This window comes from Lolium perenne, chromosome 1, assembly GCF_019359855.2.
Source record: "Lolium perenne isolate Kyuss_39 chromosome 1, Kyuss_2.0, whole genome shotgun sequence".
In the NCBI taxonomy this organism is placed as follows: Eukaryota; Viridiplantae; Streptophyta; class Magnoliopsida; order Poales; family Poaceae; genus Lolium; species Lolium perenne.
In genome coordinates this window covers 131,942,618-132,014,706 of record NC_067244.2, presented here as the reverse complement: position 1 = coordinate 132,014,706, position 72,089 = coordinate 131,942,618, and the positions used below count along the sequence as shown (strand labels likewise).

The following is a 72,089-nucleotide window of genomic DNA, read 5'->3' as shown; positions in this document are numbered from 1 at the left end:
ATGGTAATTCTTACAACAATAATAGGAATTCACCCCCTGGACTTGAAGCCATGCTTAAAGAATTTATTAGTACGCAAACTGCTTTTAACAAATCTGTTGAAGAAAAGCTTGGGAAAATTGATATACTTGCTTCTAAAGTCGATAGTCTTGCTGCTGATGTTGATCTTTTGAAATCGAAAGTTTTGCCTAATGAGAATCATCATAATAAAATTGTTACTACAGCAAATGCCATCCAAGTTAGAATTAATGAGAATATAAGATTAATGGCTGAACTGCGTGCTAGGTGGGATAGAGAAGAAAATGAAAAACTAGCTAAAGAGAAGAATGTAGCTAAAGTTTGGACTATTACCACCACTTGTAATGCTAATGCTACACATGTTGCTGCACCTCCTACTAATAATAATAAAAGAATTGGTGTTAGCAATGTTTCCACTTCTAATGCAAAGCGCGAGAAATCACTGAAATCGCTAAAATCATGAAACTGCTTGTGATAAAGCTGCTGAAATTTTTTCCAACATTGGGGATGATGATCCCATTGCTTTAGATTATAATGGTTTGAATTTTGATGATTGCCACATCTCTGAAGTTATAAAGTTCTTGCAAAAACTTGCTAAAAGTCCTAATGCTAGTGCTATAAATTTGGCTTTCACACATCATATTACAAATGCTCTCATAAAAGCTAGAGAAGAGAAACTAGAGCGCGAAGCCTCTATTCCTAAAAAGCTAGAGGATGGTTGGGAGCCCATCATTAAGATGAAGGTTAAAGATTTTGATTGTAATGCTTTATGTGATCTTGGTGCAAGTATTTCTGTTATGCCTAAGAAAATTTATGATATGCTTGACTTACCACCGCTGAAAAATTGTTATTTGGATGTTAATCTTGCTGATCATTCTACAAAAAAACCTTTGGGTAAAGTTGATAATGTTCGCATTACCGTTAACAATAACCTTGTCCCCGTTGATTTTGTTGTCTTGGATATTGAATGCAATGCATCTTGTCCCATTATATTGGGAAGACCTTTTCTTCGAACTGTTGGTGCTATCATTGATATGAAGGAAGGTAATATAAAATATCAATTTTCTCTCAAGAAAGGTATGGAACACTTCCCTAGAAAGAGAATGAAGGTACCTTTTGATTCTATTATGAGAACCAATTATGATGTTGACACTTCGTCTCTTGATAATACTTGATACACGCTTTCTACGCCTAGCTGAAAGGCGTTAAAGAAAAGCGCTTATGGGAGACAACCCATGTTTTTACCTACAGTACCTTGTTTTTATTTTATGTCTTGGAAGTTGTTTACTACTGTAGCAACCTCTCCTTATCTTAGTTTTGTGTTTTGTTGTGCCAAGTTAAGCCGTTGATAGAAAAGTAAGTACTAGATTTGGATTACTGCGCAGTTCCAGATTTCTTTGCTGTCACGAATCTGGGTCCACCTCCCTGTAGGAAGTTCAGAAAATTAAGCCAATTTACGTGCATGATCCTCAGATATGTACGCAACTTTCATTCAATTTGAGCATTTTCATTTGAGCAAGTCTGGTGCTATTTTAAAATTCGTCAATACGAACTGTTCTGTTTTGACAGATTCTGCCTTTTATTTCGCATTGCCTCTTTTGCTATGTTGGATGAATTTCTTTGATCCATTAATGTCCAGTAGCATTATGCAATGTCCAGAAGTGTTAAGAATGATTGTGTCACCTCTGAATATGTTAATTTTTATTGTGCACTAACCCTCTAATGAGTTGTTTCGAGTTTGGTGTGGAGGAAGTTTTCAAGGATCAAGAGAGGAGTATGATGCAACATGATCAAGGAGAGTGAAAGCTCTAAGCTTGGGGATGCCCCGGTGGTTCACCCCTGCATATTCTAAGAAGACTCAAGCGTCTAAGCTTGGGGATGCCCAAGGCATCCCCTTCTTCATCGACAACATTATCAGGTTCCTCCCCTGAAACTATATTTTTATTCCATCACATCTTATGTGCTTTGCTTGGAGCGTCGGGTTGTTTTTGTTTTTGTTTTGTTTGAATAAAATGGATCCTAGCATTCACTTTATGGGAGAGAGACACGCTCCGCTGTAGCATATGGACAAGTATGTCCTTGGTTTCTACTCATAGTATTCATGGCGAAGTTTCTCCTTCGTTAAATTGTTATATGGTTGGAATTGGAAAATGATACATGTAGTAATTGCTATAAATGTCTTGGGTAGTGTGATACTTGGCAATTGTTGTGTTCATGATTAAGCTCTTGCATCATATACTTTGCACCCATTAATGAAGAAATACATAGAGCATGCTAAAATTTGGTTTGCATATTTGGTTTCTCTAAGGTATAGATAATTTCTAGTATTGAGTTTGAACAACAAGGAAGACGGTGTAGAGTCTTATAATGTTTTCAATATGTCTTTTATGTGAGTTTTGCTGCACCGGTTCATCCTTGTGTTTGTTTCAAATAAGCCTTGCTAGCCTAAACCTTGTATCGAGAGGGAATACTTCTCATGCATCCAAAATACTTGAGCCAACCACTATGCCATTTGTGTCCACCATACCTACCTACTACATGGTATTTTCCGCCATTCCAAAGTAAATTGATTGAGTGCTACCTTTAAAATTCCATCATTCACCTTTGCAATATATAGCTCATGGGACAAATAGCTTAAAAACTATTGTGGTATTGAATATGTAATTATGCACTTTATCTCTTATTAAGTTGCTTGTTGTGCGATAACCATGTTCACTGGGGACGCCATCAACTATTCATTGTTGAATTTCATGTGAGTTGCTATGCATGTCCGTCTTGTCTGAAGTAAGAGAGATCTACCACCTTATGGTTAAGCATGCATAATGTTAGAGAAGAACATTGGGCCGCTAACTAAAGCCATGATCCATGGTGGAAGTTTCAGTTTTGGACATATATCCTCAATCTCAAATGAGAAAATTATTAATTGTTGCTACATGCTTATGCATAAAAGAGGAGTCCATTATCTGTTGTCTATGTTGTCCCGGTATGGATGTCTAAGTTGAAGAATAATCAATAGCGAGAAATCCAATGCGAGCTTTCTCCTTAGACCTTTGTACAGGCGGCATAGAGGTACCCCTTTGTGACACTTGGTAAAAACATGTGCATTGTGATGATCCGGTAGTCCAAGCTAATTAGGACAAGGTGCGGGCACTATTAGTACACTATGCATGAGGCTTGCAACTTGTAAGATATAATTTACATGATACATATGCTTTATTACTACCGTTGACAAAATTGTTTCATGTTTTCAAAATCAAAGCTCTAGCACAAATATAGCAATCGATGCTTTTCCTCTATGGAGGACCATTCTTTTACTTTCAATGTTGAGTCAGTTCACCTATTTCTCTCCACCTCAAGAAGCAAACACTTGTGTGAACTGTGCATTGATTCCTACATACTTGCTTATTGCACTTATTATATTACTCTATGTTGACAATATCCATGAGATATACATGTTACAAGTTGAAAGCAACCGCTGAAACTTAATCTTCTTTTGTGTTGCTTCAATGCCTTTACTTTGAATTATTGCTTTATGAGTTAACTCTTATGCAAGACTTAATTGATGCTTGTCTTGAAGTGCTATTCATGAAAAGTCTTTGCTTTATGATTCACTTGTTTACTCATGTCATATACATTGTTTTGATCGCTGCATTCACTACATATGCTTTACAAATAGTATGATCAAGATTATGATGGCATGTCACTCCAGAAATTATCTGTGTTATCGTTTTACCTGCTCGGGACGAGCAGAACTAAGCTTGGGGATGCTGATACGTCTCCAACGTATCGATAATTTCTTATGTTCCATGCCACATTATTGATGTTATCTACATGTTATATGCACACTTTATGTCATATTCGTGCATTTTCTGGAACTAACCTATTAACAAGATGCCGAAGTGCCGATTCTGTTTTCTGCTGTTTTTGGTTTCAGAAATCCTAGTAAGGAAATATTCTCGGAATTGGACGAAATCAACGCCCAGGGGCCTATTTTGCCACGAAGCTTCCAGAAGTCCGAAGACGAAATGAAGTGGGGCCACAGGGTGCCCAAACCCTAGGGCGGCGCGGCCCCCCCCCCTTGGCCGCGCCGGCCTATAGTGTGGGGCCCCTGTGCCCCCTCCTGACTTGCCCTTCCGCCTACTTAAAGCCTCCGTGACGAAACCCCCGATCATCGAGAGCCACGATACGGAAAACCTTCCAGAGACGCCGCCAACGCCGATCCCATCTCGGGGATCCAGAGATCGCCTCCGGCACCTCGCCGGAGAGGGGAATCATCTCCCGGAGGACTCTACGCCGCCATGGTCGCCTCCGGTGTGATGTGTGAGTAGTCTACCCCTGGACTATGGGTCCATAGCAGTAGCTAGATGGTTGTCTTCTCCCCATTGTGCTATCATTGTCAGATCTTGTGAGCTGCCTAACATGATCAAGATCATCTATATGTAATTCTATATGTTGCGTTTGTTGGGATCCGATGAATAGAGAATACTTGTTATGTTGATTATCAAAGTTATATCTATGTGTTGTTTATGATCTTGCATGCTCTCCGTTACTAGTAGATGCTCCGGCCAAGTAGATGCTTGTAACTCCAAGAGGGAGTATTTATGCTCGATAGTGGGTTCATGCCTGCATTGACACAGGACGTGACAGAAAAGTTCTAAGGTTGTGTTGTGCTGTTGCCACTAGGGATAAAACATTGATGCTATGTCTAAGGATGTAGTTGTTGATTACATTACGCACCATACTTAATGCAATTGTCTGTTGCTTTGCAACTTAATACTGGAGGGGGTTCGGATGATAACCTGAAGGTGGACTTTTTAGGCATAGATGCAGTTGGATGGCGGTCTATGTACTTTGTCGTAATGCCCAATTAAATCTCACTATACTCATCATGATATGTATGTGCATGGTCATGCCCTCTTTATTTGTCAATTGCCCAACTGTAATTTGTTCACCCAACATGCTGTTTGTTTTATGGGAGAGACACCTCTAGTGAACTGTGGACCCCGGTCCAATTCTCTTTACTGAAATTCAATCTACTGCAATACTGTTCTACTGTTTTCTGCAAACAATCATCTTCCACACAATACGGTTAATCCTTTGTTACAGCAAGCCGGTGAGATTGACAACCTCACTGTTTCGTTGGGGCAAAGTACTTTGGTTGTGTTGTGCAGGTTCCACGTTGGCGCCGGAATCCCTGGTGTTGCGCCGCACTACATCCCGCCGCCATCAACCTTCAACGTGCTTCTTGGCTCCTCCTGGTTCGATAAACCTTGGTTTCTTTCTGAGGGAAAACTTGCTGCTGTGCGCATCATACCTTCCTCTTGGGGTTCCCAACGAACGTGTGAATTACACGCCATCAGACGCGTGCCAAAGAATTGCCGCAAAACCTCACTCTCCGGCGGCAGAACTGATGCCAATACCATTGTCGTGGCCCTTTGCCCAATGGGGACTTGATATGGTGGGCAAGTTGCACAAAGCTTCGCCGGGAGGATATGAGTACCTCCTGGTCGCTGTCGACAAATTCACCAAGTGGGTAGAAGCGAAGCCAATAAATTCACCAGATGCAGCGTCGGCAATAAAGTTTGTGAAAGGCCTCGTTTTTCGGTTTGGAGTGCCTAATAGCATTGTTACAGATAACGGTACAAACTTTACGTCCAAGGAATTCAAGGAGTACTGCGCAGAAGTAGGCATTAAATTGCACTTTGCGTCAGTTGGGCACCCACAAACCAATGGCCAAGTCGAGAAAGCCAATGGTATCATCTGCAACGGCAACAAAAAGCGCCTGCTAGGACCGCTTGAAAAAGCTCGACATACCTGGCCAGAGGAATTGCCAAGTGTTTTGTGGAGCATCCGAACAACACCAAATACGGCGACACAAGAAACTCCGTTTTTTCTCGTCCACGGAGTCAAGCAAGATACCAATTGAAATAGAGCATGATTCTCCAAGAGTAACAGAGTATGACGAAGAAACATCACGAAAAGCTCGGGAGGATGATATGGACGCACTCGATGAAGCTCGAGATGAAGTACTTTCACGAGTCACCAAATACCAGCAGGACCTCAAAAACTACCACAGTCGACGGTTAAGGCCAAGATCTTTCCAGGTCGGAGATTTGGTCTTACGGTTAAATCAAAAAAGTATTGAAAACCTCGAATCACCATGGCTAGGCCCTTACGTCGTCACGGAAGTCATCGACGGAGGAGCATACAGGATCAAGGACAAGAAGACAGGGGCTCCAGAGAAAAACCCCTGGAACGTGGCGCAGCTCAGGCGGTTCTACGCCTAGAGTCAAAATATAGTCCTCCATTGTAAAAATACAATGTACTGAAACGCCCGCGAGTTTTCAGACGCACTCTTTTCCTTTTCGGGGCACCGAGTGGGGCCGGAAAGGTTTTTAATGAGGCGGGCTCGCGGTGCTGCAATATAATAAAGATAGTGGAGATATACTTCTTATTCCTCAACACGCTCGGGGGCTCAACGCCTTCAAGTTACAAAATACATACAATATAGATAAACTAGACTTACCGAAATATTTCACCTTGGTACAATAATACCTCGCCAAATATAAACATCAGAAGCTAACAATTATAAATATAGTATACTCGTCAAAATATTATTGCTTTGGTCTAAAAACCTCGCAAGAAAAATATAGAACTTCGACACCAAGACACTCGGGGGCTTGTAACCCATCGATGGAAAAATAAATATATCTTCTTACGACAAGAGGAAAAAAATTCGAGATAGCAAAACAATATAAACTCCAGCCAGAGGCTCGGGGGCTCCAACAATATAGGCCACTTTACAATATAAACAAATTTCTTCGGAACAAAAAGAGATCAAAACAATACAGACATAATTTCTCGCAATATAGTACAGCTCAATCAAGGCCTAAGATACTATCTATGGATAAACCTCTGGTTGTTTTGTGTTCAGCATAGGTCCCCTTGATGAAGAATTCTGAATCCATCCGAAGAAGTTCGTCCATCATCGACTCGGCCACAGGAGTCACCATGTCATTGATTGTGTCAATATCATTTTTTCGCCGCAATTTTTTGGCCAAGCAATCAGCAACAATCTTCGTCAGGTCCAACTTGGGATGGCAAATGTTTATCATAATCATGGCGAACCTTGCTTCAGTAGTCAATTGAGCTCGCACAAAATTATGAATGCGAGGGGCATCTCTAAATTTCTCCAGTAGTCCAGGAAGAGTTTTTGGAGTTTCATCTCGAGGAAATAAAGTCTTGTAAACCACGGTCAAGGTTCTCGTGCAAAAATTGAGAAATTCGCGCACCTGGCAAGCGCGATCTTGGAACCTAACAATTTGCTGGGTCCGTTCAGGGGTGGCCCAAAATAGACAGCCATGGTTAAGAGAAAGATTGACGAGGAGATTTGTTCTGACATTCACTCGTTCATCTTCAACGGCAGCGTCAAGAACAGAGCCTATTAAGCGACAAGGCAAGAAATTTAAGGGGAGGCACAGTAAAAACAAGAAAGAAGCAGTAGGAGGTTGGAAAAACATACCTAGCATATCCGTGCTAGCTTCAGACATTAGCTCGAGCATGCTATTTTCTCGAGCAGTGGCCTTTTCAGCTTCCGACATAGCAGCATCCTTGGCAGCTATGGCCTCTTTGGCTTGTTGGAGAGCAATTTTCTCTCTTTCAGATGCTTTTCGAGATTGTTCCATCATTGCCAGAGTTTGCTTTTTCATGGATTGAAGTTGTTGTCGAAGTTCTTGCAAATCTTGCGACAAATGTCTGCTTGCAGAACCTTCGATGAGGTTATTATCGACTAGCGTTTTCTTCGAGAAGGAAGAAGTAGGCGAAGTATCAGCAGAACAAGGGTCGGCGGAGTAATTATCGAATATTAACTGGAAAAGAAAGTCTCAGGATCAATGATAGTGCAAGATAGAATTTCATTGCTCTTCAGGAAATTTACATGGATATTACAGAAGAAGGTTCTCCAAAAGGACTACCAAGATAATTGTCGCCAAAGCTAATATGGCGACAATAACAAAAGAAACAGAGAAAGCAAAAGAAGAGGCATTCAACTAGACCTCCGGCCTTGATGAGCTAGGAGTTGCAGATGGCTTGATCCCAAGATAGGCCAGGATTTTCTTCGTGTTGGGCTTCGCTGCTTTGATCAATGACCGCCATTTTGTTTGCTCTATCTGCTCGGTGTCGCCAACTTTCATCCAGTCAACAGTTTGTTGACTGTCAGCGACCAAGGCAACAGTGCTCTCGACAGCAATCTTCATATTCTCCTGGCGCATCTTCAGTCCAAGATCCTCCGGTGGATTGAAGTCCTTGGCAAGGGCAAGGAAAGTCTTGGGATCCTCTTTCTTCGGGAAGAAGTAGGGGAACAGCTTTGATAATCCTGCGTCAGCATGCTCCATGCCTTCGCGAACTTCGGTTCCATGAAACTCCAGATAAGAGAGTGCGTCAAGGAGAGGATCATTGTCGGGATTCTCAAGATCAAATTCTTGGTTTGTTTTACCTGCCGCAAGAAATATATGTTGGTCAGCAGCAAGCAAGGAAAAGCAAGTCTAAGAAAGATAGAAGGGATCGATAAAATTACCGAGGAAGCGCCGATTTTGCGTGTTCAAGCGCTTTATGATTCCCTTTTCACGAGTAGCCTGTGCGGCCTTATGCTCGTTCAAAGCAGTTTCGGCATCATCAAGTCTCTTTTGCAGATCTTCGGCACCAGCAGCTTTTGCTTTGGCCTCATCAGCCTCAGTTTTGGCTTGGCTAGCATCAAGTTCAGCCTTCTTGCGAGCCGTTTCACTTTGCTCCAATTTCTGAGCAAGAGTGTCGACAAGCTTGTTGGCTTCTGCAAGTTTTTCTGCCAAAATAGAAAAGAATCGTCAAAATTGCGACAAAACAGGAGGAGGAAGTTATAAACAAGGGTCATCAAAAGAGTTATTACCTTCAGCCTTGCTGGCATATTCACGGTACCCAATGAATTGAGCACCGATGCGAACAAGCTCTTTGATCATAGGCTGTCAAAGAAGGACAAACAAAGAAAATGTCGGTATGAGAAAAATATGAAGGCATGAAAAAGCGAACAAGAGAAAATATAGATAATGACAAGAAAATCAAGAACTTACATCATCCAAGAGAGAATTAGAGGAGCTACCCAATTGGAGGGTAGGCTCCGGGATTGTTTCCACCCTTGTCCTTTTTGGTGAAGGGACAAGAGGGCTCGACGGAGGAGTGCGAGCACCAACATTTTGTTGAGGAGGCGAGGATTCTTCTCCTTCAACTGGCGTCTCCGAAACAATTAAAGTATGTGACGTGCTCGTTCGAGCAGCCACGTCAAGAGTTGGTACTTCTTCCTCATCATCACTACGATTAAAAGTCGATAACATAAAAAACAAGATAGACAAAAAATTTCGAGTACAAAAATAAGGGGAAGTAAAGGTGACTTACGAGCTGATGAGGATTCAAGATATGGATCATAAGTTGCCTTCTGACGTGAAGGACCAACTTCTTCGGCTTTGGAGGTGCCGGAATCTTCGGCATCATTCCTCTTCCTCTTGTTCCTTGGAGAAACAGCAGGAGGAGGAGATTGTGCCGACGTAGTGCCTTTGGAGGCAGCATCTTTTTCAGAAGATCCCGCAGATTTTAAAGAATCCACGGGTTCATTCACAAAAGAGGGGGCCTCTTGGTTGTCATCAGTGACAACGGCCCTTTCCTTGACTTCTCCACCTTCAGGAAGAGGAGGAAGCGAGACAAGATTTGGATGGTTCTGTACAAAAAAAAATAGGGGAAGATATTAGAAAAGGAGTTACAAAAAAGATATCAAAGCAATAACAAATCAATCGACAAAGGTTACCTTGGGAAGTGGATTGGTGGCGCTGAATGGTTTTACACGGCAAGAAGAAGGGACAGGATCTTTTTTGCTGAGAGACGAGATTTTTCGGACAAGCTTTTCTAAGTCCTTGACCTCTAAATCCGCTGACAACCGATCTGCGTCCTTGTCGCCAGCATATTTCCAGAGAGGGTATTTGCGAGCCTGAAGCGGCTGCACTCTAGTCCTAAGAAAATATGCCGTGATTTGGATACCTGATAATTCTTTGCCGCGAGTATTTTGCAACTCATGGATGCGAGTCATCAGAGCTTCTGTCGCTATTTTTTCTTCTTCGGTAGCCTCTGCGTCCCAGGAGCGGTGGCGAAGGATTTTCTCGGCACCATCGAAGGGAGGGATGTTGTCTTCAGCACATCCATGGTTTTCTTCCTGAATGTATAACCACTTCTTGCGCCACCCCTGGACTGAGTCAGGAAGTTTGACGTCGAAGTAATCGACGGTGGGGCGAACGGAAATAACAACGCCGCCTATATTATAGGCGATGTTGGGAGAGCCATTACGGCGACAAAAGAAAATGCGCTTCCATAACGCCCAGTTAGGCTGGACGCCAAGGAAGGCCTCGCAGAGGGTGATGAAAATGGAGATATGGAGGATGGAATTGGGCGTGAGGTGGTGAAGTTGCAGACCGTAAATAAAGAGCAGTCCGCGGAGAAAAGGATGAATGGGGGCGGAAACACCGCGGATGAGGTGGTCGACAAAACTTACCCGATACCCCATTGGAGGGGTTGGGTAGCTTTCCTCGCTAGGGAAGCTCAGCGCTTTGGGCTTCTTGCTGATTCCCAGCTTCTTCAGCAGATTGATGTCCTGGGTGGAAATCTTGGACCTTTCCCACTCCGCGGTTCCCAGATCCACGGCAGCCATTGATGATTCCGGCGAGCTGTGCCTGGTCAAACGACGCGGTGGCATCAACAATGGCGCAGGAATGCAGCTTCGAGAAGATGAGCTTAGGGGATTGAGGAGCGCAGGAGGAGGTTTTGCAGAGGAGAACAGAGGTGCGGCGTGAGCGGAAGTGCTCGAGGAGGAAGAAGAAGAACTTATATAGAGGTGCGGCGAAGCGGCGGACCGTTGGATGAGAAAAGTGTGCGGCAGATGATAGCCACGTGGAAACAAGGGTAAAAAAGTATTTTAACATCGGAGAAGTTACGATACGTGCGCCAGAAAAAGCGGAGAACGTGTGTCCCCCACTTACACGACGTGTCAAAATAGTGGATAAATTGGGCCCGCAAGGCAGCGGGAGAAAACTTCTCGCGATTTTCGGACTTGCAATCGTGGCTATCGTCAGCAATAACGTCACCTTGGCAGAAGAAAAAATTCGCCTCACCAACTTCATAAAAGGCGACATGTAAAAATAATGCTGAGCCTTTGATCAAATACAAGTTTTTGATCAAATGCTCGGGGGCTACTTTGGAAAAAAGAAAAGATCCAGAAAGACAAAATAGAAATGGCGTGAGCCTATGATCAAATACAAATATTTGCTCATAGCCTCGGGGGCTACTCCCATCGGGAGCGCTGTTCGCGCACCCGAGAAATTATAAAACTTCGGGAGATAAAAGAAAGTATATCGGCATAAGTCGTGGAGCCTACAACCAAGTACAAGTCCTTGGTTGTAGCCTCGGGGGCTATTCCCATCGGGAACGCTGCTCGCGTGCCCGATAAAATCATAAAAAAAAGAGAGAGAAAGAAAGAAAGAGAAAAAGAAAGATAGCAGAGCAAAAGAGTATATTTCGAGTTATAAATAACTCTGCATATACTCCCATCGGGAGAGCAATATAAGTCATCTTTGACTCGATAAAATGTGCCATTCCAACAGCCGAAAAAACACTCGACAATATATTCTCAGAACGCCAAAGTTGCGATCAATTTCTGAATGCCGCAAATTTCCGAAGGTAAGACCCCAGATCCGTTCTGTGAGGCGTGGCATCGCCAAAGACTGCGCTCTGCTACTTTTATCCATATCAACAGATACGAAGAAAAATCCTAACGGACGCGTTAGGTACCCGATAAATTTTACTGGGACTCGACAGAATGGTAAGACCTTAAGCGACACCTGTCGAAGTTTACACCAGTGTCCCGAGATCATGTCCAAGGACGTGATCTTGAAGTAGGTTTTTGCGGATTGCCACTAGAGCAGTTAACTAGTACCTGATCTGTCAGATGAACTAGCCCCAACTACCATTATCCCTGTACAATATAGAAGTTTATGTGAAGAAATATAGAAAAGTTGAAGCTGTTGAATAAAAATAAACAGTGGAGATTTTCCCTGACTCTACGATTCAAGCAAAATCTCGGGGGCTACTGACATAGGCATCCCAAATGGGCCTGCCGAAGATAGTACCCGGGGTTTACTGAAGGCCCACTACCCGAAGAATAAGAAGATTCGGAAGCCCAAGATATTATTAAGGAAAGCTAGAGTTGTAATATGAAGTGTTATTTGTAATCTTGCGGGATGAGTTAGAAACCTTCCCGGACTCTGTAACTTGTACGACACGAATCCCTCGGCTCCGCCTCCTATATAAGGGGGAGTCGAGGGACGCAGAAATCATCGAATCATTGTTTCTCAAACCCTAGTTTCATAATCGTCGAGTACTTTTCGGCTGAAACCTTCGAGATCTATTTGCCCTCTACTTCCAACTAAACCCTAGTCTACAACTCGTAGGTATTGACAAGTTAATAACTTGTCACAGTCCAACATTTGTAAGAACAAAAATTACAAAAGTAAATTCCACCTTTAAACTTATTATTTGTATTTTTGTGACGGTTTATACTTCATTTAACTTGTATGCCATGCTTCCCCAAAATTATAATGGTGTGTCATGGTTTATCCCATTTAATCATTTTCATGATGATAGCTTGAATTTTGTTGATAATCAATACCATATATAAGTATATAGTAGCAAAAAATAATACATGGCAGAGATACATGAGTAGTGTTGAACGATTGTATAAAATAAAGTCTAAAAGAAAACAAGCAAATTTTCGAATTCTTCAAACTTTTTTCGACTACACAATCTTTTACTTTTGTGAAGGCAACCGAAGAAAAAATAACATAGATATTAAACCTCACAGCTGTACATGTTGATGAATGTTCTCTTGTAATTTTAATCTGAGCCACAATACCAAGACTACATGCATACACGCAACCATTAGGTAGTCAATCAACATCATGAACTGTACCAACACCGGTATGCCAATAAAAACAACTGGATAGCCTAGTCGAAGTAGCTGGGGAGCCGAGAGGATGAATCACTATTTTTAAAGATGTATCATGCAGGATAAATATTGCAAGGACAATCCTCCTCTCGACAATCATGCGAAAAGATCTAAAATCGTCCGGACCAAGCAAAATCTGAAGGCCCGTAGCTAGAGGATTATAATCTTCCAACACCATTATTGTCATAACGAAGGAGATCTCAACATCAACGGAAAGGTCGAACTGTCATTTACTAAATACAATGTCATCTTCTTTGAGGCGGATGCAAAAAAAAGACGACTACCAAAACCCAACCTAATCATTTGAAATTTTTGTTTCTATTAAAAACCTGACACATAGATCAGGTTCCTCACCCCTTCTAATGCTGATGAGATCAGCCTAAGAAGAAAGCGGAGGTGGAGTTAGATTTCTTTTTTGGTTCCTGATATAGCTTGGAGATTCAGTGAATGCAGCAGTTTTATGTTTTCGCCCAACCCCATGCCCCCAATCTATTAAGACACCTCAGTGATACCATCTGATCAAGAATTACCACAAATTAAGCTAATTCTCAATCATATGATAATTGAGGTTCTACACTCTCTCCTGCTTGTAGACATAAACCCTACGAGGAAGTGTCTGGAATAAAGGGGAACAAATAAATTTTAGAGGATATGATTCCTATAGGAAATATCTTCAATGCCATTTAGATCAAGGGATTGGTATCCTATTGTTTCCAAATTCGTATGTAGGAATTTGGCAGGAAATGAAACATCTTATATTTTCTTAGTTTTGATGTTTTCATCTTGTTTCGGTTCATGAACAAATTTTGAATATATCCGAATTCCTGCATTTTTCTCATTTCCTACACGGAGGCTAAAAGGAAGGATTACTAATTTATATAATTCATAGACACCAAATAAGTTGTAAACGCAGAAACTTTAATGGAGTTTCTATAAGGTTCAAATATTAGCATGTTTTCGTGATTGCATTAGAAAAGTTCAATTGGGTTAAAACCTTGGTATAAATCGAACATGATTGATCTTTTCACACCAGTCAGTCTATCAGAGACTAAATATCGATTTGCATTAGCAGGGCAATTATATATTATTTATACACTCAACAAATACATCTTCTCTGAATGATAGTTCATAAGCCTAGTTAACAAGTTAATGTACAACAAAGCGACCAAGGCCAAGCCTTTGGTTAAGCTAGAAAAAAATGTAAGCGGCCCTCTATGGAAAACTGAAGTGCTCATCATGTGCTATAACGTCCAGAAATTCAAGAATTGGTGCATAACCTGCAAATAACTGGAAACAAAAAAAAAGTTCGATAAATCGCTGATATCTTCAGAGTTGACAAGAGACGTTAAACTACTGGAAAAAGAGGATGGTACAGAGTAGAGGTCCACTACTCTTACAGTTGGCAAACTAAAAACGTATACAAAGCAAAAGTTGACTAGTACCTTAAGTGCTAGTGTTGTTATGCCTAAACTTTGTACTCATGAACACGAATCCATTTCGTAGATGACCATTTGTCACCTTTTATCACTGCGCATCCACCTAAAGGTAAATGCAGGTGACAAGAGTGAGCAACATTGTGGCATAACCCTTTAATGCGGAAAAGATGTTAAATCAAGTATCAAAATCTCACCATGGAGACTTGCCGGATCCAGGGTACCATCAGGCATCATGCTCCAGAAAAGCAAGGCATCTCCCATCTTCGGCTTGACAGATATACCCCTCTTTGCACATTCTGACAGCTTATCATAATCTGGAATTGAGCTGCTATTAACTTTAGCAGAAGGAAATACAGTCTCGCCACCCTCTTCAACATCCGAACTGGAGTTATCACAAAAAAAAAAAAGTCAATCGGATCCTATGTTACATTTGCATATACATAAAAAATCATATATTATAATACATACAGATACATAAGAACAGTTGCTATACGCTGTCCCCCATTTTTGGTGTTGACATCATCATGGAAGTAATCAAAGTGAGGTTCATACTTCTGTCCAACTTCATAGTGGAGAACTTGAAGGCCCTCTCCATTCTCTGCGCAAATTTTGAGGTAAAGACAAAGTGAAATAGAAATCACGTTTGAAATGAACCTCCAGTGGAAAATATAAGGCAGCTATGGTACACAAAGCGTAGTGCTTCCATGTCTCACCTCAAAACTTTCAAGAGCTCAAAAGTGGAAGTAGAATCCATAATTTAGTTGTGCTTAAAATTTTTTGCAACTCTTACAATGGACTAATATGTTTCCGGTTCTCCAAACTGGACTTGAGAACCATCATGTATGTACCTTATTTTGTTAGGCATGTACATGTACTTCTTCATTCAAATGTACATTATGACGAACTACCCAAAATTAATTAAAAGCACACAATGTACTACCTTTTGAAAACCTAAAAAAGTTCCGAGGATGTACTAAACATAGCAGAGTGCAATTTAGTATGTAGAATAGCCTATATGTAAAGTTGTTTCATATTGTGGCATACTAGCAAAAATGAGCGCCACCATGTAGTGGCACGAGGCAATGTAAAGTTTGCACTTTTGGTGATTCATTGACACTTAGCACTGCATGATGTCGATGATGATGAAAACTTTCAAGTTATACAATAGTGTAGACAGCTGTTTTATGTAGACCTAAAACTTAAGTTTACAATGTTAGAATTCAGCTTTGGCTGAGCATCATTTGAGCTAAACAGAAGGATACTCTGATATTTGGGATGGTGGTTAATCTCGGTTATGTTGAATTAAAGTTGGGAAGCTCCTAAAATGGTGTTTGAAGTGTAAACAGCAGTTTCAAACCTGTGGCATACTAGCAAAAAGATGGAATACCTAAACACTCTTCAAGTCTGACTTAGGCATGGTAAGTATTTCATACCTACAGGTACGAAGGTGAAATCTGATATTCTTTTCTCAATGGCGCGGACAATTTTGTCCTGGCCTCTTCTGAGAAACGTTCCTGAACTCGTTCTCACCCTGAACACATTTAGCCAAGCGTAAGTGTGTGCCACAGCCGCGGTAACATTTCTCAATAACGAAGCAAAACTTTTGCAAATGCCCAAACCTGCTATCCTTACTCCCTCCAGTTGCGGAATCAACTACTGTCGACTTCTTCATGTGAGGCTTTGCCAGCGAAATCAAGTGCTCACACTCTTCCTTGGACTGGGAACAAGAGTAAAGTCAGTTATACCCTGATTGCAACTGTGATAGCCGTCTAGAGTAAAATGGTGGAGGGGATACTGCCCGTGTCTGGAACGGAGTCTTTAAACCCAAAATATTGGAATCAAATTCACCGCGTAACTAAATATTATTCTGCATTATTGCTACTTATGAAGTAGAAAGATTTCGAATTTTTCTAAATGCAATCTACTAATCCTCTACTGATGTCGGCGCGGCAATGCTAACACTGAGGCTCTTCAGCACCTACTGGGGATTCAACAATCACCTAGAATTCCTGATGCATTTCTCGAGATCTAGTGAACCACAATCCTGATAGCGAACTGATGATAGCGTAAAGATTTCATCCTTTTGGGCCGCAAACCAAAAGAGAGAATGATGCAAGAGACTCACGAGGAAGTTGTGGTAGACGAACGCCCGCGGCTCCCACGACAGCACCTCCGTCCAGGGCTCCCCTTTCTCCCCGTGCTTCTTCAGTATCCTGCGCAGCAAATACAAAACACCCAGGTCAACCTCAGAGAGGACAGAGCGCACGCGAGGCCAGATCGTGGAGCCGTGGAGGAGAGGAGAGGAACGGGACGCACGACTCGGAGGCGGATCTGCGGATGCGCGGGCGGTGGAGCGAGAGCACGGCGCCGCCGCCGCCCGCGCCGTCGGAGCCGGCGGGCAGCGAGAGCGCGCCGAGCGCCAGGAGCAGCAGCAGCGCCGCCGACGCCAGCAGCAGCGCCGCCAGGATCGCCTTGGACGGCTTCCCGCGCCTCCCGCCCCCTCCCCCGCCGCCGCCCAGCAGCGGCCTCCCGCCCCGACCCGCCGCCCTGCCCGCCATCGCGCCGCGCGCGCGCCCACGCGGTGCTTCGAGTCTCCGCCCGCCTCACCGGCCCGGCGGGTTTAGCTCCTGCCCTGTGTCGCCTCCCTCCTCTGTCTCTCGCTCCCGTTCTGAGCTGAGTCCGTGAGTCGTCGGTCCCTTGGGTTTGTTCGGCTCGGCGAGGTAGAATTTCTGCTGTACTGTACCGTAACCGCTTCTGCCCACCGTTTGTTCCGTACGTGACGTGGCAGGGCCACGAAGCGGTGGGCCCCACCGTGGACGAAGCCCAGCTGGCCCTGTACCCCGACCCGGCGAAAGTCCGGGCCGACAAGTACAAATGCGCAGTCGGGTTCATTAAACCCACACGACCGAAGCATGATATATTTGGTTTTTTTTAAATTAAAGTATAGATTTTTTTCCTACCCCAAAATTTTTAAAAAAGATTGATTATACATGCTTCTAAACAATGACTCTTTTAGACGCATTTTTTTCCAAAATGGTGGAAATATCACCCCAGTTTCTACATCCAAGGGATGCACATAGCTTTTTTTTAATTATTCACAACACCTTACAAGACCAATACAAAAGATCAAATTCGAAGCCACCTCGCTAAAACAAAAGATCAAATTCGAAGCCACCTCGCTAAACCTACAGTGGGATGAAGAGAGTGACAATACACCAACTCACATCTTCCAAAAAAACCAAATGCCTTCTCAGGCCACCCAATAGCGAGAAGCACATCCAGTCAAGCAGACTCTCAGCGCACACCAATGTATACGCCCCAAAAGCTGCTACCGCCGTCTTCCTCGACTCCATCTTCAAGAGGGATCATCGCATTGACCTTGCCAGGCCTGCCATCGATGTCGCCACGACGCCAGACGACACCACCATCCTGCGCGCGTCCATCATACTGCATCCGTCTCCGAGACACCACTGCACCATGTCGCGGAGACTCGACGACACCGACACAGCAAAGAAAACCGCTCCACCTCAGCACCACCACCACCATCTGTTGTCTGCTCCAAAAACGATGCACCCAACAGATAGAACGGCGCTGCACACCGCCATCGTTCGATCCGGGAGACCCGGGTCTAGGGTTTCCCCTGGAGCAGCCCAGACGAAGAACGCAGACTGCAGAGACAATGCTTTCAACAAGGTAACGACGAACATGTGCCATCATCCGCCATGACCGAAGTCAAAGCCGGCTTTCACCGGCAGCTACGCCTCACTATCGGGAGCTAGACGACAGATCGCGAGATCCGTCAAAGCTAACCACACAACTAGCCGATTTCCTCCGACGAAAGAGAAGACCACCACCGCCATGCCTAGAGTAGATACCTAAATGTTTAATTTCTTTTATTTTCGTGAGCATATTGATAAATTTTGTATTCATGATGAAGTTGTGTTAAATACTACGTGTATAGGTTACGACTTGGATTACTGAGTCAAACACCGTAACCTAGGCCTATTATGTAAAATCACTGTAGGTAGCTAAATTAAACTATACGCAAGCTGATACTAGGATAGACACGAGATTAACCGAGGACAATCTAGCGCCTATGATAGATGTGATCCAGCAGACCAGCACCCATTGTTGGGGTGACCAGACCGGCATGGTGCGGTGACAGTGATGTGTCTATCGACCTTGGCGGCTTGCCAGGCTAATGTTCGGCGGTACTAGCTATGAGTAATATATGTGAGGGCTGGAGAGGCGTCTGTTAAGCATGCCCCAGGGTTTAGGCATTGACTCGTTAACAAATATGATCTTCATCTAATTTTTACAATAATCTAATTGCTTATAATGCTATCATGCGCGTACTGAAGTATATGATCTAAAGCAGCATCCAAGTAGTAGAAGGCTAGATGAAAAAGGGCCAGGGTTAGAACGAAGAATATTACCTCGCCTTGAAGAACTTGTCCATATTATCGACGACAGACAGGCCCGTGACCGAGCCGGCAGGAGCACAAACGCGGCGGCCACTCGAATACTCGTTGTTCGACGACATAATTAACATTCGTTCTATGAATGTCGAAAACGAGCGCTTCATGCACGAGGTCATAGATAGTTTTTCGACGACGAAAGAAGAGCCCTATACCAGGACTAGTCTGCTCTATATAGAAAGCCGGAATACATAAGACTTGCCTGATTAATATTAATTACGTCTACTAGAACCAGCCAGGTAAGGTATGATTACCATGAAACCGAGCGGGACTCCTGAGTCGTGCGTTTGTTCGAGTTTGTCACGCCACGCACGTCCTCGATCTAAATCACAAAACGAGTACGAGCGCAATGTCTCTTGTGGCCGGCCAAACAGATTTGCTGCCCAGACCATGGCGGACTGCGGAGTTTGCCGGGGAAAAAAAGTCTGATTGCGGATCAGTACCCAAAGTAAACAGGCACTACCTTGCATCTTTGCATTGGTCCATTTTTCGCATCTAAAGGCATGCCACATTTGATGAAATATGATTTGCCTCCTACTACCTTTGTTCTTGTTTTAATCGACGGGCGGATATGCATACTTCCTCAACTAGCTTTAATTCGCGTTGATTATATCCGACGGAGGGAGTACATGGCTCAGATTATGTTGACCACCCCTACATCCGTTTCACACGTAAAGGACCATTGAGGTCCGGCCCCATCATGGTACTAGATTTTTTGTTTTTCTTCCTCGTGCGTTAGGATTGAAACCTAAGCTAATTAAGCTACTATGTTTGGACAAGGGCATCCCTTCATTTCCACATGTCCATTACTAAAATTAAAATCATGAGTCCGCAAACATCATAGAATCATAATTATGTTGGAATGGGCAATACATGATAAATAGCACTCCTCCCTTAGGCAGTACTGTAAATATTTCAAGGCACATGAGCCATGCGGAAACCGTGGCAGGAAATACACTCCCACTACAAATTTATTTTTTTCCTTCTCAAATAATTATGCTGGCAAAAATATAAGAGTTTCAATAGCACCTCATCAGCCACCCTTTTGCAAGCAGCCTCCCCCAACGATTTAAATTTACGGTTTTGTCAAGTTCTACACTGTTCGTACTCAGTCAAATTCTACGTCTTTCGATTGCATCGTGATTTGTGCATATGAGTTACATTTTGAATTGCAACTGAGTATTTTTAGTTGCAACTGAATTTGTTTTCACTTGCGAGTGGGGATACAACTAAGAAAAATGCTACAGACCGTTAGATTTGCTTCATGATTCGTGCTAGTCATGAGTTGCAACATAGGTTGCAACTGAGATTTGATGACATCATCTGACTGAGAACGCAATTAGTTCTCAATCGACTGAGAACTAGTCACAACCTTACATTTATAACCTTCTTAGTGTGGGATCTAGTGTCACCTCATCTATAGATCATTGGCATTCTATTCTCCCGATTGCCTCCAATGGTTCAGTGGAAGTTACTCCTTCAACCACCTATTACGGGTCCGATGTCTTTGTTGTGGCTCAACAGACAACACAAGTTTATTATCTGTCGGACACATGCTAGAAAGAGAAATTAAAGGACTGGGAAGTTGTGTTGAAGGTATCGCCACATGGTAAGTACCCATGCCAAACAAGGCGATTACAACAACATAAACCCCATCACATACGAGGGATATTTCTACCAAGAGGAAGAGGACGACAGGTACTTTGATGTATTATGGGTGGTCTTAAGGACCTTGAGTACGATGCACAAACTTGTGGTGAGGCAGTTGTGAATATAAATGACACAGATATGCTCTCCAAGTTATATCTCGACGAAAGTGGCAGTGATGATGATGAGCATGCATTGTTCAAGGGCCTACTTTACTTATCACGTGATAGTGATAGTGATAATGATAACGAGTGATGATTCACAGTGAGGGTCTATGTCTCCTTTTAGTACACTTCTTAGTTGCATCTATATTTCATTATACCTACTAATTGCTACCATACTTATTTATTAGCATCAAGATTTAAAATTTTCTTACTAATTGTTTACATGTTCTAAATGCAGGTGATTGAACCATGAGGAAGAATTCCATAAAAGTGTGATTAGCGGGATGTACACCTAGAGTAAGCCAGGAACAACTGCTCGAAGTAGAAGACCTCCTATTCGCTTCGGTGAAGAGGAAGGAGGAGGGGAAGAGGGTCTACCTCCACGAAGACGACCGTGGAGGACCACAGTTGAGTAGGTGGCGCCTTCAGTGAGGACACGAGGTCCCAGGACTAGCCTACGTGAGGAGGCTATCTGCAGCTTCACAGAGGGTAGACGTCGATGGCGTCCTTTGACACCCTCACTTAGTGAGGTACTAACTACTATTACACCTACTAATTTCTCCTATATCTACTAATTACTATTATGCCTACTAAATGTTAATATGTTTAGGTACCCTCCCGCTAGTGGCGCCTCAACTTCCAAGGAGGAGGAGGGGGTGTTGAAGAAGACCCCCCCCCCCCCCCACACACACACACACACATGACGAGAAACTCCGCTCTTTTTAGGAGCAACACCAAGGCGAGGAGGAGGTACACTCTCTATTCCTTTTTCTCACTTCCTTATATTTACTTATATTTAATTTGCATTGTAATTTTAATTTGCACCACCGTGAGGAGGAGGAGGAGGAAGAGGAGGGAGACGAGAACGAGGAGGAAGCACCCTCTTTTGAGCAGCAGGAGAGCGGTCAGGGAGGCCAAGGAGGCAAGGAGGTTGTGGGTTCGTGGGATAGAATATCTCCCATCTCTAACAAAAACTAAGGCGGAGAAAGTCCGTTTTAAGCCCGGAAAGAAAGAGTAAGTGGCTATCTCGATCATATTTTTAACATATAATTTCATTTTGTTAATACTAATCTAGTAGATTGATGGCTATGAAAAACCACCATCTTTATCCATGTTTAAATATGATATTAGTCAACTAATTGATGAAAATATCTCTCTCACATTGCCATTAATGACTAATTATTGCAAAGATGTGCATATCCTTTCTTTTATTTCTCCGTCTGCAGATATGGAAATTTTATGGAGAAAACCAAGGGCAACTAATGAACATTTGCAAGTTGTCTATTTTCCCAAGTCAAAGAGGCCACGAAGAGATGCATCTGAGAGTTTGGCGAGCACTGTTACAGTGGAAGCCTGCCCGTATGGCACCCCCGTACCATGTGACACCGCCTTCCCCTCATTAAACGGAACAAATTTCGTGAAGGGGCCTATATATAATTGGCAACACAGCCGCCACAAACAGGAGAGAGACGACATTAATAAGCCACCGGAGATAGATTTCACCAAATCACATGTGAGGAGAGGGTAACCGATGCTCCACCGCCATCTCCCACTACTCGGAAAAGGCTTATAGCCGCAACTGCTCGCATGGCGCGCAAATGAAAGTCCATCAGTGGTAAGCCGGACCACTAACGGGCAAAAAAAAAGTTCGTCAGCGTAGCACGTGAACTGGTCTCCGTGACGCGTACTGGTGACACGCAAAATAAATAAATAAATATGTCGTTGGTTCTTCCTTCTGAACCCTTATGGCAGCTACATGTGCTTACGTTGATCATGTTGCTTCACCAGCTATGGCTGAGGCAATGGCTATGCGTGCGGGGCTCTCTTTTGCTAATGGTATGGGCCTTCAAACGATTATTGCTGAATCGGATTCCATGGAAACAATAGAAGCTTGTATAGGTGAGGAGGCTTGGTGGAATGAACCGCTGCAATTTTTGCTGATTGTGTTGATCTCGTGGCACAGATTGGAGCAATTACCTTTAAATATTTCCTGAGAAAGCAAATCAAGTAGCTCATAAGATTGCTAGTTTTAGCTATAGTAATAAATCACTTGGAATTGGCCCGATGAAGCCCCTAGCTTTCTTACTAGCAAACTCATAAACGATGTAACTGTACTTTGATTGGGCAGCAAGTTTCTTACGCACTCTTTTCTTTATCAGTGTACCTATGGGGACTGAAAGGTTTTTAATGAGGTGGCTTGCTTGCTTAATATATTATGGTTTCAAAAAAATTAATGCCTCTTAAGATTTCCAAGAGCTAATCTATCTACCGATGAGAGCATATATCCGACTATTTTTATTTCTGGTCCGAGTCTATCCTGTTTCTGATTCGAATCCGCAATCCGGTATATCCGCATTTGAATCCGAAACCGGTCAATATCCGCTCTGATCCGAATCCGATAAAAATGTATGGTAAATGATATGGTATGAGCGAAATCCAATCCGATCCATTTACACCCCTAAGCCTCAAGGGGGGCCGTGCACGGGGCAAATGTCATGTTCCCAACTCTAAACCCTCAAAGCCAATTATCATGTGGTTACAGCACGTTAGTTATGAATGACACAAGCATGCAATGTACCTAAAACAACATTATGTACACTATAATGCCTAAACTTATTGGGTCCAAAATAGTTATAAAAACTAAATACATAGGGGAAAACTTCACATAAATATGCGCATATAGATAAGATTAAATTCCATGCACATCTTAGCCAATTTAGAATTTAATTTGGACAGGTTCCCCTATATGTTGGATCAAACAAATAAAGTATGCCATATAATATAAATTTAGTAAGAACGTGATGCGCAAGACTTACAAAAACCAAAATGAAATGAAATTTGAACAAAACACCAAGTAAAACGAGAAGACACAAAATATTGCGATACCACATAAGACCGTCCAAATTATATCAAAGGACCAAATCCGCACATGATTTATCGCGAAGTTTAACAAGCGAATTAGGCAAAACCAAATGAACATAAAGGACAAAGAAAACACACATTCTAAAATACTGAACTCTTTCAAGAAGGTAAAGTATATAACATGGAACGAGATAACAAACTACCAACAAGAGAGCAAAGTTACAACAAACAATTCAAACCCTCCACGTTTTTCATGATAGCACAAAGTACGGAACTAAAAAATGTTTGCCTTCCAAAATCAAAATATCGATATAGATCAAAAGATGTTATGAGAATATCATAAAAGAGAGTGCTCTTAAGGATATAAGAAAGCTCCTCTAAGATTTTTGTATTATCAGGATTTTCTATTGGAATACAAAATGCATATAAATATGATCAAAGCACTCTACATGTATCAATCAAAACACTACATGTGTTCAAGTAAATCAAAAGACCCACAAGAGACAAGGAAAACATCTGATGGGCCTCATGGGTCTTGACACAGGCTACCAAACTTATAGAATCGGCTCTGGCCCTAACTCTAACTTTCTCCCGTGCACGGTTTATTCTCTACGGTGTACAAAACCTGGGTGAGACTACCTAGAGGCCGATCTTCTTAAAGGGCTCCGGACTAACGACGTCTTGACGCGTGGCAGCAGGAGTGGTGCCCAGGGCGTACGCGGTGACGAACGGATCTGGGGAACGCACGCGAGCGAGAAAATTGCAGAAAACCACCACAATTGAGGCTAGGGTTCCATAAAACCACCAGGTTGCCTTTTTTTTTTTTGCAAAGACCACTACTTATACGGCAACAGTTTTTCCAAAAGCACTGATCGAGCACTTGACACTGGCTAAGTGAGTTTCCGGCAACTGGGGCCCAATGTCGGGCTGACATGGCGGGGCGGAGACGGTGGACTCACGAGCGCCGTTAACGGTGCAGTGTGTCTGAGCCGCACCCGTTCGGGTCGAGCAGTTTAGGCCAGCCACTCCACTCGATTCTCCCTCGGTTGACATGGATCCCGGCGGCGGCGGAGGCGGCGGCGGCGACGCTGTAGAGCGTGATGGCGATGGAGACTCGAGCGGCGGCCTCCATGTGGATGGACGCGCACAAGGCGGTGCTGGTTTCTTCGACAGCCAGGACTGTTGCGGTAGCTCCGGCGGCGGCGGCGGTGGTCGGCGACGTTGAGTAAGTTATCCTCTCCCACTTTTTTTCCTGTTTTCCTGCCATGCATTTGTACAACGACATCTCATCTGCACTCACCTGCAAGTTCAGTAGCTAATGAATTGCACATTTTGTTCTTGATAAATGTAGATTTGATGACGAGATTGTGGAGAACGAAAATCAAATAATTGTTCTAGATGATGAACTTGTTGTTACTCGTTGTAATGCATATGGAGAGTGCTTAAGATTTTTTTGATGAAGAAGAAGGAGAGGAGCGGAATATGGAATGGTCAAAAGAAGAATTAGAGGCAAATTCAGATGCAGAGTTAGGGTCAGAGTATGAGGAAGAGTGTGAGTTAGATGTTGATGAGAAGGGAAAAGACATTGAAGCCTTAAACAAGAGGTTGAGTGGTATGAAGAGAAAGAAAATTGAATCAATGATGCACTTTGAAGGTGACACATACGTGGAAGAACTATTTCCTAATGGTGGAACTGATTCGGATGAGTGCATTCCCATTTCTTCTCTACAGAAATTGCCTGTTAAGCGAGGGCCAACAAGCAGAGCACACTGCAGTATAGCTAGTGCATCCATTCCAGATTATGTGCCCTCATCTGATGAGAACTTTGAAGCAGGAGATGACTCAGATGAAGAAATTCATGTTCTGCTTCCTAGTGGGAGAAAGTCAAGGAGGAAGAAAATGAAGCCAAGAATGTGGTATGATGAGCATAGGATTTGTGCTGAAGAACAACTATGTTTGCAAATGTGCTTTGTTGATGTGTATCAGTTTAGAAGGGCACTGAAGAACATGCACATTGCTCAGCTAGGAATTTCAGATACCATAGGAACTGCAAAGATAGAGTCATAGCCGTGTGCACTCATGAGGGTTGTCCTTTCTATATGATTGGAAGACAAATAGCAGGAGAGAAGACATTTTGCATGAGGAAGCTGCATTTCGAACACTTTTGTGCCCCATCTGGTGAACATTGCAAAGTTACTTGCAAATGGGTTGCTCAAAATGCTGAGAAGGCGCTGAGAACAGATCCTGGTACTAGAGTTGAGACTGTTATGGACAATGTAAAAGAAAAATTTGGTGTTGAGGTACCAAAGAACATGGCATATAGGGCTAGGAAAAAAGCTCTTAAAGCTGTTATTGGTGATGATTTCAAGCAGTACAAACGGCTTAGAGATTATTTGCAACTGTGATTGATACAAACCCTGGAAGCAGGTGCATTGTTACCACCAAAATCCTCCCTGAGCATCCTAGCCCCAACCCTAGATTCCATGGCCTATTCATTGCACTTGGTGCATCTGTCCAGGGATTTCTCAAAGGATGCAGGCCATTTATTGGTAATTACTACAACTTCTTCCATGCCATGCTATTTTGCTTTATCAATGTTGTTTAAATGATGTTTGTTCACTACTATTTGTAGGCTTAGATGGTTGTTTCATCAAGTTGTCAACATGACAACAGATTCTTGCTGCCACAGGTAGAGATGGCAACAACAACATCTTTCCTATTGCATTTGGGCTGGTGGACAAAGAGGACACTGTAAGTTGGTCGTGGTTTCTAACTCAGCTGAAATATGCAATTGGAGGGGATTCGGGAGAATTTGGCTATTACACAATAATGTCAGATAGGCAGAAGGTTTGCTCTTTGTTCCCTGATGCTATTTCTAATTTTTAGTTAATGTCTGTTTTTTGGTAGTACTCATGTAGCCAAGAAACTTTATGTCGACAGGGTCTGCTTAAAGCTGTCAGCACTATCTTTCCCAACTGCCCACAGAGATATTGTTTACGGCACATATATGCAAACTTTCAGCAGGCTGGTTTCAGAGGAGAGGAGTTAAAGAAAGTCATGGATGCTGCTAGCTATGCATACACTCAACATGTCTTTGATGTAGCTATGCAGAACATGAAAGATGAAAGTGAGGAGGCATGGACATGGCTTAGCAAAATACCTGTGGAATGTTGGGCTAGGTATGCAATGGACACTAATTGCAAGACTGATTTAGTTGTCAACAATCTCAGTGAGGTTTATGCAGTTGACCTGGTGAAGAGGACTTGTGGCTGTAGAAAGTGGGATCTAACTGGCCTACCTTGTCACCATGCAATATCTGCAATCTACAGAGCTAGCATGTACCCTGAAGACTATGTCCATGAATGTCGTGGTATACGCCATAGGGTGGCTAACGAGAGTGGTTCCTAGTATGATCTTACGGCGGTATCCGGATGCGGGTATGGGCACGAGCGACACGGCGACGTACCTAGGTTCGAGGCCCTCCGATGGAGGTAACATCTCTACTCCTGCTATGAGTGTATATGATAGTATCACAGTACAATGGTGCTCCTAGAGCTGTATCCGGCTGCTCCTGGGAGGCTAAGGAAGACGATGGTCTCTCTCATAGGGCAGCGCTATGACTAGAATGAGTAAGAAGTGATCGATCCCCCGCACGAGAGGGGGTAGTGCAGCTTATATAGGCGCTGGCACTTTACATAGAAGTCCCTATGACCTACTGGCCGGCTGGCCGGCTCCGGCTTCCCGCTCCTTCCCGAGGCGCCGTTGTCAGGAGACGTTGGATGTGGAAGCCCTGTCTTGTCGCCTGCCGAAGTCAGCGGTATGGAGAGGAGGTGTCCCTGTCGCCATCATGACCTGTAGCCGTACGGCGCCATGATGCCCTGTCCGGCGGAGGCACTGTTGCTCTACAGTGCCCCGCCCTTTACGGAAAGTGAGATCATCGTGGACTTTAGGAGCCGGACTACCTTTCCAGTTCCTTCTCCTGCAAGCCTCACCAACCCGGACCATGTCAGGGAAAAACAAACCAAGCCGGATATGGCAAATTGAAGCCGGCCCAGCCACAGCGCAGTCGGCTGCGGCCAGACCAGCGTGGACTTTGAACAGCCGGCTCCCAAGGCAGCCGGCCACGGCTCTAGCCGGCTGCTCCTCAGCCGGCCTTTGCCGCGGGCCGACAGGCCTTGAGCCGGTTGTTCTCAGTCCTTTGCCCTACCCGGGGTCTTCCCCCCGATATTAGCCCCTGAAGCTGGCAAGGTCCTGCGTAAAGAAGGACATGGGCAGGTTTTCCTGGCCCTTAGTCTTTGATCTCGCGGATTGTTCTTTGAGAAGCACCCAAGGGGCCGGCTGAGAATTTTTGTTCAGCCGGCTGCGCCCTCTAACGGCTTGCTCCGTCTGATTGCTCTCAAGCCGGACGCCGCTTCGTCATGCGGGTTTTAATATTCCAAGCGCTGGAGGCTGTTTCGCCTTACTTGAAAAGTTTTTAGGCCGGGTTGGAGGAAAACGTCCGGCTGCGGCTGGGGCGCGCCGGAGTCTCCGCCGCCTCGGGCCCTGCGCCCGACTTGATGGCTTCTGACTTCACTGCAGCGGCCGTTTTGTCTGGTCACGTCGATGTCCCCTCCGTATCCTTTGTGGTCGTGGGCGACACAGTTTGGCCGTTTCCAGTAACCGCACCGGTAGTGGGTGGAGTTACGACGCAGTTAATCCTCGATCGTGGCCCACGATCGCCACGTGGCGGCGCATCGTGCGTGGCAGGCGGCTATAAATGCCCTGGGGCGATACCGAAGCGGCCACTTCGCCCACTTCGCTCCCGCGCCCAAGCCTTATCTCTCCCGCTCGAGCAAGCTCTTTCACGCCACCGCAACTCCTCCGGCGACCTCCTGGCGAACCTCGGCGAACAAACGCGGCCACGCTCCTCCGTCGTTCCGTAGCCATCCGCACGCCGAACCGTCGCCACGGGTCCTCGCATCTCGACGGTACGCTCTCCGCCGCCGCCGTCGTCTCGCGGTTCTTCCTCGCCATTTGCACTTTCGTGGTCTTCTTCTTCTTCCTCTACGGTGATGGCCCCTCCGAGCAGATCTTGGGAGGGCTCGTACATGAAGGAGGATGACATCGAGCGCCTCGTGCACCTTCGCCGGATCCCGCCGGAGGTGATAACGCGGGCGCCCGGCGACGAGGTGGAGCCGGCCCCGGAGCCCGGCGAACGTGTGGTCTTCGGAGCGCACTTCGACCGGGGGCTGGGCCTGCCGGCTTCGCCCTTCTTTCGCCGCTTCCTCGACTTCTTCGGCCTGCAGCCGCACCATCTGCCGGCCAACGCCTGCGTCTTGCTGAGCTGCTATGTGGCCTTCATGGAGGGCTACGCCGGCTTGTGGCCGGAAATCGATTTCTGGAGCCGGCTCTTCTTCCTGAAGACGCTGACTACAGACGGCCAGCTGCGGGCCGGTGGCGCCGCCTCCATCTACTGCCGCACGGGCACGCCCTTCCCGAAGATCCCGACTCTGGACTCGGTGAAGAAGTGGCAGATGTCCTTCTTCTACGTGCGGAGCAAGAACCCGGTATTCGACCGGCTCAACCTGCCGGAGTACAACCCGGCGCCGCCTGTCGGCCGGATCAACTGGGGCCACAATGCCAAGTCGGCGGACCCGGACACAGAGGTGAACCTTCTTTGGGACTTCCTGCAGGGTTGTGTCACGAAGGGCCGGCTGTGCGCCAATGATCTCCTCTGCACCTACGCCGACCGCCTGGTGTTGCCTCTGCAGGCACACGCCCATAAGATTGGGCACATGTCCGGCCGGTTCGATCCGACCCGGACATCCAGGGTGGAGCTCACCAAGGCTCAGGTCGCTCGGCGGGTGAACTTCATCTCGTCGGCGAAAATGCCTGAGAACTGGAACTGGGGGATGGAGCCCTACAGCCGGGCGGCGCCACCGGAGTTGGTGAGTCTTTGTGTATTGGCCGAGTTCCGGCTTGCGGCTGCGTGGCCGACTTTCCTTACAGTCTTTATTTGTCTGCAGCTCATCGACCGCCAGGGGGTTGAGGACGGCGACCTGGCGCAGAAGCTCTGGATGGCTGACCACGTAGATCCGGCTGACCAAGCCGGCGACGACGACCTGCCGGAGGCGGCCGACCAAGGCGGCCAGGGGGAGCACAACCCGCCCCCTTCTCCAAAGCAGCAGGAGGAGGACGAGCCGGCATCGTCCGCCGCCTCGCCGATTCGAGCGGTGCCTCTGGCCGCGAGGCCGCCTTCCACCTCGGTGACTTCCTCGTCTGCGCCCAAGGGGAAGAAGCGGGCCAGCGGGCGGTCCACGGCCGCGCTGGAGGCGAAGGTGAAGAAGCAGCGCCGGATGGGACCCAAGAAGGTTCCGGAGACGGCCGGGTGAGTTTCCCTTACTCGCTGTTTGATTCCTTTTCTTTCCTTCCTTTTTTGCTTATCTTTTCTTTTTTGGCCGATTAGGGCTGCTATAAAATTCTCCAAGGGCGGCGGCTCTCGGCCGGCTTCCCGCATCGTGCCACCTGTTCCGCGGCAGAGGAGGGAGCCGACGCTGCAGCCTACATCGCGTGCGCGCACGCCACCCATCATCGTGCCACCTGTGGTTACGCCTCCTTCCGTGGGGGCGTCTTCTTCAGCTGCACATTCTCCTACGGCGCCCGGCTCCGGCGCTCAAGGTGAGCCGGCTCGCCGCTCTGGCCAGCCCACTCTTGATGATCTTTTTCCGCGCCGCGATCGACTTCTGGAGCCTATGGCCGGAGCCGGCAGGGGTGCACCCGGCGGGGCCGACGATGGCAGGGCCGTGCCGCCTGCGGCCGGAGCCGGCGGAGCCACGCCCGACGTTGTCGTGCTGGATGCAAGCTCGGACGAGGCGTTGGAGGCGCCGGGGTCTGCGGTCCCGACCAGGCCGGGTGCTTCAACCGCGCCGCCTCCGTCTTCGGAGCCGACGAGGGAGGAGCCGGCCAGGGAGGAGCCCGCGAGGGATGAGCCGCCGCGCTCGAGCGACGCCGATGCTCGGGCGTTGGTGAGGACGGAGGGCCCGGCGGAGCCGCCTCAAGGTCTTCATGTGGCCAAGGGCGCCCGACTGCTGAACGTGGTGTCCGCCTCCGACTCCAGCCTCGGCTCAGTCGGCACAATGGAGAAGGCATGGCACCAGGCGGATGCCTGCAAGGTGTCCAGCCGGGATGGGCGTCCAGGCGTGGCGCCCATGAACATGTTCTTCTCCGGCTTCCGCGCCCACCTCAAGACCAAAGCCGCCGAGACCGACGCCCACCTGGCGCGGCTGGAGGAGGCCGACAAGGTAGGTGTTTTATCTTTCTGTTATTTTTCGCAATTTTGTTGTTATCCTGGTAGCCCTCCGAGGCATGGGCCAACTGCTTGGAGCTGGTCCGGGTTTCGCCTAGATGTCTAACTTCGTGTTTTTCTCAGATGGTCTCGGAGAGACGGACCGTCTTGTACAACCAGCTCGTGGCCAGCTATCACAAGGCCAAGATCGAGCGAGCCGACTTGGCTCGCGTGCTGGAGGCCACCAAGGGTAGGACTTTTTTCCTTTTGACTTTTGACTTTGCTTTTTTCTTTTGAAGCCGGCGATGCGAGGACGGGTGCGGTTGAGAGCACATGCTTTAAGTCACGGAAGGCTTCATCCGTCTGCGGTGACCAGACGAATTTGTCCAACTTCTTGAGCAACTGGTACAGGGGCAGTGCCTTCTCCCCCAGCCGGCTGACGAAGCGGCTCAAGGAGACCAGGCAACCGGTGAACTTCTGGACGTCCTTGAGACACTGCGGCAGTTCCATCTTCTCCAGGGCACTGATCTTCTCCGGGTTCGCTTCGATCCCTCGCTGAGAGACGAGGTAGCCGAGGAGTTGGCCGGATGGCAGGCCAAACGTGCACTTGGCCAGGTTGAGCTTCATCCGGAATCTTCGCAGATTGGTGAAGGTTTCTCTCAGATCGTCAAGGAGGGTAGTCGTCTCCTTGGTTTTTACAACGACATCATCCACATATGCGTGAACATTTCTGCCGATTTGATCCTGCAAGCATTTTTGCATGCACCTTTGGTAGGTGGCGCCTGCATCTTTTAAGCCGAACGGCATAGTCGTGTAGCAATAAGCCCCATACGGGGTAATGAACGAAGTCTTTATTTGATCATCCGGATTCAAAGGAATCTGGTGGTAGCCTGAATAGGCGTCTAGAAAAGACAACAATTCACAGCCGGCAGTCGAATCTATGACTTGATCTATGCGCGGCAGGGGGAAGGGGTCCTTCGGGCACGCCTTGTTTAGGCTGGTGTAGTCGATACACATGCGCCAGGAGCCGTTCTTCTTCAGGACCAGGACCGGGTTCGCCAACCAGTCCGGGTGCAGTATTTCCATGATGAAGCCGGCTGCTAGCAGCCGGGCGATTTCTTCACCGATGGCCTTCCTTCTTTCTTCGGCGAAGCGCCCGAGAGGCTGCTGATACGTCTCCGACGTATCGATAATTTCTTATGTTCCATGCCACATTATTGATGATATCTACATGTTTTATGCATACTTTATGTCATATTTATGCATTTTCCGGCACTAACCTATTAACAAGATGCCGAAGAGCCAGTTGTTGTTTTCTGCTGTTTTTGGTTTCAGAAATCCTAGTAAGGAAATATTCTCGGAATTGGACGAAATCAACGCCCAGGGGCCTATTTTCACACGAAGCTTCCAGAAGACCGAAGAGAAGACGAAGTGGGGCCACGAGGTGGCGCCACAGTAGGGCGGCGCGGCCCAAGAGGTGGCCGCGCGGCCCTAGCGTGTGGGCCCCTCGTGACTCTCCCGACTCTGCCCTTCCGCCTACAAATAGTCTTCGTCGCGAAACCCCCAGTACCGAGAGCCACGATACGAAAAACCTTCCAGAGACGCCGCCGCCAATCCCATCTCGGGGATTCAGGAGGTCGCCTCCGGCACCCTGCCGGAGAGGGGAATCATCTCCCGGAGGACTCTACACCGCCATGGTCGCCTCCGGAGTGATGAGTGAGTAGTTCACCCCTGGACTATGGGTCCATAGCAGTAGCTAGATGGTTGTCTTCTCCTCATTATGCTTCATTGTCGGATCTTGTGAGCTGCCTAACATGATCAAGATCATCTATATGTAATGCTATATGTTGTGTTTGTTGGGATCCGATGGATAGTGAATACTATGTTATGTTGATTATCAATCTATGTGTTGTTTATGATCTTGCATGCTCTCCGTTACTAGTAGATGCTTTGGCCAAGTTGATGCTTGTAACTCCAAGAGGGAGTATTTATGCTCGATAGTGGGTTCATGTCTCCGTGAATCTGGGGGAGTGAGAGAAACCTCTAAGGTTATGGATGTGCTGTTGCCACTAGGGATAAAACATTGATGCTATGTCCGAGGATGTAGTTATTGATTACATTACGCACCATACTTAATGCAATTGTCTGTTGTTTGCAACTTAATACTAGAAGGGGTTCGGATGATAACCTGAAGGTGGACTTTTTAGGCATAGATGCATGCTGGATAGCGGTCTATGTACTTTGTCGTAATGCCCAATTAAATCTCACAATACTCATCATATCATGTATGTGCATGGTCATGCCCTCTCTATTTGTCAATTGCCCAACTGTAATTTGTTCACCCAACATGCTATTTATCTTATGGGAGAGACACCACTAGTGAACTGTGGACCCCGGTCCATTCTTTTAATCGAATACAATCCACTGCAATACTTGTTCTACTGTTCTCTGCAAACAATCATCATCCACACTATACATCTAATCCTTTGTTACAGCAAGCCGGTGAGATTGACAACCTCACTGTTTCGTTGGGGCAAAGTACTTTGGTTGTGTTGTGCAGGTTCCACGTTGGCGCCGGAATTCCTGGTGTTGCGCCGCACTACATCTCGCCGCCATCAACCTTCAACGTGCTTCTTGGCTCCTACTAGTTCGATAAACCTTGGTTTCTTACTGGGGGAAAACTTGCCGCTGTACGCATCACACCTTTCTCTTGGGGTTCACAACGGACGTGTGCTGTACGCGTATCAAGCAGATTTTCTGGCGCCGTTGCCGGGGAGATCAAGACACGCTGCAAGGGGAGTCTCCACATTCCAATCTCTTTACTTTGTTTTTGTCTTGCATTATTTTATTTACTACTTTGTTTGCTGCACTAAATCAAAACACAAAAAAATTAGTTGCTAGTTTTACTTTATTTGCTATCTTGTTTGCTATATCAAAAACACAAAAAAATAGTTACTTGCATTTACTTTATCTAGTTTGCTTTATGTACTATTGCTAAAATGGGTACTCCTGAAAATACTAAGTTGTGTGACTTCACAACCACAAATAATAATGATTTCTTATGCACACCTATTGCTCCACCTGCTACTACAGCAGAATTCTTTGAAATTAAACCTGCTTTACTAAATCTTGTTATGAGAGAGCAATTTTCTGGTGTTAGTTCTGATGATGCTGCTGCCCATCTTAATAATTTTGTTGAATTACGTGAAATGCAAAAGTATAAAGATGTAGATGGTGACATTATAAAATTAAAATTGTTTCCTTTCTCATTAAGAGGAAGAGCTAAAGATTGGTTGCTATCTCTGCCTAAGAATAGTATTGATTCATGGACTAAATGCAAGGATGCTTTTATTGGTAGATATTATCCCCCTGCTAAAATTATATCTTTGAGGAGTAGCATAATGAATTTTAAACAATTGGATACTGAGCATGTTGCACAAGCATGGGAAAGAATGAAATCTTTGGTTAAAAACTGCCCAACCCATGGACTGACTACTTGGATGATCATCCAAACCTTTTATGCAGGACTGAATTTTTCTTCGCGGAACCTATTGGATTCAGCTGCTGGAGGTACCTTTATGTCCATCACTCTTGGTGAAGCAACAAAGCTTCTTGATAATATGATGATTAATTACTCTGAATGGCACACGGAAAGAGCTCCACAAGGTAAGAAGGTAAATTCTGTCGAAGAAACCTCCTCCTTGAGTAATAAGATTGATGCTATTATGTCTATGCTTGTGAATGATAGGACAAATATTGATCCTAATAATGTTCCGTTAGCTTCATTGGTTGCTCAAGAAGAACATGTTGATGTAAACTACATTAAAAATAATAATTTCAACAACAATGCTTACCGGAACAATTCTAGTAACAACTATAGGCCATATCCTTATAATAATGACAACGGCTATGGTAATTCTTATGGGAATTCTTACAACAATAATAGGAATTCACCCCCTGGACTTGAAGCCATGCTTAAAGAATTTATTAGTACACAAACTGCTTTTAACAAATCTGTTGAATAAAAGCTTGGGAAAATTGATATACTTGCTTCTAAAGTCGATAGTCTTGCTGCTGATGTTTATCTTTTGAAATCGAAAGTTATGCCTCATGAGAATCATAATAATAAAATTGTTACTACAGCAAATGCCATCCAAGTTAGAATTAATGAGAATATAAGATTGATGGCCGAATTGCGTGCTAGGTGGGAGAAAGAAGAAAATGAAAAAGAAGATAATATAGCTAAAGTCTGGACTATTACCACCACTAGTAATGCTAATGCTACACATGTTGCTGCACCTCCTACTATCAATGGTAAAATAATTGGTGTTGGCAATGTTTCCACTTCAAATGCAAAGCGCGAAAAACTACCTGAAACTGCTAAAACTGTTGAAACTGCTTGTGATAAAACTGCTGAAATTTTTTCCAACATTGGGGATGATGATCCCATTGATTTAGATTATAATGGTTTGGATTTTGATGATTGTCATATCTCTGAAGTTATAAAGTTCTTACAAAAACTTGCTAAGAGTCCTAATGCTAGTGCTATAAACTTGGCTTTCACGAAACATATTACCAATGCTCTCATAAAAGCTAGAGAAGAGAAACTAGAACGCGAAGCTTCTATTCCTAGGAAGCTAGAGGATGGTTGGGAGCCCATCATTAAGATGAAGGTCAATGACTTTGATTGCAATGCTTTATGTGATCTTGGTGCAAGTATTTCTGTTATGCCTAAGAAAATCTATAATATGCTTGACTTGCCACCATTGAAAAATTGTTATTTGGATGTTAATCTTGATGATAACTCTACAAAGAAACCTTTGGGGAGAGTTGATAATGTTCGCATTACCATTAACAATAACCTTGTCCCCGTTGATTTTGTTGTCTTGGATATTGAATGCAATGCATCTTGTCCCATTATATTGGGAAGACCTTTTCTTCGAACTGTTGGTGCTATTATTGACATGAAGGAAGGTAATATTAAATATCAATTTCCTCTCAAGAAAGGTATGAACCACTTCCCTAGAAAGAGAATGAAGTTACCTTTTGATTCTATTATTAGAAAAAATTATGATGTTGACACTTCGTCTCTTGACAATACTTGATACACACTTTCTGCGCCTAGCTGAAAGGCGTTAAAGAAAAGCGCTTATGGGAGACAACCCATATTTTTTACTACAGTACTTTTATTTTATATTTGAGTCTTGGAAGTTGTTACTACTGTAGCAACCTCTCCTTATCTTAGTTTTTTGCATCGTTGTGCCAAGTAAAGTCGTTGATAGTAAGGTTCATACTAGATTTGGATTACTGCGCAGAAACAGATTTCTTTGCTGTCACGAATCTGGGCCTAATTCTCTGTGGGTAACTCAGAAAATTATGCCAATTTACGTGAGTGATCCTCAGATATGTACGCAACTTTCATTCAATTTGAGCATTTTCATTTGAGCAAGTATGGTGCCTCAATAAAATTCGTCTTTACGAACTGTTCTGTTTTGACAGATTCTGCCTTTTATTTCGCATTGCCTGTTTTGCTATGCTTGATGGAATTTTCGATTCCATTGACTTTCAGTAGCTTTGTGCAATGTCCAGAAGTGTTAAGAATGATTATGTCACCTCTGAACATGTAAATTTTGATTGTGCACTAACCCTCTAATGAGTTGTTTTGAGTTTGGTGTGGAGGAAGTTTTCAAGGATCAAGAGAGGGAGATGATACAACATGATCAAGGAGAGTGAAAGCTCTAAGCTTGGGGATGCCCCGGTGGTTCACCCCTGCATATATCAAGAAGACTCAAGCGTCTAAGCTTGGGGATGCCCAAGGCATCCCCTTCTTCATCGACAACATTATCAGGTTCCTCTAGTGAAACTATATTTTTATTCCATCACATCTTATGCACTTTGCTTGGAGCGTCGGTTTGTTTTTGTTTTTGTTTTGTTTGAATAAAGTGGATCCTAGCATTCTTTGTGTGGGAGAGAGACACTCTCCGCTGTTGCATATGGACAAATATGTCCTTAGGCTTTACTCATAATATTCATGGCGAAAGTTTCTTCTTCGTTAAGTTGTTATATGGTTGGAATTGGAAAATGATACATGTAGTAATTGCTATAATGTCTTGGATAATGTGATACTTGGCAATTGTTGTGCTCATTTTTAAGCTCTTGCATCATATACTTTGCACCTATTAATGAAGAAATACATAGAGCTTGCTAAAATTTGGTTTGCATATTTGGTCTCTCTAAAGTCTAGATAATTTTTAGTATTGAGTTTGAACAACAAGGAAGACGGTGTAGAGTCTTATAATGTTTACAATATGTCTTTTATGTGAGTTTTGCTGCACCGCTTCATCCTTGTGTTTGTTTCAAATAACCTTGCTAGCCTAAACCTTGTATCGAGAGGGAATACTTCTCATGCATCCAAAATTCTTGAGCCAACCACTATGCCATTTGTGTCCACCATACCTACCTACTACATGGTATTTCTCCGCCATTCCAAAGTAAATTGCTTGAGTGCTACCTTTAAAATTTCTATCCTCTACCTTTGCAATATATAGCTCATGGGACAAATAGCCTAAAAACTATTGTGGTATTGAATATGTACTTATGCACCTTATCTCTTATTAAGTTGCTTGTTGTGCGATAACCATGTTCCTGGGGACGCCATCAACTACACTTTGTTGAATATCATGTGAGTTGCTATGCATGTCCGTCTTGTCTGAAGTAAGGGAGATTTACCACTTATTTAATGGTTAGAGCATGCATATTGTTAGAGAAGAACATTGGGCCGCTAACTAAAGCCATGATCCATGGTGGAAGTTTCAGTTTTGGACAAATATCCTCAATCTCATATGAGAAAATTAATTGTTGTTGAATGCTTATGCATAAAAGAGGAGTCCATTATCTGTTGGCTATGTTGTCCCGGTATGGATGTCTAAGTTGAGAATAATCAATAGCGAGAAATCCGATGCGAGCTTTCTCCTTAGACCTTTGTACAGGCGGCATAGAGGTACCCCTTTGTGACACTTGGTTAAAACATATGCATTGCGATGATAATCCCGGTAATCCGAGCTAATTAGGACAAGGTGCGGGCACTATTAGTATACTATGCATGAGGCTTGCAACTTGTAAGATATAATTTACATGACACATATGCTTTATTACTACCGTTGACAAAATTGTTTCTTGTTTTCAAAACCAAAGCTCTAGCACAAATATAGCAATCAATGCTTCCCTCTGCGAAGGGCCCTTTCTTTTACTTTTATGTTGAGTCAGTTCACCTATCTCTCTCCACCTCAAGAAGCAAACACTTGTGTGAACTGTGCATTGATTCCTACATACTTGCATATTGCACTTGTTATATTACTTTACATTGACAATTATTCATGAGATATACATGTTATAAGTTGAAAGCAACCGCTGAAACTTAATCTTCCTTTGTGTTGCTTCAATACCTTTACTTTGAATTATTGCTTTATGAGTTAACTCTTATGCAAGACTTATTGATGCTTGTCTTGAAGTACTATTCATGAAAAGTCTTTGCTATATGATTCATTTGTTTACTCATGTCATTTACATTGTTTTGATCGCTGCATTCATTACATATGCTTACAATAGTATGATCAAGCTTATGATGGCATGTCACTCCAGAAATTATCTTTGTTATCGTTTACCTGCTCGGGACGAGCAGAAACTAAGCTTGGGGATGCTGATACGTCTCCGACGTATCAATAATTTCTTATGTTCCATGCCACATTATTGATGATATCTACATGTTTTATGCATACTTTATGTCATATTTATGCATTTTCCGGCACTAACCTATTAACGAGATGCCGAATAGCCAGTTGCTGTTTTCTGCTGTTTTTGGTTTCAGAAATCCTAGTAAGGAAATATTCTCGAAATTGGACGAAATCAACGCCCAGGGGCCTATTTTCACACGAAGCTTCTAGAAGACCGAAGAGAAGACGAAGTGGGGCCACGAGGCGGCGCCACAGTAGGGCGGCGCGGCCCAAGAGCTGGCCGCGCGGCCCTAGCGTGTGGGCCCCTCGTGACTCTCCCGACTCTGCCCTTCCGCCTACAAATAGTCTTCGTCGCGAAACCCCCAGTACCGAGAGCCACGATACGGAAAACCTTCCAGAGACGCCGCCGCCGCCAATCCCATCTCGGGGGATTCAGGAGATCGCCTTCGGCACCCTGCCGGAGAGGGGAATCATCTCCCGGAGGACTCTACACCGCCATGGTCGCCTCCGGAGTGATGAGTGAGTAGTTCACCCCTGGACTATGGGTCCATAGCAGTAGCTAGATGGTTGTCTTCTCCTCATTATGCTTCATTGTCGGATCTTGTGAGCTGCCTAACATGATCAAGATCATCTATCTGTAATGCTATATGTTATGTTTGTTGGGATCCGATGGATAGTGAATACTATGTTATGTTGATTATCAATCTATGTGTTGTTTATGATCTTGCATGCTCTCCGTTACTAGTAGATGCTTTGGCCAAGTTGATGCTTGTAACTCCAAGAGGGAGCATTTATGCTCGATAGTGGGTTCATGTCTCCGTGAATCTGGGGGAGTGAGAGAAACCTCTAAGGTTATGGATGTGCTGTTGCCACTAGGGATAAAACATTGATTCTATGTCCGAGGATGTAGTTATTGATTACATTACGCACCATACTTAATGCAATTGTCTGTTGTTTGCAACTTAATACTGGAAGGGGTTCGGATGATAACCTGAAGGTGGACTTTTTAGGCATAGATGCATGCTGGATAGCGGTCTATGTACTTTGTCGTAATGCCCAATTAGATCTCACAATACTCATCATATCATGTATGTGCATGGTCATGCCCTCTCTATTTGTCAATTGCCCAACTGTAATTTGTTCGCCCAACATGCTATTTATCTTATGGGAGAGACACCACTAGTGAACTGTGGACCCCGGTCCATTCTTTTAATCGAATACAATCCACTGCAATACTTGTTCTACTGTTCTCTGCAAACAATCATCATCCACACTATACATCTAATCCTTTGTTACAGCAAGCCGGTGAGATTGACAACCTCACTGTTTCGTTGGGGCAAAGTACTTTGGTTGTGTTGTGCAGGTTCCACGTTGGCGCCGGAATCCCTGGTGTTGCGCCGCACTACATCTCGCCGCCATCAACCTTCAACGTGCTTCTTGGCTCCTACTGGTTCGATAAACCTTGGTTTCTTACTGAGGGAAAACTTGCCGCTGTACGCATCACACCTTCCTCTTGGGGTTCCCAACGGACGCGTGCTGTACGCGTATCAGCTGCTTCACCGGCTTAGCTTCAGGCCTGACGTGGAGGTGGTGCTCAGCCAACTCCCTCGGTACACCCGGCATGTCCCTTGGAGACCATGCAAAGATGTCCCGATTCTCACGGAGGAAGCTGGTGAGCTCGCTTTCCTATTTGTTGTTCAAGCCGGCACCGATGGTGACGAACTTGTCCGGCTGCGCCGGGTCAAGCAGGATCTTCTTGGTGTTGTGGACCGGCTGGAAGTGAGTCGTCCCAGCCGGGTTGCCTACAGCTGGCATGTCCGTCTGCGCGGCCTTGGCCAAGGCGACAGCGTCGTGGATGAGCTGCTTCTCGGTGGCGATGACCAGCGTCTGGGCCATCTTGGAGCTCTGTGTGGCGCAGTCCATGGAGCGGCGATAGTCGCCAGCTACGGTGATGACCCCTTTTGGGCCAGGCAGCTTCATCTTCAGGTACCCATAGTGGGGCACCGCCATGAACTTGATCAGGGCCGGCCTGCCCAGGAGCACGTGGTAGGGGCTGACGAGGTCCACCACCTCGAACTCGACCTTCTCGGTGCGGAAGTGATCTGGCTTCCCGAACATCACCTTCAGCGTGATCCGGCCGATCGGCTGGCAGCAGTGGCCTGGCACGATGCCATGGAAGACGGTGGAGGTGGGGCACAACTCGGCCTCTTGAATGCCCAGCTTGCGGGCGGTGTCGCGGTAGAGGATGTTGATGCTCCTGTCCCCATCGATGAGGACGCGCGAGAAACGCACGCTGCGCCGGGTTGTGCCGATGGTGGGGTCGAGGACCATGCCATAGTTGCCCGGCTTCGGAAGGAAAGCCGGTGTGTCGCGGCGATCAAATGTGATGGCCTGCTCTGACCAGTTTAGGTACTGGGGGACAGGCGGTATGACCGCGTTGACCTCGAGGGAACGGCTCTGCTGGCTCGTCTTGTCCTCGGGCTCAGAGGTGAAGATGATGTAGGTGGCATGCTGATACGTCTCCGACGTATCGATAATTTCTTATGTTCCATGCCATATTATTGATGATATCTACATGTTTTATGCATACTTTATGTCATATTTATGCGTTTTCCGGAACTAACCTATTGACGAGATGCTGAAGGGACAGTTGTTGTTTTCTGCTGTTTTTGGTTTCAGAAATCCTAGTAAGGAAATATTCTCGGAATCGGACGAAATCAACGCCCAGCATCTTAGAATCCCCTGAAGCATCCAGAACACCCGAGAGTCGCCAGAGTGGACCCACAGGGGGCCCAGGAGGTAGGCCGGCGCGGCCCAGGCCCTGGCCGCGCCGCCTTACCATCTCACCGCCTCGTCGCCCCTCCGACTCCGCCTCTTCGCCTATAAAAAGGCCCCTGACCTAAAACATCGACACGAAAAAAGCCACGGTACGAGAAACCTTCCAGAGCCGCCGCCATCGCGAAGCCAAGATCTGGGGGACAGGAGTCTCTGTTCCGGCACGCCGCCGGGACGGGGAAGTGCCCCCGGAAGGCTCCTCCATCGACACCACCGCCATCTCCATCAACGTTGCTGTCTCCCATGAGGAGGGAGTAGTTCTCCATCGAGGCTCGGGGCTGTACCGGTAGCTATGTGGTTCATCTCTCTCCTATGTACTTCAATACAATGATCTCATGAGCTGCCTTACATGATTGAGATTCATATGAGTTTTGTATCACTATTCTATGTGCTACTCTAGTGATGTTATTAAAGTAGTCTATTCCTCCTGCACGGTGTAATGGTGACAGTGTGTGCATCGTGTAGTACTTGGCGTAGGCTATGATTGTGATCTCTTGTAGATTATGAAGTTAACTATTGCTATGATGGTATTGATGTGATCTATGCCTCCTTTCGTAGTGTGAAGGTGACAGTGTGCATGCTATGTTAGTACTTGGTTTGGTTATGTTGATCTGTCATGCACTCTAAGGTTATTTAAACATGAATATCGAATATTGTGGAGCTTGTTAACTCCGGCATTGAGGGTTCGTGTAATCCTACACAGTTAGTGGTGTTCATCATCCAACAAGAGAGTGTAGACTCTACATCTATCTATTTATTCTGTTATGTGATCAATGTTGAGAGTGTCCACTAGTGAAAGTATGATCCCTAGGCCTTGTTCCTAAATACTGCTATCGCTGCTTGTTTACTGTTTTACTGCATCTCTACTGCCCGCAATATTACCACCATCAACCACACGCCAGCAAGCACTTTTCTGGCGCCGTTACTACTGCTCATACTTATTCATACCACCTGTATTTCGCTATCTCTTCGCAGAATTAGTGCACCTATTAGGTGTGTTGGGGACACAAGAGACTTCTTGCTTTGTGGTTGCAGGGTTGCATGAGAGGGATATCTTTGACCTCTTCCTCCCTGAGATCGATAAACCTTGGGTGATCCACTTAAGGGAAACTTGCTGCTGTTCTACAAACCTCTGCTCTTGGAGGCCCAACACTGTCTACAAGAATAGAAGCTCCCGTAGACATCAAGCACTTTTCTGGCGCCGTTGCCGGGGAGGAAAGGTAAAAGGCACTCATACTCCGGTTCCAGGTAACAGTACTTTTCTGGCGCCATTGTGTTTATGCTCGAAGCTATTTTTCCTTTAGATCCTGCAATTGCATCTTTTTGTTTCTTGTTTACACTAGTTAGGCATAATGGAAAACGACAAAAATATGAGAGATCTTTATGAACTTTATCTTGAATTAGGACATGATGTGTTTGAAGAGAGAATTAAAAAAACCCATGGAACTTTATATGCATGCTAATGGGAATGTTATTAATATGAATGCTTTGAACACTATTGTTGCTAATGCTATGGAAAATTCTAAGCTTGGGGAGGTCGGTTTTGATGAAAATGATCTCTTTAGCCCTCCGGGTATTGAGGAGAAAGTTTATGTTGATTATGATATGCCTCCTATTTATGATGATTATAATGATAGTAGTCTTTTAGTACCGCCTGTTATGGAGGATAAATTTGATTATGATTACAATATGCCTCCTATATTTGATGATGAGAATAATAATGATAGCTACTTTGTTGAATTTGCTCCCACTACATCTAATAAAATTGATTATGCTTATGTGGAGAGTAATAATTTTATGCATGAGACTCATGATAAGAATGCTTTATGTGATAGTTATATTGTTGAGTTTGCTCATGTTGCTACTGGATATTATTATGAGAGAGGAAAATATGGTTGTAGAAATTTTCATGTTACTAAAATGCCTCTCTATGTGCTGAAATTTTTGAAGCTACACTTGTTCTATCTTCCTATGCTTGTTACTTTGCTCTTCATGAACTTGTTTATTTACAAGATTCCTATGCATAGGAAGCATGTTAGGCTTAAATTTGTTTTGAATTTGCCTCTTGATGCTCTCTTTTGCTTCAAATACTATTTCTTGCGAGTGCATCATTATACCTGCCGAGCCCATCTTAATGGCTATAAAGAAAGAACTTCTTGGGAGATAACCCATGTGTTTATTTTGCTACAGTAATTTTGTTTTATATTTTAGTCTTGGAAGTTGTTACTACTGTAGCAACCTCTCCTTATCTTATTTTGTTTCATTGTTGTGCCAAGTAAAGTCTTTGATAGAAAGGTTCATACTAGATTTGGATTACTGCGCAGAAACAGATTTCTTTGCTGTCACGAATCTGGGCCTAATTCTCTGTAGGTAACTCAGAAAATTATGCCAATTTACGTGAGTGATCCTCAGATATGTACGCAACTTTCATTCAATTTTAGCATTTTCATTTGAGCAAGTCTGGTGCCTCAATAAAATTCGTCTTTACGGACTGTTCTGTTTTGATAGATTCTGCCTTTTATTTCGCATTGCCTCTTTTGCTATGTGAGATGGATTTCTTTGTTCCATTAACTTTCAGAAGCTTTAGGCAATGTCAAGAAGTGTTAAGAATGATTGTGTCACCTCTGAACATGTGAGTTTTTGATTATGCACTAACCCTCTAATGAGTTTGTTTCGAGTTTGGTGTGGAGGAAGTTTTCAAGGGTCAAGAGAGGGAGATGATACAATATGATCAAGGAGAGTGAAAGCTCTAAGCTTGGGGATGCCCCGGTGGTTCATCCCTGCATATTTCAAGAAGACTCAAGCATCTAAGCTTGGGGATGCCCAAGGCATCCCCTTCTTCATCGACAAATTATCAGGTTCCTTCTCTTGAAACTATATTTTTATTCGGTCACATCCTATGTACCTTACTTGGAGCGTCTGTATGTTTTTGTTTTTGTTTTTGTTTGAATAAATGCTTGTGTGGGAGAGAGAGACACGCTTCGCTGGTTCGTAGGAACACATATGTTCTTAGCCTTTAATTTTCATGGCGAAGGTTGAAACTGCTTCGTTAATTTGTTATATGGTTGGAATCGGGAAATGCTACATGTAGTAATTTGTAAAATGTCTTGGATAATGTGATACTTGGCAATTGTTGTGCTCATATTTAAGCTCTTGCATCATGTACTTTGCACCCATTAATGAAGAAATACATAGAGCATGCTAAAATTTGGTTTGCATAATTGGTCTCTCTAAGGTCTAGATAATTTCTAGTATTGAGTTTGAACAACAAGGAAGACGGTGTAGAGTCTTATAATGTTTACAATATGTCTTTTATGTGAGTTTTGCTGCACCGGTTCATCCTTGTGTTTGTTTCAAATAACCTTGCTAGCCTAAACCTTGTATCGAGAGGGAATACTTCTCATGCATCCAAATACTTGAGCCAACCACTATGCCATTTGTGTCCACCATACCTACCTACTACATGGTATTTCTCCGCCATTCCAAAGTAAATTGCTTGAGTGCTACCTTTAAACAATTCAAAATGTATCACCTCTGATTTATGTCAATGTTTTATAGCTCATGAGGAAGTATGTGGTGTTTATCTTTCAATCTTGTTGGGCAACTTTCACCAATGGACTAGTGGCTTCATCCGCTTATCCAATAATTTTGAAAAAAGAGCTGGCAATGGGATTCCCAGTCCCAAATTAATTAATAAAAATAGACACTCCTCCATGGTATGTGATTGTTGGACGGCACCTGAAGGATTCGGTTAGCCATGGCTTGAGAAAGCAAAGGTGGGGAGGAGTGTCATCATAATAAAACTAAAATAAAAAGGCACTCCTTCATGGTATGAGATTGTTGGCAGGCACCCGAAGGATTCGGTTAGCCATGGTTTGTGAAAGAAAGGTTGGAAGGAGTGCCACACAAAAATAAAATAAAATGGGAGCCGCTCTTTGAAGGTTTGTCTGGCAAGGGGGTTAGAGTGCCCACTACCATTCGTTGACAACAACAAACACCTCTCAAAATTTTACTTTTATGATCTCTATATGTTTTCAAAATCAAAGCTCTAGCACAAATATAGCAATCGATGCTTTCCTCTTTGAAGGACCTTTCTTTTACTTTTATGTTGAGTCAGTTCACCTATTTCTCTCCATCTCAAGAAGCAAACACTTGTGTGAACTGTGCATTGATTCCTACATACTTGCATATTGCACTTGTTATATTACTTTATGTTGACAATATCCATGAGATATACATGTTATAAGATGAAAGCAACGCTGAAACTTAATCTTCCTTTGTGTTGCTTCAATACCTTTACTTTTAATTATTGCTTTATGAGTTAACTCTTATGCAAGACTTATTGATGCTTGTCTTGAAGTACTATTCATGAAAAGTCTTTGCTTTATGATTCATTTGTTTACTCATTGCATTACCATTGTTTTGATCGCTGCATTCATTACATATGCTTACAATAGTATTATCAAGGTTATGATGGCATGTCACTCCAGAAATTATCTTTGTTATCGTTTACCTGCTCGGGACGAGCAGAAACTAAGCTTGGGGATGCTGATACGTCTCCGACGTATCGATAATTTCTTATGTTCCATGCCACATTATTGATGATATCTACATGTTTTATGCATACTTTATGTCATATTTATGCGTTTTCCGGAACTAACCTATTGACGAGATGCCGAAGGTCCAGTTGATGTTTTCTGCTGTTTTTGGTTTCAGAAATCCTAGTAAGGAAATATTCTCGGAATCGGACAAAATCAACGCCCAGCATCTTAGAATCCCCGGAAGCATCCAGAACACCCGAGAGTCGCCAGAGTGGACCCACGGGGGGCCCAGGAGGTAGGCCGGCGCGGCCCAGGCCCTGGCCGCGCCGCCTTACCATCTCACCGCCTCGTCGCCCCTCCGACTCCGCCTCTTCGCCTATAAAAAGGCCCCTGACCTAAAACATCGACACGAAAAAAGCCACGGTACGAGAAACCTTCCAGAGCCGCCGCCATCGCGAAGCCAAGATCTGGGGGACAGGAGTCTTTGTTCCGGCACGCTGCCGGGACAGGGAAGTGCCCCCGGAAGGCTCCTCCATCGACACCACCGCCATCTCCATCAACGCTGCTGTCTCCCATGAGGAGGGAGTAGTTCTCCATCGAGGCTCGGGGCTGTACCGGTAGCTATGTGGTTCATCTCTCTCCTATGTACTTCAATACAATGATCTCATGAGCTGCCTTACATGATTGAGATTCATATGAGTTTTGTATCACTATTCTATGTGCTACTCTAGTGATGTTATTAAAGTAGTCTATTCCTCCTGCACGGTGTAATGGTGACAGTGTGTGCATCGTGTAGTACTTGGCGTAGGCTATGATTGTGATCTCTTGTAGATTATGAAGTTAACTATTGCTATGATGGTATTGATGTGATCTATGCCTCCTTTCGTAGTGTGAAGGTGACAGTGTGCATGCTATGTTAGTACTTGGTTTGGTTATGTTGATCTGTCATGCACTCTAAGGTTATTTAAACATGAATATCGAATATTGTGGAGCTTGTTAACTCCGGCATTGAGGGTTCGTGTAATCCTACACAGTTAGTGGTGTTCATCATCCAACAAGAGAGTGTAGAGTATAGCATCTATCTATTTATTCTGTTATGTGATCAATGTTGAGAGTGTCCACTAGTGAAAGTATGATCCCTAGGCCTTGTTCCTAAATACTGCTATCGCTGCTTGTTTACTGTTTTACTGCATCTCTACTGCCCGCAATATTACCACCATCAACCACACGCCAGCAAGCACTTTTCTGGCGCCGTTACTACTGCTCATACTTATTCATACCACCTGTATTTCGCTATCTCTTCGCCGAACTAGTGCACCTATTAGGTGTGTTGGGGACACAAGAGACTTCTTGCTTTGTGGTTGCAGGGTTGCATGAGAGGGATATCTTTGACCTCTTCCTCCCTGAGATCGATAAACCTTGGGTGATCCACTTAAGGGAAACTTGCTGCTGTTCTACAAACCTCTGCTCTTGGAGGCCCAACACTGTCTACAAGAATAGAAGCTGCCGTAGACATCACATCCTCGGCCAGGTAGCAGCCATGCTGCACTTGGTTAGCCTCGTGGTGCTCGAGGTTGGCGTTCTCCGCGCCGGCTTGGCCACCCGGCCCGCCGGCTGGAGGAGGCGGGGGTGGAGGTGGGAGGGGTTCGCCGCTTGTCAGCCGCTTCATGAAGTGGCAGTCGCGGGTGGTGTGGTTGGAGGGGTTCTTGCCGCTGTGGTACTTGCACGGCGAGTTGAGCATCTGCTCAAAAGTGAACTTCGGCTTCTAGGGCCGGTCTTGCTTCTGGTGCCGGCTGCCGCCAGCCGCTGCATGGTCCGACACGGCTGCCACATGGGCGGAACCGTATCGTCGGTCCGGCTGGTCGCTGTGCCGCTTGCCGCGGTAGTTGTCCCGCCGGCTGCCATGAGAGGTGCCCTCGGCCGGCTTGTTCTCGGCCGGCTTGTGGTGGTCCCGCCTGGACGGAGCCAGCGATGCCTCAGCCGGCGCCTTGCCGGCTTCCTCAGCCAGCACGTACTTGTCGGCGATAGCCATGAGGGAGGCCATGGTCTTGGGCTCGCTGCGGCGCAGCTTGTGCCACAGCATGGTGTTGGGCCGGCAGCCGCCCATGAAGAAGCTGATGGCTTGGATCTCATGCACACCCTCGCAAGAGTTGCGCATCTCGCACCAGCGCGTTAGGTACGCGCGATCCGTCTCGTCCGGGCCCTACTTGCACATCTCCAGCTGCTGAGGGCGACCCGGCCGGCGGTAGGTGCCGGTGAAGTTGCTAATGAAGGCTTCTTCGAAATCCAGCCAGCCGTTGATGCTGCCGGCTGGCAAGTTATTGAGCCAGGTGCGGGTGGAGCCGACTAGCATCAGGGGGGAGTATCGTACCGCCCAGCGCTTGTTGCCCCTGGCGATGCCGACTGCGGTGGAGTAGTCCAGCAGCCAGTCTTCCGGCATGGCGGTGCCGTCGTACTTGGGGGTGTCGCGCGGGAGCTGGAAGCCGTCGATCATGGGCTCGTTGGCGATGCGGGGCCCGAAGCACTTTGGGCCGGCTGGCCCCTCTTCTTCCGCGATGCGGGATTCGACCAGCCGGTCAAGGCGGTCTCTTGCGTCAGCCGGCTCGACGCGCGGGCCCAGCCGGGAGCGTGCCGGCTGGCGAGCGCCGCTTGCCTCTGGAGCCATCCGGTGTTGGCGCCTTGGCGCCGCTTGCTCGGAGTCTTGCTCCTGGTTTCGGCTTGGTGGAGGCCGGTGCTAGCGTGCAGTTGACGTGGGAGTTAGAAATCTCTGTGGTGTAATTTTCCTTCACGTCCCCGGCAACGGCGCCAGAAATTTAGCTTGACACGCGTACAGCACGCGACCGTTGGGAACCCCAAGTGGAAGGTGTGATGCGTACATCAGTAAGTTTCTCTCAGTTAGAAACCAAGGTTTATCGAACCAGTAGGAGTCAAGAAGCATGTTGAAGGTTGATGGCGGCGAGATGTAGTGCGCCGCAACACCAGGGATTCCGGCGCCAACGTGGAACCTGCACAACACAAACCAAGTACTTTGCCCCAACGAAACAGTGAGGTTGTCAATCTCACCGGCTTGCTGTAACAAAGGATTAGATGTATAGTGTGGATGATGATTGTTTGCAGAGAACAGTAGAACAGTTGCAGTGGATTGTATTTCAGATGTAAAGAATTGGACCGGGGTCCACAGTTCACTAGTGGTGTCTCTCCCATAAGATAAATAGCATGTTGGGTGAACAAATTACAGTTGGGCAATTGACAAATAGAGAGGGCATGACCATGCACATACATATTATGATGAGTATAGTGAGATTTAATTGGGCATTACGACAAAGTACATAGACCGCTATCCAGCATGCATCTATGCCTAAAAAGTCCACCTTCAGGTTATCGTCCGAACCCCTTCCAGTATTAAGTTGCTAACAACAGACAATTGCATTAAGTATTGCGCGTAATGTAATCAATAACTACATCCTCGGACATAGCATCAATGTTTTATCCCTAGTGGCAACAGCACATCCATAACCTTAGGGGTTTCTCTCACTCCCCGCATTCACGGAGACATGAACCCACTATCGAGCATAAATACTCCCTCTTGGAGTTACAAGCATCAACTTGGCCAGAGCATCTACTAGTAACGGAGAGCATGCAAGATCATAAACAACACATAGATATAAATTGATAATCAACATAACATGGTATTCTCTATTCATCGGATCCCAACAAACACAACATATAGCATTACAGATAGATGATCTTGATCATGTTCGGCAGCTCACAAGATCCGACAATGAAGCATAATGAGGAGAAGACAACCATCTAGCTACTGCTATGGACCCATAGTCCAGGGGTAGACTACTCACTCATCACTCCGGAGGTGACCATGGCGGTGTAGAGTCCTCCGGGAGATGAATCCCCTCTCCGGCAGGGTGCCGGAGGCGATCTCCTGAATCCCCCGAGATGGGATTGGCGGCGGCGGCGTCTCTGGAAGGTTTTCCATATCGTGGCTCTCGGTACTGGGGGTTTCGCGACGAAGGCTATTTGTAGGTGGAAGGGCAGGTCAGGGGGCCACACGAGGGGCCCAGGAGACAGGTCGGCGCGGCCAAGACCTGGGCCGCGCCGCCCTACCTTCTGGCCGCCTCGTGGCCCCACTTCGTTGACTCTTCGGTCTTCTGGAAGCTTCGTGTGAAAATAGGCCCCTGGGCGTTGATTTTGTCCAATTCTGAGAATATTTCCTTACTAGGATTTCTGAAACCAAAAACAGCAGAAACAAAGAATCGGCTCTTCGGCATCTCGTTAATAGGTTAGTTCCAAAAAATGCATAAATATGATGTAAAGTATGCATAAAACATGTAGATATCATCAATAATGTGGCATGGAACATAAGAAATTATCGATACGTCGGAGACGTATCAGCATCCCCAAGCTTAGTTTCTCGTCGTCCAGGCGGTAAACGATAACAAAGATAATTTCTAGAGTGACATGCCATCATAACCTTGATCATACTATTGTAAGCATATGTAATGAATGCAGCGATCAAAACAATGTAAATGACATGAGTAAACAACTGAATCATATAGCAAAGACTTTTCATGAATAGTACTTCAAGACAAGCATCAATAAGTCTTGCATAAGAGTTAACTCATAAAGCAATAATTCAAAGTAGAGGTATTGAAGCAACACAAAGGAAGATTAAGTTTCAGCGGTTGCTTTCAACTTATAACATGTATATCTCATGGATATTGTCAATGTAAAGTAATATAACAAGTGCAATATGCAAGTATGTAGGAATCAATGCACAGTTCACACAAGTGTTTGCTTCTTGAGGTGGAGAGAGATAGGTGAACTGACTCAACATAAAAGTAAAAGAATGGTCCTTCAAAGAGGAAAGCATCGATTGCTATATTTGTGCTAGAGCTTTGGTTTTGAAAAAAAGAAACAATTTTGTCAACGGTAGTAATAAAGCACATGTGTTATGTAAATTATATCTTACAAGTTGCAAGCCTCATGCATAGTATACTAATAGTGCCCGCACCTTGTCCTAATTAGCTTGGATTACCGGGATTATCGCAATGCACATGTTTTAACCAAGTGTCACAAAGGGGTACCTCTATGCCGCCTGTACAAAGGTCTAAGGAGAAAGCTCGCATTGAATTTCTCGCTATTGATTATTCTCAACTTAGACATCCATACCGGGACAACATAGACAACAGATAATGGACTCCTCTTTAATGCATAAGCATGTAGCAACAATTAATTTTCTCATATGAGATTGAGGATATTTGTCCAAAACTGAAACTTCCACCATGGATCATGGCTTTAGTTAGCGGCAATGTTCTTCTCTAACAATATGCATGATCTAACCATTAGGTGGTAAATCTCCCTTACTTCAGACAAGACGAACATGCATAGCAACTCACATGATATTCAACAAAGAGTAGTTGATGGCGTCCCCAGGAACATGGTTATCGCACAACAAGCAACTTAATAAGAGATAAAGTGCATAAGTACATATTCAATACCACAATAGTTTTTAAGCTATTTGTCCCATGAGCTATATATTGCAAAGGTAGAGGATAGCAATTTAAAGGTAGCACTCAAGCAATTTACTTTGGAATGGCGGAGAAATACCATGTAGTAGGTAGGTATGGTGGACACAAATGGCATAGTGGTTGGCTCAAGTATTTTGGATGCATGAGAAGTATTCCCTCTCGATACAAGGTTTAGGCTAGCAAGACTATTTGAAACAAACACAAGGATGAAGCGGTGCAGCAAAACTCACATAAAAGACATATTATAAACATTATAAGACTCTACACCGTCTTCCTTGTTGTTCAAACTCAATACTAGAAATTATCTAGACTTTAGAGAGACCAAATATGCAAACCAAATTTTAGCATGCTCTATGTATTTCTTCATTAATGGGTGCAAAGTATATGATGCAAGAGCTTAAACATGAGCACAACAATTGCCAAGTATCACATTATCCAAGACATTATAGCAAATTACTACATGTATCATTTTCCAATTCCAACCATATAACAATTTAACGAAGAAGAAACTTCGCCATGAATATTATGAGTAAAGCCTAAGGACATATTTGTCCATATGCAACAGCGGAGCGTGTCTCTCTCCCACACAACGAATGTTAGGATCCATTTTATTCAAACAAAACAAAAACAAAAACAAACCAACGCTCCAAGCAAAGCACATAAGATGTGACGGAATAAAAATATAGTTTGAGGGGAGGAACCTGATAATGTTGTCGATGAAGAAGGGGATGCCTTGGGCATCCCCAAGCTTAGACGCATGAGTCTTCTTGATATATGCAGGGGTGAACCACCGGGGCATCCCCAAGCTTAGAGCTTTCACTCTCCTTGATCATGTTGTATCATCTCCCTCTCTTGATCCTTGAAAACTTCCTCCACACCAAACTCAAAACAACTCATTAGAGGGTTAGTGCACAATCAAAATTTACATGTTCAGAGGTGACATAATCATTCTTAACACTTCTGGACATTGCACAAAGCTACTAAAAGTCAATGGAATCGAAAAATCCATCGAACATATCAAAATAGGCAATGCAAAACAAAAGGCAGAATCTGTCAAAACAGAACAGTTCGTAATGACGAATTTTATTGAGGCACCAGACTTGCTCAAATGAAAATGCTCAAATTTAATGAAAGTTGCGTACATATCTGAGGATCACTCACGTAAATTGGCATAATTTTCTGAGTTACCTACAGAGAATTTTGCCCAGATTCGTGACAGAAAAAAATCTGTTTCTGCGCAGTAATCCAAATCTAGTATGAACCTTACTATCAACGACTTTACTTGGCACAACAAAACACTAAACTAAGATAAGGAGAGTTTGCTACAGTAGTAAACAACTTCCAAGACACAAAATAAAAACAAAGGTACTGTAGTAAAAAACATGGGTTGTCTCCCATAAGCGCTTTTCTTTAACGCCTTTCAGCTAGGCGCAGAAAGTGTGTATCAAGTATTATCAACAGACGAAGTGTCAAAATCATAATTTGTTCTAATAATAGAATCAAAAGGTAACTTCATTCTCTTTCTAGGGAAGTGTTCCATACCTTTCTTGAGAGGAAATTGATATTTAATATTACCTTCCTTCATATCAATGATAGCACCAACAGTTCGAAGAAAAGGTCTTCCCAATATGATGGGACAAGATGCATTGCATTCAATATCCAAGACAACAAAATCAACGGGGACAGGATTATTGTTAACGGTAATGCGAACATTATCAACTCTCCCCAAAGGTTTCTTTGTAGAATGATCAGCAAGATTAACATCCAAATAACAATTTTTCAATGGTGGCAAGTCAAGCATATTATAGATTTTCTTAGGCATAACGGAAATACTTGCACCAAGATCACATAAAGCATTACAATCAAAGTCATTGACCTTCATCTTAATGATGGGCTCCCAACCATCTTCGAGCTTCCTAGGAATAGAAGCTTCTTGTTCTAGTTTCTCTTCTCTAGCTTTTATGAGAGCATTTGTAATATGTTTCGTGAAAGCTAAGTTTATAGCACTAGCATTAGGACTCTTAGCAAGTTTTTGTAAGAACTTTATAACTTCAGAGATGTGACAATCATCAAAATTTAAACCATTATAATCTAAAGCAATGGGATCATTATCCCCAATGTTGGAAAAAAATTCATCAGTTTTATCACAGGCAGTTTCAGCAGTTTTAGCAGTTTCAGGCAGTTTTTCGCGCTTTGCATTAGAAGTGGAAACATTGCCAGCACCAATTCTTTTACCATTATTAGTAGGAGGTGCAGCAACATGTGTAGCATTAGCATTGCTAGTGGTGGTAATAGTCCAAACTTTAGCTATATTATCTTCTTTTTCATTTTCTTCTCTTTCCCACCTAGCACGCAATTCGGCCATCAATCTTATATTCTCATTAATTCTAACTTGGATGGAATTTGCTGTAGTAACAATTTTATTATTATGATTTTCATGAGGCATAACTTTCAATTTCAAAAGATCAACATCAGCAGCAAGACTATCGACTTTAGAAGCAAGTATATCAATTTTCCCAAGCTTTTCTTCAACAGATTTGTTAAAAGCAGTTTGTGTACTAATAAATTATTTAAGCATAGCTTCAAGTCCAGGGGGTGTGTTCCTATTATTGTTGTAAGAATTCCCATAAGAATTACCATAGCCGTTGCCATTATTATAAGGATATGGCCTATAGTTGTTACTAGAATTGTTCCGGTAAGCATTGTTGTTGAAATTATTATTTTTAATGTAGTTTACATCAACATGTTCTTCTTGAGCAACCAATGAAGCTAACGGAACATTATTAGGATCAATATTAGTCCTATCATTCACAAGCATAGACATAATAGCATCAATCTTATCACTCAAGGAAGAGGTTTCTTCGACAGAATTTACCTTCTTACCTTATGGAGCTCTTTCCGTGTGCCATTCAGAGTAATTAATCATCATATTATCAAGAAGCTTTGTTGCTTCACCAAGAGTGATGGACATAAAGGTACCTCCAGCAGCTGAATCCAATAGGTTCCGCGAAGAAAAATTCAGTCCTGCATAAAAGGTTTGGATGATCATCCAAGTAGTCAGTCCATGGGTTGGGCAATTTTTAACCAAAGATTTCATTCTTTCCCATGCTTGTGCAACATGCTCATTATCCAATTGTTTAAAATTCATTATGCTACTCCTCAAAGATATAATTTTAGCAGGGGGATAATATCTACCAATAAAAGCATCCTTGCATTTAGTCCATGAATCAATACTATTCTTAGGCAGAGATAGCAACCAATCTTTAGCTCTTCCTCTTAATGAGAAAGGAAACAATTTTAATTTTATTATGTCACCATCTACATCTTTATACTTTTGCATTTCACAAAGTTCAACAAAGTTATTGAGATGGGCAGCAGCATCATCAGAATAACACCAGAAAATTGCTCTCGCATAACAAGATTTAGTAAAGCAGGTTTAATTTCAAAGAATTCTGCTGTAGTAGCAGGTGGAGCAATAGGTGTGCATAAGCAATCATTATTATTTGTGGTTGTGAAGTCACACAACTTAGTATTTTCAGGAGTACCCATTTTAGCAATAGTAAATAAAGCAAACTAGATAAAGTAAATGCAAGTAACTAATTTTTTTGTGTTTTTAATATGGAGTGCAAACAAGATAGCAAGTAAAGTAAAACTAGCAACTAATTTTTTTGTGTTTTGATTTAGTGCAACAAACAAAGTAGTAAATAAAATAAAGCAAGACAAAAACAAAGTAAAGAGATTGGATTGTGGAGACTCCCCTTGCAGCGTGTCTTGATCTCCCCGGCAACGGCGCTAGAAATTTAGCTGCTGGCGTGCAGTTGACATGGGAGTTAGAAATCTCTGTGGTGTAATTTTCCTTCACGTCCCCGGCAACGGCGCCAGAAATTTAGCTTGACACGCGTACAGCACGCGACCGTTGGGAACCCCAAGTGGAAGGTGTGATGCGTACAGCAGTAAGTTTCCCTCAGTTAGAAACCAAGGTTTATCGAACCAGTAGGAGTCAAGAAGCACGTTGAAGGTTGATGACGGCGAGATGTAGTGCGGCGCAACACCAGGGATTCCGGCGCCAACGTGGAACCTGCACAACACAAACCAAGTACTTTGCCCCAACGAAATAGTGAGGTTGTCAATCTCACCGGCTTGCTGTAACAAAGGATTAGATGTATAGTGTGGATGATGATTGTTTACAGAGAACAGTAGAACAGTTGCAGTAGATTGTATTTCAGATGTAAAGAATTGGACCGGGGTCCACAGTGCACTAGTGGTGTCTCTCCCATAAGATAAATAGCATGTTGGGTGAACAAATTACAGTTGGGCAATTGACAAATAGAGAGGGCATGACCATGCACATACATATTATGATGAGTATAGTGAGATTTAATTGGGCATTACGACAAAGTACATAGACCGCTATCCAGCATGCATCTATGCCTAAAAAGTCCACCTTCAGGTTATCGTCCGAACCCCTTCCAGTATTAAGTTGCTAACAATAGACAATTGCATTAAGTATTGCGCGTAATGTAATCAATAACTACATCCTCGGACATAGCATCAATGTTTTATCCCTACTGGCAACAGCACATCCATAACCTTAGGGGTTTCTCTCACTCCCCGAGATTCACGGAGACATGAACCCACTATCGAGCATAAATACTCCCTCTTGGAGTTACAAGCATCAACTTGGCCAGAGCATCTACTAGTAACGGAGAGCATGCAAGATCATAAACAACACATAGATATAAATTGATAATCAACATAACATGGTATTCTCTATTCATCGGATCCCAACAAACACAACATATAGCATTACAGATAGATGATCTTGATCATGTTCGGCAGCTCACAAGATCCGACAATGAAGCATAATGAGGAGAAGACAACCATCTAGCTACTGCTATGGACCCATAGTCCAGGGGTAGACTACTCACTCATCACTCCGGAGGCGACCATGGCGGTGTAGAGTCCTCCGGGAGATGAATCCCCTCTCCGGCAGGGTGCCGGAGGCGATCTCCTGAATCCCCCGAGATGGGATTGGCGGCGGCGGCGTCTCTGGAAGGTTTTCCGTATCGTGGCTCTCGGTACTGGGGGTTTCGTGACGAAGGCTATTTGTAGGCGGAAGGGCAGGTCAGGGGGCCACACGAGGGGCCCAGGAGACAGGTCGGCGCGGCCAAGACCTGGGCCGCGCCACCCTACCTTCTGGCCGCCTCGTGGCCCCACTTCGTTGACTCTTCGGTCTTCTGGAAGCTTCGTGTGAAAATAGGCCCCTGGGCGTTGAGTTTGTCCAATTCCGAGAATATTTCCTTACTAGGATTTCTGAAACCAAAAACAGCAGAAAACAGCAACTGGCTCTTCGGCATCTCGTTAATAGGTTAGTTCCAGAAAATGCATAAATATGATGTAAAGTATGCATAAAACATGTAGATATCATCAATAATGTGGCATGGAACATAAGAAATTATCGATACGTCGGAGATGTATCAGCCGGCTGCGGCCGCTATGGCTGCTGTCCAGCCGGCTTGTCTGGCTTGAGCCTGCGTGGGTGGCGCAGGAGTCTCGGCGCCGGCTTGGCGCTGGCGAGGAGGATTCAGCCGTGTCCCTGGGTTCGTCTTTGCTATTGCCTGCAGCACCACGAACGTGAGGAGCTCTGGGAGCGCTGGCATACCTGGGGTCCCTTGCCTGTTCGGCTGCGGCACGGCACAGCTCAGCTACCCGCTTTGTCTGGCGGCATAGCTCTTCTCCGTCGAGGAGGCTCATCTCTTCCGCACCGGCTTCGGCTGCGAGCATGTTCTTGTCGGGGGTGTTGTAGATTGGCAGCTCCGCGGACGGAGCCGGCGCTTCCGCGCCATCGCGGTCGATTTCGGCGGCTAGGCCGCCTCCTCTCCGGCGAATCAGGCTGGCTCGGCTGGGGTTGTTTCCGCCTGGCGTGAAGCCGTGGGTGCGGTCGTACTCGCGCCGGGTGATCTCCAGCTGGCGCTTGGCAGTCGCCAGCTCGTCGGCTTGCTTGAGGAGGAGTTGGCGATGCGCCTCCAGATCCGCCTCGATGGCAGTGGGGTCGCCGCCTGCAGTGAGCGGAGAGCTCAGCTTGGCCCGGAGCCGGGATGGGGGTGCGGGCTGCTTTGGGCCCGAGCCAGACGCGTGGTGGTCGACGTTGCGCTCCAGGTTGGGGCCGCGAACGCGCGTGGACTTGGTGGGCTGCTCCTTGCTAACTGTCATGACTTGCACGACGCAGGGGCTGGCGAGAGCGCTGCTGGCGCCGGCTCCTGGGGAGGGCTTGCACAGCGCAGCACCTACCGCGAGTAGCGCGGCGGTGCGATGGTTGAGACGTAGACGTCGTGTCCGCCGAAGGAGATGACGCTGCCGCCGGCAGGGAAGGGCCTGTCGGCGAAGTAGCCAGCATTGTCGCTGACGCAGTCGAGGGAGCCGAATCTCCAGACCAAGCCTGAAGCGACTCGCTCGCCGGTGGTGATGGTGAGGCCCGTCCGGATGAAGACACCGGCCGCAGACGCTGAAGGCCCCACGGTGGGCGCCAAATGTCGTGGTATATGCCATAGGGTGGCTAACGAGAGTGGTTCCTAGTATGATCTTACGGCGGTATCCGGATGCGGGTATGGGCACGAGCGACACGGCGACCTACCTAGGTTCGAGGCCCTCCGATGGAGGTAACACCTCTACTCCTGCTATGAGTGTATATGATAGTATCACAGTACAATGGTGCTCCTAGAGCTGTATCCGGCTGCTCCTGGGAGGCTAAGGAAGACGATGGTCTCTCTCACGGGGCAGCGCTAAGACTAGAATGAGTAAGAAGTGATCGATCCCCCGCACGAGAGGGGGTAGTGCAGCTTATATAGGCGCTGGCACTTTACATAGAAGTCCCTATGACCTACTGGCCGGCTGGCCGGCTCCGGCTTCCCGCTCCTTCCCGAGGCGCCGTTGTCAGGAGCCGTTGGATGTGGAAGCCCTGTCTTGTCGCCTGCCGAAGTCAGCGGTATGGAGAGGAGGTGTCCATGTCGCCATCATGACCTGTAGCCGTACGGCGCCATGATGCCCTGTCCGGCGGAGGCACTGTTGCTCTACAGTGCCCCGCCCTTTACGGAAAGTGAGATCATCGTGGACTTTAGGAGCCGGACTACCTTTCCAATTCCTTCTCCTGCAAGCGTCACCAACCCGGACCATGTCAGGGAAAAACAAACCAAGCCGGATATGGCAAATTGAAGCCGGCCCAGCCACAGCGCAGTCGGCTGCTGCCAGACCAGCGTGGACTTTGAACAGCCGGCTCCCAAGGCAGCCGGCCACGGCTCCAGCCGGCTGCTCCTCAGCCGGCCTTTGCCGCGGGCCGATAGGCCTTGAGCCGGTTGTTCTCAGTCCTTTGCCCTACCCGGGGTCTTCCCCCCGACAGTGAATTCTTCAAAAAAGCTATGTATTTGGAAGCTTACAACCCTCCTATCTATCTTGTCCCAGGGGAAGATCTATGGACAAAGACTGACACACCAGATATTGATCCTCCAGTGTTCAAAATTGAGAAGGGCAGAGCACAAACCAAGAGGAGAAAAGGGAAATTTGAACCACCATAGCCCAAGATGACATCAAGAATGGCTAGTATAACTGTACCAATTGCAACCTTATTGGCCATAGATACACAAGTTGCCCAAAACCACTTAAACCATCCCTAGAGATGAGAAAGAATCAACACAAGGTTATATACTATGATGTTTTAATACATTTATTGCATTTGATTCAGGTTTTCCTTATACAACTTCTGCTTTTCCCAATTTGTATGACAGGAAAATAGAGAAAAAGTTGAGGTTTCATCTGCTACAGCTGCACATTCTTCAGCAGCTTCCTCTGCTCCAAGACCTGCTGGAGCATCACCTAATGCCTCTGGTCCAAGACGTGCTGGAGCACCACCTAGCGCCTCTGCTCCCAAAAGTGCCGGAGCACCACCTACAGCCTCTGCTCCAAGACGTGCTCAAGGTCCACTAGCATCCTCTGTTCCAACACGACCTCAAGCTCCACCTGCAACCTCTGTTTCAAATGCTGGAGCCAGGGCTGCTTCAAATGCTAGAGCCAGAGCTGCTGCAAATGCTACAGCCAGGGCTGCTTTCACTGCACCCAGGCATGTACAACATGAAGGTGCATCTTCTAGGCCTGTAAGAGAGAAGAAGAAAAACAAGCGACTCATTGGGTACTTGACTGCTAGTAGGATTCATGAGAAGTCAGTGGAAGAGCTGAAAAAAGAGGGTAGATGAATTCTATGATAGTTAGCAGTATCATCTGAACTCTTAGCAGTTTTTATCATCTGAACCTTATTATATGATGGTAAAATGGTTTGTAATATTTCTCATCTACAACTGTTGTTGATGAGAATTTATCCTATTTATGTTATGGACATATTGCTACAGATCATGGTTTGTAATATTTCTCATCTTTAACTGTCGTTGATGAGAATTTATCCTATTTATGTTATGGACATGTTGGTACTGATCATAGTTTGTAATATTTGTCATATTGACCCTTTGTTGATGAGAATGTATCCTACTTATGTTGTTCTGATGTTGGTACATATTGGTACTTTTAAGATGAGTTTTAGGTTGTCGAGAACCCCGAGGGTTGTCGACAACCCTTTCAGAAATATTTTAAGATGACTCTTTGGTTGTCGAGAACCCCGAGGGTTGTCGACAACCTTTTCACAATGAATTTTAGATGACCTTTAGGTTGTCGAGAACCCCGAGGGTTGTCGACAATCCTTTCACAAATATTTTAAGATGACTCTTTGGTTCTCGAGAACCCCGAGGGTTCTCGACAACCTTTTCACAATGAATTTTAGATGACCTTTAGGCTGTCGAGAACCCCGAGGATTGTCGACAACCCTTTCACAAATATTTTAAGATGACTCTTTGGTTGTCGAGAACCCCGAGGGTTCTCGACAACCTTTTCAAAATGAATTTGACATCAAACTCCAAAGGTTTACAAAAGATCAACTTCAAATTGGAAAAGACAACAACAAACTCCATTTGACACATAATTAAACTCACTTAACAATAAACCATCAGTACTACATCACATTACAATATATATCGTATTAGAATCCATCACATAACATCAATACTACTAACTTAACATTAAACCATCAGTGCTACATTACAAGTGCTACATTACAATACATAATTCCAGAGGTCTTCCAAAGCATGATCTATATGATCAATGCTACAACTATAGATACAATAGCAAATTCCATTGACACATAATTGAATTATTCATCAAGAATCTGCTTAATCTTCTTCAGCTTCTGCTTGTTCAAATTTGCTGCATTGAACAAGTCAGGTAGAGCATACTCTAGTTTCTTCTTCTCTTCTTGCAGATTTTGTATTTCCCTATCTTCCTACTCCTTCATCACAATGAGCTTCTTGTTTTCTTCAATCACCTCATCTCGCTTCTTCTCTGCATTCTCAGTAACACACTTGTGCAGCTCCAAAAGGTTGGCAATAGGCGTTTTCGGAAGATTAGGATGATGAACCCTGACTAGCACTAAGTGCTTTGCCAAGTTCTATCTGCAGCTCCTTGTTCTTCTCCAGTATCTGCTTCTTCTCCAAATTCAGCTTGTAATAAGCTGAAGACGACTCACATGATTCTTTAATTCTCTGACTACACTCTGTATCATACAACTCCCACAGCCTAACCAAACAACGTCTCAAACTTGGAGGCCATTCCAAATCAAGCCAGTGCACAGTTCCACAAATAGCAGCCCCTGTAATTCTCAAATTTAAGCATACAGTTTCAAATTTAAGTTTACATATTCATGCCACAGTATATGATATAATCTAGTACACCGCAGACTGAAAACCAACCGATTTTGCACATCCCAGGAACCTTCTGCCGGTGTTTTCCCCTTCAAAAGCGACATATCTCGTCAGTTTCTCTTTGTGGTCACAAGTTTCAGGACAATCGGTCTCGATACCGCAGAAATCAGGATCATACAACTGCTCAAGCACCTAAATTCAGTGGATATTGTCGTAAGAACACCAAATGCAGAGTTAATCGACCTATTCAAGCTCGATTTGATGGAATGCCCAATCCAAATCCCTAACCCTAGAACAGAGATTGGGTAGAATCACTCACATTGAGAGGAACGTCGCTGGAGTAGTCGTTAAGCCTCTCGCCACTGCTTGTCTCGTCGCCGTCGGGCCACAACGGCATGGCGTCACGACGGAGGAGGAGGCGGATCTGCGGCGGCCGGAGAGGAGAGCGCAATAGCAGGGGAGGAGATGAGTGAGGACCGGCCCGATAAGTCAGCGCCAGATATTATCGGCCGGGGACACGGGCTGTTCACGGCCGTTAACGGCGCTCGTGAGTCCACCGTCTCCGCCCCGCCACGTCAGCATGACATTGGGCCCATTTGCTAGAAACTCACTTAGCCAGCGTCAAGTGCTCGATCAGTGCTTTTAGCAAAACTGTTGCCGTAGAAGTAGTGGTCTTTGCAGAAAAAAACAGGCAACCTGGTGATTTTTTGGAACCCTAGCCTCAATTATGGTGGTTTTCCGCAATTTTCTCCATGCGAGCTTGATCGAACGAAACGTCCCCGCATAAAACCCGCGATGACTGGATTCCCGAACGCGAGCGGACCGATCCTGCCTAAAACCTGATACACGTATACTTAGAGCATCTCCAGGCGCGCTATATCGCGGCGCGCTAAAACTCAGAATCTGCGCGCGGTAAACAGCTAGCGCGCGCTGTGCCGTTTTTTCCTCCGCCGGACGCGCTAATATGCAACGCGTGCGCGGGCTGAAAAAATGGTCCTCCGCTGGGTGCGGCAAAATACAGCGCGCGCGGGCGCGGAAAATTGTTTTGTAGACTATTTTGCATTCACAAAGATCAAATAATCACACATAATTCATGAAATAAATGACACAAAGTGCAACCTACATCACATAGTTCAAGAACCACACACAAAATGGCGTAGTTCAACAATGACACACGACATATGGTTCAAATGGACAAAGAGCGCGCGCGCAGCAGCCGTTGCATTACCGTCGTCGGCGCCGCCGCTAGGGTTTGGCGGCAGCGCGGCGAAAGTGGTGGCGGCGGCGGAGGGTGGAACGGAGTAGGGAGGGGTCGGTGGGTTGCCGGAGGGGTCGTCCATCGTCGGGATTTCGCCGGCGGCGCGTGAAGACGATGGATTGGGCGCTCGGGCGGCGACGCGGAAGAAGAAGTTTCAGCGCGGGGGTTCTTTCGCGCTTGGACGAGCGATGCCGCGTGCTGTAGCCGACGCGTCAGATATGCCGCTCCGGTTTGTACAAAACGCCGCGCGCTTTAAATTTTTTACAGCACCGCACCGTTTACCGCGCCTGCTGGAGCGCCTGATTCCCTCCCGCGCGTGATATACCGGCCATTTTTTTGCAGCGCGGCCGATATAGCGCGCCTGTTGAAGTAGCATCGCTCAGCTTTAATGCATCACGGGCGTAGCAGTAGGCATGCATTCATGTGATTGCTTTTTCTCCTCTCTAAGAATACAGAATACGCGTCCGTTTATACCGCGAGTACAGTTATGAACATAACTGCATCAAATACATGTGCACATATAAGTAGGTACAAAGGCATAAACGAGTAGGTACAGGTGCACACATAAGCGGGTATAGGTACAAGTACACACATTAGTAGATACATATGCACACACGAGCAAGAACGGTTACCAAGTAAAGGAAAAACTGAACCAAATATAATACACACATGAGTAGGTACATATGCACACACTAGAGAGTACAAGTACAGTCGTACATACGAGTAGATACAGAGGCACAAACGGGTAGGTACAGATACACACACAAGCGAGTACAAATATAGTTGCACACACGAGCGAGTACACAGAAATACAATCGCGCACATGAGCAAGTACTAGTACATAAGTACAGTCTCGCACACGAGTAAGTACTGGTACAGAAGCACATGTACAATAGCGCACACGTGTAAGTACAGTTACTGAGTAAAAGAGAAAAACTGCATCAAATACAGTAGAAACAAAAATACTTATCAATTGAAGCACGAGTACAGTTAGGTACACACCAGAAGCACAACCATACTAGTATTGGAAGTACGGAAAAAATATGCCGAAACCTATGAACACGGGATCAAATTTTAAAGATCTTGACACGAGGATCTCAAAAGTAAAAACGGATCGTAATTTGGATTTACGATTCTCAAGATATTTCATTAAAAAAAAACGAATCTAGAAAATAAAGGAAAAACTGATACAACACAGCTTCCATCTGCCTTCTCTCTCCTCCCTCATCCCCACCTTGCTTCCCCCTGCGACACGTGGCGAGCAGGGAGACCACTTCCTAGAGATTTTCTGGTACCACAGCGCGCCACTTGTCGTGTGTGGGGCGAGTTGTTTTCCCTTCGCGAAGGTTGGCCTTTTTTAACGATTTCGAAAAACCTTAATAAAACTTGATGATATTGGTACAATGGTACACAAACACATGAATCTAAAAGCACCAGATAGACGGCTAAATTATGCATGGGAGAATCGCCGTGTTCGCGACTTTTTTTTAACAGAGGCAAAAGCTTTCCCTCATCCATTAATTAAAAAGGAAGCGCACAATTTTTAGGAGAAAACCTACAACACCAGGGCAAGCCCACACAAACAGCACACACCCATAATCGTCTAACATAGACCCAACACAATGTGCCTCACCCACGCTAGCCAACACAAACGACCACAAGACAATGATAACCCACAAGTATAGGGGATCGCAGCAGTCTTCGCGGGTAGTAAAACCCAATTTATTGATTCGACACAAGGGAGACAAAGAACACTTGAAAGCCTTAACAGCGGAGTTGTCAATTCAGCTGCACCTGGAAACAGACTTGCTCGCAAGAGTTTATCAGTAGTAACAGTTTTATAGCAGTAGCAGTAGTGAAATAACAGCAGCAGAATTAAAATACTGTAGGCACGGGGACGGATAACGGGCGTTGCATGGATGAGAGAAACTCATGTAACAATCATATCAGGGCATTTGCAGATAATAATAAAACGGTATCCAAGTACAAAGCAATCAATAGGCATGTGTTCCATATATAGTCGTACGTGCTCGCAATGAGAAACTTGCACAACATCTTTTGTCCTACCAGCCGGTGGCAGCCGGGCCTCAAGGGAATCTACTGGATATTAATGTACTCCTTTTAATAGAGTACCGGAGCAAAGCATTAACACTCCGTGAACACATGTGATCCTCACATCACTACCATCCCCTCCGGTTGTCCCGATTTCTGTCACTTCTGGGCCATTGGTTCCGGACAGCGACATGTGTATACAACTTGCAGGTAAGATCATAAACAATGAATATCATGATGAAACAATAACATGTTCAGATCTGAGATCATGGCACTCGGGCCCTAGTGACAAGCATTAAGCATAACAAGTTGCAACAATATCATCAAAGTACCAATTACGGACACTAGGCACTATGCCCTAACAATCTTATGCTATTACATGACCAATCTCATCCAATCCCTACCATCCCCTTCGGCCTACAGCGGGGGAATTACTCACACATGGATGGGGGAAACATGGCTGGTTGATGGAGAGGCGTCGGTGGTGATGATGGCGATGATCTCCTCCAATTCCCCGTCCCGGTGGAGTGCCAGAACGGAGACTTCTGGCTCCCGAGACGGAGTTTCGCGATGTGGCGGCGTTCTGGAGGGTTTCTGGCGACTTCGACTTCTTCCTCGCGATTTTTAGATCGAACCCTTTAAGTAGTCCAGAGGAGGGCGTCGGAGGCCAGCCGAGGGGGCCACACGCTAGGGCCGCGCGCCTCCCTCCTGGGCCGCGCCGCCCTTGGGTGTGGGGCCCTCGGGCCTCCACCTGACTTGCCCTTCTGGCTCCGTGAGTCTTCTGGAAAAATAGGACCTTTCGCATAAATTCCGAAGATTTTCCTGAAAGTTGGATTTCTGCACAAAAACGAGACACCAGAAAAGTTCTGCTGAAAACAGCGTTAGTCCGTGTTAGTTGCATCCAAAATACACAAATTAGAGGCAAAACAATAGCAAAAGTGTTCGGGAAAGTAGATACGTTTTGGACGTATCAACTCCCCCCAAGCTTAGCTTATTGCTTGTCCTTAAGCAATTCAGTTAACAACTGACGCGATAAAAGAACTTTCACGAACACATTTGTTCATATGATGTATATATTCTCATGATATGGCTAACACTTAGGCAGTTCATAATAAGATACATGCAAATAAGATCATCTAATAGCTATGTCAATCATGGAAAAGTACCAACAATTAATAATAAGCATCATGAATCATGTCTATAAGCAGGATTGTAATGTTCATAAAAGAGTATGATAAAGTGGTATCTCGCTTGCCCATATTTGATCAGCAAAACATAAATGCCCAGGCACCTCTGAAGTTCACAGAAAGACTGGAAATAGTGATTGTCAAAGATAAAAGCATCAAAGTTATACCGCAATCAATCATATTTTGGGACAAGCATATTATACTAAGAATGACAGGTGTGCTCTCAAGATAGTGCTCAAAGAAAGGATGGAGACACAACATAAAAGTAAAAGATTGACCCTTCGCAGAGGGAAGCAGGGATTAACATGCGCTAGAGCTTTTCATTTTTTAAACAGGAGTAAAATTATTTTGAGAGGTGTTTGTTGTTGTCAACGAATGGTAATGGGTACACTAACTACCTCGCCAACCGGACTTTCAAGAGCGGCTCCCATGAAGGACGTTATCTCTACCAGCAAGGTAGATCATCCCTCTTCTCTTTTGTTTACACACGTATTTTAGTTTTTATTATGAGTAACACTCCCCCCAACCTTTGCTTACACAAGCCATGGCTAACCGAATCCTCGGGTGCCTTCCATCAATCACATACCATGGAGGAGTGTCTATTTGCAAAATTAAGTTGCTTACTGATGAATCAGAGCAAAATATGTGAAGAGAATTATTAATGAAGTTTGATTAATCGGGACTGGGAACCCCATTGCCAGCTCTTTTTGCAAAATTATCGGATAAGCGGATGTGCCACTAGTCCATAATGAAAGTCCGTCAAGAGTAAATGACAAGGTTGAAAGTTAAACACCACATACTTCCTCATGAGCTATGAAACATTAACACAAATTGAGAAGCATTTTGAAGGTTTTAAAGGTAGCGCATGAGAATTTACTTGAAATGGTTTGAAATGCCATGCTTAGGTATTTATGGTGGACACTTTGGAACAACTTGGTTTTCAGGTGTTTGGAAGCACGACCAGCGTTCCCGCTCAGTACAGGTGAAGGCTAGCAATAGACTGGGGAGCGACAAATCAAGAGAGCAGTAACTGTCATAATCATGCTTGCGGCAAAATAAATTAACGGAGGCATAAAAGTGATACAAGAACTCTGAAGCAATGTAAATCATAGAGGCTTAATTGACTTTTGTTCAGTCATATGCATGCGTGAGCATGTGCCAAGTCGATATAAATGAATTATTCACAGGAGGATACCACAATGTCATACCTACTTATGAATAAAACAATGCAAGCAAACATCCATGACATGCTACTCATATTAATAAATTGGAGCTAAACATGAGAGATCATGAACTACTAGACTTTCTTAAATGACATATACCTCACATGAACCAACTAAGCATGCTCACCTGGATGATTATATGTACAAAAATGAAAACAAATAGAGTTCATACCAGCCTCTCACCACAATCCAATTGTCGTAGATCGTCATTATTGCCTTTCACTTGTGTAGCTTGGATAATATGAAATGAAAACCACGCTCCAGCCACCGAAGACCATTGAACTCAAGATGAACTTTACAAACCAAAGAAGAACAGCAAATATTTTTGGTGTTTTCGAATTGGAAACAAGAACAAAAGGAAACAAGCAAACAAAGCAAAATCTTTTTGGATTTTCTTATAGTAAACCAACGATAGCAAATAAAGCAAAATAAATGAAAGAAACCAAAACAAACAAATGGTGAAGAGAAACAACAGAAATATTTTTGGTCTTTTTGGATTTTAGGAAAGAAACAAAGCAAAAACAAGAAATGGCAAATTAGAAGAGTCACATAAACACAAGGCAGCAGAAATTCGTCAAACTTGATAGCAGTACAATACTCGATTTTTAAGAAATTCTTCCACTGCTCAAATCGAAAAGTGCTCAACTAATGAAAGTTAGATAACAACCTGGGGAACATGCACAAAAATTGGCTTCGCAAAATACCGTCCTGGCTATTTTTGAGAATTTTTTCGGTAACAGTCCAGAATCTGTTTTCAGGCAGCACTTCCCCAAATATCATCTCCCTCTCATTAGAAAACCACTCAAACAAACTAAATAAGTATATACAAGTATCCAGCAACCATAATATGCAAAGAATGAGTGATGCCGGTATACCTCCCCCCAAGCTTAGGCTTTTGGCCTAAGTGGAGTTCAACCCCAGCGAGGGTCGCTGTTCCTCGCCGGTGGATTATACATGACGTAGTCATAGTAGGGTCCCTGTGGAGAAGAAAAGCGCGGAGGCTCCACATGTCCAAAATGTTGATGCGAAGAACTTGCTGCATCGGATGACGAGTCGAGGTGTTCCTCGGCCTCCTCCATATTGTCTCTTGCATGATGGCATCCTCCCTTTATGTGTGCATTCAGTGCACCTTCTGTGACTGACCAATCCTCCCTGGAATCAAGGTTAAATAGAACAGGCGCAGGCAATCTCACTAGTTTTTCAGTTTTCTTAGTTGTTCTCCAAGACTTCTTGTAAAATGTTATCTTGTAAGATAGGTTACTCCAATTAGATGAATCAGAAACAAATTCATGTTTAATCATGGAGACTATGTCAAGTCTTTCTACGGAAAGTCGAATATCAAGATGGTGAGGTTCTACACCATGCAAAGCTAGTAAACGAGAGGTGATGAGACCTCCACAGATTCCGCCCTTCTCACGGTTAGTTGCAAGTCTATAAGCTATCAATGCCCCCAAATTATAAGTCTTACTACCTTGCAGTGCAGCAGCTAGAAAAGCTAAATCCTGGATAGATAGTTTACTACCATTCTTTCTAGCAAGAACGCATTTAGTAATGAAATAAGCAAAGTAGCGGATAGCTGGGAGTTGAATGCTAGTGATTTTACCACCATCCTCTGAGAAACTCCTCCCATGACAAATCATCTCGAAGAGGCTTAAGAGTTCTCGCGGCGATCCCCTTATCTTCTTGCATGATCCCCATTGCGGTACTCTAATTGCTGTACAAAAATCATTTGAATGGCAAGTTGACAGTTTTATTATAAATCTTATACTGAACCATGGGGTTAGATTGCGACCAATTGAACTTAAAATCCTGCACAACAGACATAGTCAATTTTGCATATTGGCATGGTTCTCCATCAACAAAATCATTCAACCCTGCACGAGAAATTAGATTCTGAACATCTTCCAATATTCCCGCACTTCTCATGAAATCTGTGCACGGGTAGTAAGAGGGGTATACTCCCTCTTCGCGGTTCACTCTCATGACTTGTTGCACCTCCAATTCTTGTTGGTTTAGTTGATATCTATTCCACTCCATTTTCTGAAATTTTTCAACAAACAATATAAAATTTGATTTGGTGACATATAATCGAGGGGAACTACTATAGGAACTTGCTAGAGTACTAATCATGCATCAAAACTAGTTTATACATCTTAGAACAAACATGCAAGCTCACTAAACATGTTACCTACAGCAGCAAAATATTCAAGATATACTCAACCAAACAAAATTCTACTTGGATAATCGGAGGAGTCACATACTGGAGAGCAAATGTGCCAAATTTCAGACAGAAATCTGGGCTGAGCATGGAGATCGAGAAATCCTGAGCTCTTGAGCAAAAACGCGAGTGACAGAAAGCTGGTGCTGATTTTTTCGGGAGAGAGAAGAGTGTGGGAGGAAGAGATGCTGAAGTGGGGCAAAGGGGGACCCACACACCAGGGTGGCGCGCCCCCCTTGCTGGCCGCGCCGGCCTGTGGGGTGCCACCCTGGGGTGCCCCACTGGTTATCCCCAGGTGCTCCCAGGTGCATTTTCGAAAAATAGAACCAACGGTATAATTTTTGTGAATTTTTGAAAACTTTGAAAAATGCACATTTCTGGGCATTAAGTTTATTATTACTGAACAGGAATTTTTTTTGAAATCTCTAATTAACTAAGGAACTTTGCAAATCAAAAGTGCTACAGCAAGTAAGACAAGTGGAGGAAGAAAGAGATGTTGTTTACCCCCTCTATGCATATAAAAAGTATTTGTTAACAAGGTTGATCAAGTCTTGCCACCAAATAAATTTTGCATAGCATAAGAAGAAATAAACCTCAAATCAATCATGTTACCTTGAATTGTATTGATATGGATCCAATCATAAGACTTTGATAACCTTCTTTAGGCTCATATATAGGACAATCGATAGTTCCAATTTTGATAGTTCTCACATTAGAAATAGTATTAACTCCACATACTTTATCAATCCTCTTGGGGAAATAGACAGTATGCTCCTTGTCATCAATATTGAAAGTAACCTTTCCTTTATTGCAATCAATAACAGCCCCTGTGGTGTTAAGAAAAGGTCTCCCAAGAATAATAGACATATTATCATCTTCAGGCATTTCCAACACAACAAAATCAGTTAATATCAAGCAGTTATTAGTAACTTGAACAGGAACATCCTCACATATACCAACAGGAATAGCAGTAGATTTATCAGCCATTTGCAAAGATATATCAGTAGGTATCAACTTATCTAAGTAAAGCCTCTTATAAAGAGAAAAAGACATAACACTAACACCGGCTCCCAAGTCACATAGAGCATTTTTAACATAATTATTCTTAATAGAACAAGGAATAGTAGGTATACCTGGGTCGCCCAACTTCTTTGGAACTTTGCCATTGAAAGAGTAATTAGCAAGCATAGTGGAAATCTCCTCATTGGGGATTTTCCTTTTGTTAGTAACAATATCTTTCATATACTTTGAATAAGGAGGCAATTTAATAGCATCAGTCAAAGGGATTTGCAAGAATAAAGGTTTCATCCAATCACAAAATTTATTATAGTGTTCTTCTTCCTTTGATTTTAGTTTCTTAGCAGGAAAAGGCATTTGCTTTTGCACCCAAGGTTCCCTTTCATTACCATGTTTCTTAGCAATAAAATCTTCTTTAGTATACTTTTTATTTTTAGCATGCTTTTCAGGTTCATCTTCAACCTCTTCTTTATCAGAAGCATCATTCTTATCATTATCATTATTGTTATCATGTTCATTACCACTTTCAGTTTCAGCATCGGAAATAGAAATACTATTAGGATCATTAACAGGTTCAGAGGATTCTACAACCTTTTTATGTTTCTTCTTCTTTTTCTTAGAAGGAGCACTAGGTTCAATTCGTTGAGAATCTTGTTCAATTCTTTTGGGATGCCCTTCAGGATATAGAGGATCCTGTGTAGAGACACCACCTCTAGTTGTTACTTCATAAGCATGTTTCTCTTTAGGGTTATTTTTTAACAAGTCATTTTGCACCTTAGTGAGTTGATCAATTTGAGTTTGAACCATTTGAAAATGTTTAACAAGCATCTTAACATCATTGGAGGTTCTCTCCACAATATCATGCAAATTGCTAATAGCTTGAGAATTTTCCATTAGATGATTCTCTACTCTCATATTAAAATTTTCTTGCTTAACAATATAATTATCAAACTTATCTAAGCATTGAGCAGGAGGTTTTGAATACGGAATATCCTCCCTAGTAAAGCGTTGAAGGGAGTTTACCTCAATCATGGATGAAGGGGGAACTATCTCACATATATCTTCTATGGGAGGTAGATTCTTCACATCTTTGGATTTAATACCTTTCTCCTTGAGAGACTTCTTGGCTTCCCTCATATCTTCATCATTCAATTTAATTAAACCCCTCTTCTTCAATATTGGCGTTGGAGTTGGTTCAGGTGTAGACCAATCATCATGATTCCGGCCTATTTTAGCCAATAATTCTTCAGCTTCGTCTGGTTCTTTTCCTGAAAACACAACCAGCACAACTATCCAAATATGCTCTAGACTCGACGGTTAGTCCACTATAAAATATATCAAGTAAATCATGCTTTTCCAAATCATGTCCAGGTCGAGCTCTGATAAGAGAGCAAAATCTTGCCCAAGCTTCTGGCAATTTCTCTCCATCTTCCTGGTCAAAGCTATAAATTTTCTGTAAAGCAGCATGTTGAGCACTAGCAGGAAAGTATTTTCGAAAGAAAACATCACGCAAATCAGTTGGACTTTTAATAGAACCAGGAGGCAAATTATTATACCAAGTTTTAGCATCATCCTTTAATGAGAAAGAAAAAAATTTAGCGACAAAGTAAGTACGCATCTTGACATCATCAGAAAACAAGCTACTCATAGAAGAAAGTTCAATCATGTGTTCTACAACACTTTCTTTTTCAGTACCACAAAAGGGTGCTTTCTATACAATAGCTATATGAGATAGATCAAGAG

At 44.5% G+C, this 72,089-nt stretch overlaps 1 protein-coding gene across 1 annotated transcript; it reads right to left on the bottom strand.

The window, feature by feature from the left end:
* Window positions 1-14,130: 14,130 nt before the first annotated feature.
* LOC127302554 (probable prolyl 4-hydroxylase 10) lies at window positions 14,131-17,100 on the bottom strand. Its single transcript, XM_071818613.1, has 8 exons — window positions 16,844-17,100; window positions 16,653-16,740; window positions 16,147-16,244; window positions 15,961-16,058; window positions 14,996-15,125; window positions 14,722-14,909; window positions 14,534-14,630; window positions 14,131-14,378 (listed from the first exon to the last, which is right to left on the bottom strand). Exons 1-7 carry the CDS (start codon window positions 17,083-17,085, stop codon window positions 14,557-14,559), a joined length of 918 nt encoding a protein of 305 aa, XP_071674714.1. The 5' UTR covers window positions 17,086-17,100; the 3' UTR covers window positions 14,131-14,378; window positions 14,534-14,556.
* Window positions 17,101-72,089: the final 54,989 nt, after the last annotated feature.

Excerpts from the sequence above, each read along its gene's own strand:
- LOC127302554 (XM_071818613.1), bottom strand. The coding sequence starts at position 17,085 with ATGGCGGGCAGGGCGGCGGGTCGGGGCGGGAGGCCGCTGCTGGGCGGC. Across the intron at positions 16,059-16,146 it reads GGAGGGAGTAAGGATAGCAG|GGTGAGAACGAGTTCAGGAA; the intron begins GTTTGGGCATTT and ends AAATGTGTTCAG. Across the intron at positions 15,126-15,960 it reads TTTCACCTTCGTACCTGTAG|AGAATGGAGAGGGCCTTCAA; the intron begins GTATGAAATACT and ends AAATTTGCGCAG.